This window comes from Lactuca saligna, chromosome 5, assembly GCF_052625555.1.
Source record: "Lactuca saligna cultivar CGN05327 chromosome 5, ASM5262555v1, whole genome shotgun sequence".
NCBI lineage: Eukaryota > Viridiplantae > Streptophyta > Magnoliopsida > Asterales > Asteraceae > Lactuca > Lactuca saligna.
This window is the reverse complement of record NC_136421.1, coordinates 291,306,604-291,378,692: the sequence shown is the minus strand read 5'-3', so window position 1 is coordinate 291,378,692 and position 72,089 is coordinate 291,306,604.

Genomic DNA, 72,089 nt, shown 5'->3' with positions numbered 1-72,089 from the left:
TGTCACACTGAAATTGTTTAATAGCATCCCCAAATTGATTTTTAATGATATTAGAGAGATGTAAGAATTTTTGGAAAAGCTTCAAATTTTTGTTTAAGAGAGTATACCCAAAGATAATTAGTATAATGATCAAGAAAGAATATAACAACGCAAACCACCATAACTAGATATAGCAGATGTCCATAAACCATAATGAATAATCTCTAAAGGTGCAAAAATAGAAGAATCTGACAAATAAAAAAGAAGTTTAGTATGTTTGCCAAGATGACGTGCATGGCAAGTTACATTATTTTTTGGTAAATGAAAAGAAATAAAATTGCAAGAAAATAAATGTTTCAAGACTCGATCTCCGAGGCGACCAAGTCGTTGACGCCACGTGGTGGGTGTGGTGGTGATAAAGGCATGATTGATGGAGCAAGTAACTGGGTTAAAGGGACCAAAGCTATCATAGCGGATTAAAGGGTGACGCGTATGATAATCAAAAACAGTAAATCCACAAGGATAAACTCAATGGAACAATTATTTTGAGTAGTAAATTTGTGAATAGAGATAAGGTTTTTAATGATATTTGGTGTAATTAGAAAATTTTGTAATGAACAGTACAATAAGTATGAGGAATATGAAAAATGGAATATCCCGAGGTTACAACCGGTAGTACAGAACCATTACCAACATAAATAGATTGAGGATAACAATTATTAGAATGAGGGGTAACTATACCTACATTAGCATGGACATGATCAGTTGCCCAATATCCATGACCCAATTTTTGGTTCTTGAGTCATCAAGAGTCGTTATGCTAAATAGAGCGGGAAGCGACATGGGCTGATCGGTAGGCTAAGTCCATGGAGGCTGAATTAGACCGAAAGAGTGCAGATTTACTTGTGGGATTGTTTTTGTTGAAATTGACTTATTGTTGGGATGATGTAGGTTTGCTGTCAAGGATACATGGGCCACCCGAGGTGGGCATGTTCCACTATTATTGATGTTGCGATTGAGTAGAGTAGCTGACGAGTTTTGGGTCGACGAGGGTGCAGTCCATAAGTGTTGAGACATATGTGGTGGGTGATAAGCCCAACCGTAAGTTTGAGAATAGGAGGGTTGCCCGCCATTGGAGCCATGCTGCTGATGTCAAGAATTTCCAGCACGTAGACAGTGTTTTTACTACCACCACCATGATAGTTGACACAGTAAGAGTTTCCGCCATGATTGTAGTTGTTTTTCTTGACGTGCAATAAGGACAGAGAAGACGAGTGATTTTCATGAGTTGGTGAAATGATTTGGGGGTTAGAAAGACGAGTTTCCTCCCTAATGAGCATGGATCACATCTCCGAGAATGAGGGAAAATTTTTGGTGAACTGGTTGATATTAGTAACACTATCATACTTGTTTGGGAGATCACTTTGGGCATGAATGACCAGATTTCTTTCTTTGAGCGTTTCACCAAGCCCTTGCAACAAATCAAAAAAATTGTTCATTTTTCACAGTATACATGAACAAATAGATCGCCCACGGAAATGTTTATGATCTCATATTCCAATTGCATAGTTGTGGACTCTTTATTTTCATAGAAGATTGAGTGTATGTTCTACCACACCTTACGAGCAAAAGCTTTAGGGGAATGTACATAAGTGATGAGGTTCTACAAAATAGAGCGAAAAAGCCAAAGTATTACCATATTGTCAAGGTTCTCCCATTTCGGATCGGTAGGAGTTTTGTTGTTTCATCTATATGATCGAGAACATCGTAAGCTATGCAGTGAGCCTTGAAGAACACACTCCTAAGTTCATAGTTGTAAGATGTTAAATCGAGGATGAGAGGCACATAATTCTTAATGTTTTGTAATAACATATGCTTTGTGGGCGGGGACGTTGGAAGTGCTTGATTCTCCTAGCATGATCGTTTATGAGAGTGAAATAGTAGGTAAGAGAGATCAGAAAAAGATGGAAAGAGAAGAAAGAATAATGAGGAAGACGACACATGGAAGGATCAGCTATGCTAGGGTTGGATAACGCTTTGATACCTGGTTAATCGTCGTATTTTCCCATAACCTAAAATGTATTATACAAACGGTAGATATACAAGAGTGCCTTCTTGGAAAGAAAGTCACACACATCTTTTCCATTCAGCCGAAGGCTCTAATCGATACAATTCTTGTAAAACATGTATATATGCATTCATGAAAAACGTATGGATATAAAGATCGTAAGTAAAAATATGTTATTTTTTAACGGGAACAATCTAAACAAAAGTTGTAGCAAACTAAAATACGAACGCATGGATATAAAAATCGTTAAAATACGAGATCGTATGAAGAAGTTATGACATTCAGAACACATGACCTAAGCAACTAAGTAGTTGCGATCGCAATGGACATAAACATCAAAAGCCTCACACACGTTATTAATATTTGTTTCACATAAGATGTCGTGAAAAAAACCTAAAGAAATTATTCATAAGTAATGAATGAACAAAAACAAAAGACTTATTTTGCAACAAAAAAATATTAAGGAGTAAATGTATACAAAAATATTAAGAATTAAATGTATACAAAGTGAAAAATATATTACCCTATTAAGTCATTTTTATTGGTTAACCTAGAGTAGTCGGTTATAAGGATTGCATGTGTACAATTTAACTAGTTGAAATGGTAAATATAAACGAAAAAAACTAAATGACCAAATATATAAAAATCAAAAAATATATTACTCGTCATTATCCCACCATTTAATTCACTTAGCGTCACCTAAGCAATGATCTTTAGACGACCTACTAAATTCTAAATAACAAAAAGATAACATAAAAAAATATTAGGGTAAATTGTAAAACGTAGAGTGATGGTTAAATTTTAGGATTTTTATGAAAGATGACTTAGGAGAGCTCCCACCTCTCTATGTTTTTCATTTACAATTGATTTGTTTTCTTTAAAAACTGAAAGCCCAAACCATTTAGCACTTGTTTCTCACTCCATTTTGAAAGCCCATCAAATATGAATAAAGCCCATCAGACATAGTCCATTAATTACTAAATACGCCGAAATCGAAATTGTCACGTTTAAGAAAATATCATGTTCATGTTCAAGTACAAATCCATTAGGTTTCAATTCTTGACTGTATGATCAACAGACCTGTCCGTTAATAATACCATGTAAATATTTAATAGTGATATAATTGTCAGATTTCATTTCAAAATAAATAAATATAAGAACAAACATAACTAGTTGATCATTATTACATGTAAGTTTTAACTAACTATTACCATGTGAGGCTATCCTTTATTGGTACTATGTAAATAATGGCTTTTAGGATTCACCAAATTGTCCCCCCTGTAAAGTATAAAGAAAGGAGGGATTAATGGGTCCATTAACATTAGGGGACACTTTCGATATAATCATTTAGCTTTGTCAAAGTTACTAGCCATATTCAAAGTTACCTACTCTTTATCAAAGTTGAAAGACTTGATTACTACTCTAAAAAGGTAGACACCCAAAATTGGCATATCTTTGGCCTAAGAAATCAATTTACATTACAATTTTCTTAATACATTATGATAAAAAGTTTTATTAGTAGTAACTTACTCAAGATGTTCAACTAGGGTATAATTTGGTTTTTTAGGAGGGTAGAAGATAACATTTTCTTATGTTTTTACTTGTTTACGTTACTTAGACACTGTAAGAAAATCATTAGTATATTACAATTTATGTACAAATTCAAATGTTTTTTTTTTGGAAAAATAGTAGAATAGCTTTTTTTCTTAGTGCTTAGATTACATTTTTTTATGTTTTTACTTGTTTTACGTTATTTGGATAGTTTCTTGGACACTGTAAGAAAATCATTAGTATATTACAATTCATGTACAAATTCATATGTTTTTATTTGGAAAAATTGTAGAATAACATTTTTCTTAGTGCTTAGATGACCTAGTAAACCATATGTATTTTGTTTTTTTAAAACATAATTATTTTCATTAAAAGGTATTTATTGTGTACAATATCTAATATATGTTATTGACCGATATCTAAATAAACCGGTTAGGAACCGTTGTTAGGTGGTCTTCTTTATAAATTGAGGAGAGTTTGAGATGATTCAAAGTAGGGCACAACTCATCAAATCAATATCACTTGGACTTAACCCCACAAACAAATCTAATAATATTGTTATTCGCCAATTTTCTTGGAAAGAATTATTCTAACAAAAGTCATTCTCTTTGACTGCAATAAAAGCTTCTTCTTTTTCTTCTATTGCCATCGAATACACCTACTTACACACCAAACACCTTTTTCCACACTCTCTTTCATACATCCAAGTATCATATATATATATATATATATATATATATATATATATATATATATATATATATATATATATATATATATATATATATATATATATATATATATATATATATATATATATATATATATATATATATATCTCTACCTACACTACTTTACTTTTCCATTTATGCATTACAAACTTGGACATAGTGCTTTATGAGAGAGTGAGATATTTTTGAATGAGTTGTCTATAGTCAAGCAAGCATCAACCATCTTGTGTACAAGTAGTCAAACCTCCTTTTGAGGTAGGAGTAGAAATCGCTTGAGCGTGTGTTGCATGAGGTTGAACTAAAAAAATCCATATTGTGTCGCTCTCTTTAAGTCTATTACTCATTTTTTATTATAGACAATTATTATTTTTTAGAAGGTAAAACAAACACTCTCTCCCTTACTAATAACTTACTAATAAAGTACTTATTTTATATCAAGCAAGACTTCAACCTTCAAGTTATTACTAATGGGCATCTTTCCACTAATGTCTAATACCAATTAATCGATTGTACATATGGATTAATGTTACTTAAAAATAGTCAAAAACGTGTTTATTTGTTACACCTATTGTACCCCTCGTTATCAAAAAGTTATCATCGATTGTAAACTGTTTTTAGTTTAAGTTTCAAAATTTTACTATCTCCACTTTATACCAGCATAGTGTAACACCCACTTTTGGAGGGTAAATTAAAATTTCAATCTAATTAAGTAATTATAACTATTAAAATATTTGTTTGAAATGTTGGAGTTGGAGCTTTAAAGAACTTATGTTTGGGATCAATTAAACTGTAAGTTTAAGGACTCGGTTTGTTAGTTAAATCCAAGCGTAGGTTTATTTAACAAGAACAAGGAATTTTGGAACTAGTCTTGTCAAATGATGAAAGAAAAGATGTCTTTAAGCCCTAATTCGCTTCTATTTCTTGTTCAAACGACTTGCAACCTAGAGAAGACAGAGCAAACTTGGTGTTAGAAGGGAAATTCAAAATTATGAAGGAATTTATTATCCTAATCGATTTCTAGCTTTGGTTACAAGATTCAAGCCTTTGATGTAGTTATAAATGTTAAATATATTTTAATGTTTTATACGTTTAACAATTTATTTTTGGAAAATTCTTTATAAAATCCTAAAATTTTAACTTAGTTTATCAAAAACTCTTAAACTATTTTTTTTACATAAAAGTACACAATACTTACTAAAATTTTGAATTTTTTTTCCGATTACACAAATTTGGCTAGTATCTTGTTTTTTCATTAATTGGGTCAAAATTTTGAGACGGGTTTGAAGATTACCTTATTTTAACTAACAGTCAAATTGGAATTTTTCTTAACATTACCACTAAATTAATAAATATTATTATTATTAACAAATCATTTGTAAACATAAAAAGTTTTTTTATTATAAATAAAGGAAATACAAAATTTTAATTTCTAGGAATGAAAATATGCACTAAATACTCTCTATTGTTTGCTGACCACTTCAAACTATCTATATTTCTATTATTCATTGTTGTGGATGTCATGGTAAGATACTTTGTATGTGTATTCATCTAATGTTGAAGTTTCTTTTATGTTCTTTAACCTAACTACCACCGAACTTTCATACCTTACATAATAGCAAACATCGGATAACATACATCCATCGAGAGTGAAAATTTGAATTTGAATGACAGTTTAACTAGAGGCCACACTTTTGGTGGCAACATATGCATTGACAACGACATCAAGCTAGACACGATTGGTAACGTCGCTAACAGCGTCACCGGTAATAATATGTTGCCTCTAGAAGTTACGATCCATGTGAGTTGGTCTCCGTTAATCTCAACCATTCGCTAAAATTTACGATACAACGGTCCTGAGTCATTGCCGCAAAAACAATAAGATCTTAATAGTGCCTAGCAATTGTCTTAATATGCTTAATTTGGAAAGTATTTATAGAGATGCTTATAATTTCATGTTAATATTATTTTGAAAGTGTTTATTATAAATTTTCACCACAATTTTAATACCTTTGTCAAAGGGAAATCTACAAAAAAAAAAAAAAAAAAAAAAGTCCTAAATTTTTGGGAAAAAATTCAATAAAGTACTAATTATTATTATTATTATTATTATTATTATTATTATGAACAGAAAAATCCCGATTATTTAACATTTTACCCAAATTAATAAAAAAATCATTTTTGTATTTGAACAGTAAATGACAAATTATATGATTTTCTCAAAATAATTAGATTTTTCTGTTTAAATTTAGAACTTTTTAAAAAAAATTCACAAAAGTTTAGAACTTTTCTATAGATTTTCCTTTATTAAACAAGATTAATGTCAGCCATATTGATAAACCCCAACAGTGATTTTCATTAAGCGGAATTTTTATTTTATTTATTTATTTATTTATTTATTTATTTTAACCAATCTATCTTCTATCTAACTTTGCTTGCTGTCACTTTTCCCTTCACATTCTAAATTTAATAGATTCTAATCCCTATTTGGTTTTTATTGTGTTGCTGGAATTGACTAAGTACACCAATTATTTCTCTTTCTCCTTACCATTTTATTACAACTAAGGACTCATTTATGACTTTCTATTAGTAGTGTTGATTTAATATAGAGTTACAAAAATATGTCTCCAATGTGATTTCTTCTGCTGGTAAGTAGTATTATACCAGAATGAGTTCCATTTACAATCGACAGGAAGAGGAATATTATCTGAAGCCAACATTCTTGAAAGGAGAGAAACTTAGTCGGTAGGTATTTATTCATATTTTTCCAAAAAGACAACTATCCAAAAGGGAAAAATACGTTTTCATCAATCCTAAATAATTTTTCTATTACAAATAATCATATTTTAATATCTTAAGAAACTCGTCTAATGTATCTTAAATTAAATACGCAAGATTAAAAGATGATTATCAAACCGCATCAAAATCGTCCGCACTGCATAAAACCGTACCGTACTGCATAACGCGGTTTAAACCCTTCGCGGTGCTGTTTGCAGTTTCCAAAAATCTCAAACCGCACATGTAGTGCAATTTTGATTAAAACCGTATCAAACTACACCACACGCATCCCTAACTGTACGACAACATACTTCAAAAAAGTCGGTTAAGATAAAATTTTGGATGGTTAATCAACCCAAGTCGTAGCCAATGGGAAGAAACATCATGTTAATTAAGATAAACATGTAAAAATGGGATAGTAGTGAAATATATATATATATATATATATATATATATATATATATATATATATATATATATATATATATATATATATATATATATATATATATATATATATAGGGTTAGGTTCATTTGAGATTGTTTAATTTTGTGAGGCTGTGAGACACAATCCTAACCACTCATTTATTAGATAAAACAAAAACAATTTTAAAATGAAAAATAATTGAAAATTTTCAAAAAAAAAAAAAATCCAATATTATTTTCGGAATATATATTTTCCAAAAAAAAATACCAAAAAAATAAAAAATAAATACAAAAAAATATATTTTTTACATATTTTATTAGAATATTTAGAATATTCTACATATCTGATAAATCTAGTAGAATATTCTAAACATTCTAAAAATCATATTATAATATGTACAATGTAATATTCTATTAGAATATTTCACGTATTTAAAAAAAAACGGTAATTTTTTTTATTTTTTTAGTTAAATAATGTTCCAAAAATAATAAATAAAAAAAAGAATTTTTAGATTTTTCCTTTTATTTTGCATTTTAAAATTATTTTTAGATTTGCTTTAACAAAATTAGCATGGTCTCAAATAAACCTAAACATATATATATATATATATATATATATATATATATATATATATATATATATATATATATATATATATATATATATATATATATATATATATATATATATATATATATATATATATATATATATAATTCTAATTCAGTTCTAGTGAGGATTCAAAAAATGGTGAGGACTGCGAGGACAATTCTCCACCACCCATTCTGTCAATGGCATAAACGTTAGATCCAAATACTTTGGTGCGGTGCGTTTGCATGCAACCCACGTCCGTGGTAATTAATACGGACTCGAGGATTTAGTCCCGTGCGGCAAACGTCCATTAAATGTTATTTAAGTGGGTTTTATTATTTATTTTTATTTATTTTTTATTTTTCGCTAAAAAATTACAAAAAACAATCATAGCTATATGCTCGGTTTTGACGTCTTTAATTATTTTTTCCTTTTTTTTTTAATTTCTTTCTTTTAAAAAAAAATTGTTTTTTTGTTTTTTATTATCTTTACTATATAGTTGAAGATACTAGTATTTTTTTTTTTAACAAAATATCGGTTTATGTTTTTAATGTTTGAAAATTATAAAATTTTAATTAAGAAAAATATTAATGATCATAATATTTTCCGTTCATAATTTTTTTGGATAATATTATTTTTGGCTAATAAAATTTTGAATCAAATTATTTTGAATAAAATCATTTTTGAATCATATGATATTGGATTAATAACATATTCAATAAAACATAGTTTTTGTTCAAAAAAATATGGAATATTATATATTTTGAACCATTTAATTTTGAATCATAAAATATATAATTCAAGATTATAAAATATTTGAGTTCAAATATTTTTAGATTATAACAAATTAAGGATCATAAACAAGTTGAATCAATAGTTTTTTTAATCATAAATATTTTGAATCATCACATTTGGATCATATTATGTTCAATATTTTTAAAAAAAATTAATATTTCTTAAAATTAAAAATAATTACTTTAAAAACTTATTTTTGAATTTTTTTTACAAAGTCATTAGTATATTGAGTAGTAGTATCTCTTAACAAAAATCAAATGTCCACCTTTTATTTTTCAATCATGTGGCAAAGATTTTTCCTCGTATTCATCACTTATTTTTGAGTTATCACTTGATCCAACTTGTGTGTGTGTGTGTGTGTGTATATATATATATATATATATATATATATATATATATATATATATATATATATATATATAACCAACACGAATATGTGGCTATCATGTACATAATATTAGATATAGAACCAACACGAACTATACAATTGTAACAAAATGCAATCAAATCTCTTTACCATCTTTCTTGCATCTTCTATTAGAGTTTATGATAAGCTTTGTATATATTTTTATGAAATTTTATAATTTTAATGTGACATCCCCATTTTCACGGCTAGAAAAGACGGATTCTGTTTATGCTTTGTTTAAAAATCAAAGTAATATATTAAATAAAAGTGTTGCGGAATTTGTCCCAAAACAGTATATGATAAAGATTTATCAAAAGCATTTCCGTAGAAATGTATTTCATTAAAAAGACTCGGGATGTCATGTTAGATACAGATCATAAGCATAAACAATACAATATAGGCTTTACTACATTATTTCGTATTTACAGGCCTAATATCCATTAATCTCTCATCCCAAGACATCACATTTATGCTCATGCGCCACTACCTGCAATACAAGAAACTAAGTGGGTCAGCTTGGGAGCCTGGTGAGCACATAGGATTCTCAACCCATAATAAATAAGTTTATTAACTTTATCAAACCAAACAAACCCGATTACCCGTTTCCGTTATCCTCACTTTATGTCCCTAAAACATCTAACACAAGGGACCTAGTCTAAGGACTATCATCGGGATGGACACTACTGCTAAGGGGATTCCTCGGCAATAAATGTCCTTAAGGCAACCATGTGGGGGATGGAGTACATTTGGTGAGCACACAGTTCAAATAAACACACAGTTCAAATAAACACCTACAGGTTGCGAGTCTGCTAGTGTTCAACTGGACTATCTAGAATAGTCCATGGTCGTCATCTATACTCCGCTAGATGACTGGATCATCAATAACATCTATAACGAGGCCTCTCATTATTTTATTTTGTCACATAGCAACTATTACATCTACCCATGTTTTACCCAACACATTTTGTAGATATAAAATACATATACAGTTTAAATCATTGAAAACATGTATAAAACGTTCATCCAACATAGATAGCAAGTATTCAGATAATATGCACACATAGCACGTAATTTATATAAAATACTTCATATCTATGTGTAAGCTGAAAGTAACTATGCACTCAGTTAATTAGGTGGTGACTCGGTACTTAAACAGAACTTCGTTATCTCAAAACAATTTTTTTTCCTTGACCAAAACCTAGTATTAATACCACTAGAGTTTAGTTTTAACATTAATTGCGACTAATTAATAGACTAGCTATTATTACTATTATATAAGCGTTAAATAACACTCAATATAACTCATAATAATAGCCCAAATAATTATTTTAAGGTCCTAATAATGTTACTATAATTAAATAAAAACTATATTAAATATAGTATAGGTGTAACTCACTTACAGCGGGGTTTTATTAAAAACCGGGCTTCACTGGAGCAGCGTTTCCGAGCCGAAAGCTTTTCTTCTCGGAGTCGTCGGGCACTCCGGAGCTTTCTTCTCGTGATAGGGAGGTTCCCTAGACTTGGGAGGGGTTTAGGGAGGTTAGAGAGAAGTTAGAGAGAGAAAGAAAGGTTTGAAGGTGTGAGGAAATTATGAAGAGTCCATCTCTTATTTATAGGAATTGTATAGTAAAGTAGTCTCCAAGCTTCGTCCGTAACTTTTGCATACAAGCTCCGTTTTTGTCTGTCTTTTTACCATTAAGTTCCTATTAATGAGATCTTCAACTTTCATTTAGACCTCGTTGACTAATTCTCATTCTATCTTGGATTTACAAAACTGTATCGAATTCGCCGCGCTCGAAAAGTAGAGACTAAGCTTCGTCCATAACTTTCGCATACGAGCTCCGTTTTTGTCTGTCTTTTTACCGTTGAGTTCCTATTAATGAGATCTTCAACTCTCATTTAGACCTCGTTGGCTAATTCTCATTCTATCTCGGATTTACAAAACTGTATCGAATTCGCCGCGCTCGAAAAGTAGGGACTAAGCTTCGTCCATATCTTTCGCATACGAGCTCCATTTTCAACTGTATTTTTATCGTTTAACTCCTATTAACGATATCTTCACTTATCGTTTAGATTATTTTGGCTAAAAATCGACCTATCTAAAATTCAGAATTTCGGGTTGTGCATTTGTATGGTAAATCTTAGAAAAATCGTAACTTCCTCATACGAAGTCAGATTTGGATGTTCTTTTTATGAACACTATCAGTTTAACATGTACTATGACTTTCGTTTAGATCTCTAAGGCTAAATCTCGCTCTATCATAAATTCACTATTTACGTCTTCTGGTATCGTGTCGGTTTCGTCACGAAACTTCGACGGGTCATAACTTCTTCGTTATAACTCAGATTTCGACGCTCTTTATATGTACGGAAACCTTGTAACATATACTAAAACTTGGTTGATATTATTTATTCTTAATAATCTTTTGTCGAAAAGTCGTCTTCGACCCCTATTGCCTCTAAATTGACTAGCCCGGATCTACGGGCGTTACATTTAATTTTACATCGCAAACGATGTATAAGGATATTTTACCAACTACTTTTAGGTATCCTAATTGAAATTTAATATAGAAAACTATATTGATGGATTGAAATTGTTTGTTAAAAACCTACTAAACCTTTTCCCATAAGTCATCATAGAAAAACCATACAAGCATAAATAGATAGGTATTCAAGGAAGTTATAAAACCTACTATAAGTCTAATAAAATAACACATTCAAAATAGATAGATTGGGGATTAATCACGAAATCAAATATAATATGAGTTCAAATGCAATAGGAAGAATATAACAATGAAAGAAAAATGTGTTTTTTATTCAAAATGAAGTCAATTTTATTGGTTTTATACCTAACACTACGTACATGACAGCCACATATTCACCTTTTCCATATATATTTCTTAATACCATAAATATAAATTTTGATTATTGTTAAATAAACCAAACTATATATGATACAACACCACTAGTTTTTTTCCTCAAGAAACATGCACTTCTTCATTTGTATGTCTTTCATTTTTTTCTTGTTCAACAATTCTCATTAGTATCGCATAACAACCGAGTAGTGTATATATTTCTTAATACCATAAATATAAATTTTGATTATTGTTAACTAAACTAAACTATATATGACACAACACCACAAGTTTTTTTTCCTCAAGAAACATTCACTTCTTCATTTCTATGTGGTGGGATGTCAAGTCCACCAAACAAATTACACCATTTGTTTGCAAATAAAACGTAATATAATGGTAAAAAAGGGTACCGATCCTCAGGGAAATGATTGTATTCAATCACCAACGCAATCTAAAAGAACTATTGTAAATAAACTAACTACAATTAAACTAAAAGTGGGGGGGGGGGGGGTGGGTGGGTGGTTATGATTGCTTGAAAACTAAAAGACGTGAATAACTAAAAACTTGCAATTAAGTAAGAAAGTAAGATGTTCAAATATTAGAGAAATTTGGTAAGCCAAGGCAATTCAACACAATAAACATATGTGTGTTTATCATTAGGATTTAACATGAAGCTTATCATTCATCCCAAATTGGTTATAGCAATCATGAAGCATGATATGCCAAGATTTCTCATAGGTAGTATGGAGGTTGGGGAAGCCCACAATACACTTTCTTAATCAAAATTAAAGATCCAATTGAAGCAATTGAACCCAAGAATTTGATTAGCCTTAAGAATGAAGAAACCCCTAATTCCTAGAGGATGTCAATGCTTACACATCCATAAAGGACTAGAGATGATTTCTACCATCATAAAGCTCTTATTCTAAGTAAATTCAATGATTCAATGCTAAACCAAAGAAATAAACCAGCAATTGCTTATTAAAGTACCAAGCTCATGATCAAAGCACTAAACAAGCATAGAAAATACGAACTACAATCATAGACATAAGATAAATGATAAATAAGCATAAATCCTTCAAAAACCCACAAACATTCAGAGGTTTTAGCCAAGGTCTACCAAAATAGAGAGTTTAGCCACTCATTGCAATAGAACAATTATCACAAAAGTCTAATTGCATAAAAAAAACTACCAATATCTTGGAAAGATGAAAAGAAATGAGTCTTGAGCTTCAAAATCGCCTCCTCCAGGTCTGCAATGGTGAAAAATCGAGAATGTGGCTGATAAATCTGATTCCGCAAGGTTATGGTGTGCCAAATGACAAAAATGCCCAAACTGGGCAGTTGTGCGGGTACCCACGCGACGAAGATTCCACCCACGCAAGTGTTGCTGTAATGCTATTGGCTCCTCATTCCTCCACTCCACCCTTCCACTACCAAAGATTCCTTTGGTCCCTTCCATATCTATGTGATTCAAATTAACCAATCATCTTTTAGCTTTAAATGTGGATGCTCCAAGCCCAAAATAAAAGTCCAAGATCCATCTTCACAAGCCCACTTCATCCAAGCTTTTAGCTTTTTAAGCCCAATTCTTCTTTGGTGGATCCGCCAAGCTCAATAATGCATCGGAAAGCCCACTAAGCCCAACTCCAATCAAACCATAACCGCAATGAGCCTCAAAATCCTACAAAATTTCCTATGCAAAATAAAAAGTCTCCGATACGATCCATGATAAAGAAAATAAAGAATATACAATGCAAAACTAATTAAAAATAGCTAAAAATCTAAAATAAACTAATAAAAATAAGGAAATAAAATAAGCTATCACTATGTCTTTCATTTTTTTCTTGTTCAGAAAATCTCATTAGTATCGCATAACAACTGAGTAGTGTGCCCCCCATATCAAGCTTGAGGCTTTACATTCTTTTTCTAGTATCGAAGCTTCATTTCATCTAATAGAGCTCTCGGTTTATGCATCATTTGTCCGATACCTAAGCCTAAGTTTTGTTCGTTATTCTATCAAATCTATAGATTAAAACCATAAAGCTGACCACAACCCGAAGTTACCGCTCTCCACCTTCGACAACCTTCTCTAAATGTCGACGGATGTGCCTTCGTTACGTTCCATATATTTTTTTTCTCTTTCTTCTCTTTGCTGCCTACATAATAAATCAACCACCGACACCAATCCAGAACATTTCATCAGCTTCTTCTACTGTCTCATCTACTTCTACCTCATCCTAAAATTGCCACTTCTTCATATCTATTTTCCGATTCAGCCCCTTCTGATGCTTATCAACATTGCAGTTGCCATTCTCGGCAGAATTATCTTCGTTTGTTGCAGCTCGAGCCCTCTTTCCTGCCTTTCTCTAGTCTCATCTGCCCACCAATTGCATGATCGTTGTTGTCGCCACTCTTCTCTTCTTATACAACGAAATAGCCCCTAGCTACCTCTTTTTCTCCCTTCTTCTCCGACGAGTAGTCGACATTAGTCGTCATTGTCAGAGCTCTACCACCGCTAATGCCGCTATCTTTATCTAGTTTTTATGATTTATTCTTTATTTTTTCTAGTTTAATCGTCTTCTTCCAATCAAACTACAGGGATGTTATTGATTCAGGCTTAGGCCTGATCCTTTTAGGGTTTAAGCCATTAGGATTTAGATATTCTTTATATATTCCTATGTAATTGTTTTTTAATTATTAATCAATCTATTATCTAACATGGAACAAAACATGCTTTACGAAATGTCATTTCTTTTCATTGGATAATTTTCAATCAAATGTGGGATTTTTTTACGAGAATGGAATAAATTTACTATAATAATATATTATTTTTATTAATATAAATTATATTAAATATTAATCTTTATAAAAATTCAAAACTTCAAATAAATATTTTTTTTATTTTTAAAAACTAAATAAAAGTATTTTTATTGTAATTATAACTCAATATTCATGAAATTTAAATATTTTACTTCATAATATTTTTTAGATCATAATTTTTTAAAACTATCTACAAACTAGATGGAATCAGACGTGCCGTTGGCACCGGGTTTCTTTTTTCTTTTTTGGTTATTTGAAGGTGTATTAAATAAGAAAACATACTATAGTTGTTGCAAAATGATATTACATATAAGATAGAGGTTACATGCAAAATACTACATTATATTTACAAAGCGAACATGGTTGAACACAACAAAAGATGACAATAAGCATAGAAAGATATTAGGCGTAAGGATTGTGGTAGGCGGCAACACAGCACCAGAACATCAAAGTTTCTTGCATTTAATCCTATAGTAGGGATATTTTGGTCCAAGTTTCGATCCACTATCTGACAATGATTATGAATCTTGTGTTCATGCTACAACCGCTTTTACCCTTTCCCCTTTTTAATAGTTCATTACTATAATAATAACAATAAACTTTAGAATACTAAAAAGAAATTTTTTTTTAAATGGAAAAAAAATCTGAAACTAAAATATTGCATTGTACTTCTCAAATGATCATATTAAGGCATCTTACTTTGATCTTAAGGAATGGAGAGGTTTAAAGTTGGTTTTCACATCATTTGGACTATTTTACCCTTCTCTTTATTTTCTGTCCCACCAGCTCATCAATAAAAAAAGGTTGATCGCCATCAATTTTATCGAACACCCTGATGCCATTCATTTACAAACTATAAATAAATATTTTATTAATCATAAGTCTATTTTAGATTTTCTGGCAATTAAAATTTTTTCTTTTTTGAGTAGACAATTTTTTTTAAGTGATAAAAAAACTTTTTTTTAATATTTGGAATATAAATAGTACACCTAGCAATTTCACATACCAGATTGTCCATCCACGCTAGAGCTTCGGCTCCTATAGTTATTGTGTCTTCTATCATAGTGCTACATCTGTTGTCAATAAACCACATATCAACGTTCATGAATTATATAACTATTGTGATAAAATTACATATTAAAAGGAACATTTTCAGGTCAAATTTATAGATTGTACGTATATAACCAAGACTACAACCATGCATCTACCACATCAAATTATGTCACATGAAAAACTATTTTTGAAATGAGAAAAGGAAAACAGAAAATGTACTATGTAGTATCTCCACTATTGATCCATGTTGGAATACTTCCGTTGAGTAGTTGTCAGGTAAGTACCTAATCACTTCACAAAATAATTATTGGGATTTATAATTATTTATTTTGCTTTTCAATAATCATTCGGGTATTTATTTCATTAAATATGCAAGCAACAATATAAACTTATCCATATTTTGTTGAACCTACTCTTACGGATGAAATATATATAGTATATATTGGTATGAATATTGAGGATCAAGTTGTCAAGAGAAAAATGTATGTAAGAAAGTCAGTTGAGTTATAACACAAAAGGTATGTGACAATGAGGTTATTCATTTAACACCTTTACAACCTTGCTTTCTTGACTGCCCCCCAAAGCCTTCCTGCAAGCATACTAGAAAGAAAAAAAATAATGTTAAAGATGCAAAGTTTTTCTGAAAATAATCTTGGTAACCCGTCAAGAATTGTGCATTAAGAATCTAAAATATATGATAACGTAATATATAATACTTTGATTTTTCTGCCAAAATTCCCCTTTGTTTTCTTGTTCCTGTATCTTGATTATGTTTGCATACGGTCTTTAATGGTTAGTGCCTACAAGACAAAAATTGATGTGCATATGTTATTATTACATCTGAAATTCTAGCAAAGTACTTGGCTGCTTGCAAGTTAAATCAAATGCATGCATGTCTACTATGTACACCATTGATATACGAATTAAAAGGCTACACATTTTTAAATTTTTTTTTACCAAATATGACAAAAGTAGAAAGATAGGCATAGATGGATTTGGGGAAATCATTCTGAGAAAAAGTTTGAGTCATGAGAGAAACAAATCTTACCGGTGGATGCCCTATTGGGAACAACTTGGTCTCATGTACCATTTGATAACAGCATCTGAATTTCATGAAAATTAACTAACCGGGATCAATCAAGATATGAAACGGTGATTTCAATAGCAAAAATAAACATTTAAGTCATCTTTCATGTTAAAATTTACCAATCAAGTGTAGAAATTAAGCCGCCTGACCATGACTATATTCACCAATTTACCAAATTCAAGTAAATAAATAGAAGATAGTATTCCAAAGGGGGTATGTTTTGTTGAATATAAATAGTTAAAGGAACGAAAGTAAAAATAGTAAAAAAGGATACATGCTTTAAGTACATCAACGACCGTATCTTCTGGTGTTTTGACATATTTATGAACATCATATATGATGGATATTGCATCATAGTTTGAGGTGATGTACCTGAACAAATATGTATTCAAGTCCATGAACACATGGATTTGAAGGACTCTTATGGAACTGAATTCCAAAACACACGATGGGATGGAATCTGAAATTCAAATTCCATCGGAATCTAAAAACCAAATAGACACTCATCCAAAAGATTTACCGTTTTCATATTGTAATGCTTGATGACAGAGTAAGTGATGGGCGGTGACTTGCCTATGTTATTATAGATATATAGTTGAGTATCAAATATGTTTTACATAATATGTTAAAAGTTATATCACCCGCTGCAGGATGTCATGCATAAAATTGATCACCTCTTGAGAATTCAACTCTTCTCCTGAAAAAACAAAAAAGAAAAAAAGAAAAAAAAAAGGTGGAAAACAAACTATAAAACCCAACAATTTCCTATGATTAATTAAGTAGGAATTTGTCTAGTTGATCGATTTTGAATAGCCTGCACTACATTCAATTAAAATTAACAAACTTATTAATTAACTAGTTGTGAGACCCGTATATTATACGGGTTGATTAAAACAAAATGTTAAGTACGAATGATTAAATAGAAATTTTATTTGAATTTGAAATTGAAATAAGTGAAAATTATGTGAAAAAAAACATGCGAAAAATAAATTAATTAAAATTATGTATTTAGTATACTAAACGAGTTAATTATAACAAAATGTTAAACATAAAGGTTTAAACTGTAAATTTATTTGAAATTGAATTTAAAATTTAAAATTAAAAATTAATAGTCATTATGGTAGGTTTAATTTATGGAAATTAAATTAATGATAGATTGAAAATGAAAATTGAAGTAATGACAAGTGGAAAATAAATATATATCTCAAAATTATGACAAAATTACATGTGGTTAATTTTATGAGAGAATGACATGTGGCAAAGTCATTTTCATTTATTAGGGTAGATTTGAAAACTAATGACATAATGAATACGGATTCAATCGGTTAAAAGGTCGCTATTTTTATAATGAAAAAAAGACTTGATTAAAAATGGGAAACATATTTCACATAGTAATAGCTAAAAATGAAAATTATTCATTAATATTGTCAATTGTTGAGCGAAAATATATGTCAATACTCAATAAATATTAACTCAAAATTATATTTACTCTAAACATCAAACAAAATTCTTAACATCACCTAATATAAAAATTTTAAATGAAACTTTGATAATTTAGTTAATGGTTTACTTAAAGTCGCTTTTAAGGACAATATACATTCCAATAACTAAAATTTAGATTCCAAGAAAATGCGTATTTTACAAAATACATAATCCAATAACTTAAATTTGTAATATAACCATTTCATCTTACAAAATATACATTCCAGTAGCCTAAATCTACAACCTTTCTGATTGAAACTCCAAAATATTCTGAATTTAGGAAGATAGTACCAAGAAAAGTTTCAAAAAGTACCAAAGAAATTCAATTGTGCTAATACTTAGTACTGTAATTCACAAGCTTAGCTCTACAAAACATATGTTACCGTAAATGAAAACATAAGGAATTTAATAGGTTGATTTCCCATTACACCTGTCTATCTGCACACAAACAACTCAACTATAAACTAAAAATGACTTTACAGCTTCATAAAAATCTTTAACTACTTAAAACACCCCTTACCAAAAGTATCAGCTTAATCTCCTACCACTCCAAACTTCATCTTCACCACCACACTATCTATAAATCAATCAACATCAAATTAACTCAAAATGCAAACTGTTATAACCAAAACATCATAGTTGAGTCCGCATAAGTCAAAGTAGCTAAAAAGAACCAAAAGTAAAAGAGATGATTATTCTTTGGAGCAATATGTTGAGCAGTTGGCAAATTCCACGCGATGAGGAGTTGATGAAATTAAAAAAAATGAAATCCTACAAAATCAATCGATTTCTGAAATGAATCAAACAAACCTTAAAGCGGACTACTCATAAAATTAGATCGGGAGTGGAAGTAAGAGAGAAGAGATCCTTCCATCTATGCATTCAATTGAAAAGTTCAATTTCAATTATGCATGCACAAATCTAGATATAAAAAAAACGTATATGTTTATGAGAAAAAAAAAACCTTTTTGTGAGGAGCCGTTAGTTGTTCTCCAAATGAAATCTTCGTCATCCTCTTCTTCTTAGTAATGATGATTCTTCACAGTCCTTACCATTAGCTCCAATTGCTTCAGAAGAAACACAAAATTCCATCATCACATAAATGACACAATTAAGGCAAACAATGAAACCCAGACGATACACATAAGCAAGGGTGAAGGTACGGACATAAAACCTACTGTTTAAGCGTAGAGGATTAGATGGAGCAGCAACCGACGTCGCGACAACGTCGGCAGCGATAAAAGACGGTCCATCGGAGGAGTTTGTTGGTTAATCTTCTACGCCATCTCCGCCTAGGGCTTGTTTCCTTTTCATTTTCATAAACAAATCATTTCAAGGTTTGTAGTAATTATGAATTATTTCGTTAGAGTAAGTAATTTATAATAATAGAAGTCTACGATATCAACTAATATCGGAACTTTAATGGAAGAAGTCGAAACATACCTTTAATAGAGTAGCAGGTGGAGAAACGAGCAGTCGGAACCAGAGATGTGAGAATCGAAGTCGAGGTCTGGGACAGCCGAAGGCGAAGACGGAGAAGTGTATGTTGTAGCAGTGTAGACGGAAAATACGTAAGGAACGAACCAACGGAAAATAAGAGTGTAGCACCTGAAGAGGAAGGAGGAGTAACAAACAAAGGAAAAAAGAAATAAAGAAAACGGCTACAAATACTATTCGTCCAGAAAGGCGGTAAGAAGAAAAAAAAACGATCAGAAAAGATATGAAAATTAAAACTTCCGTAGCCAAATATGAAAGAGAAGAAAATATACTACAGTCCAACTATTTAAACTTTTATATATATATATATATATATATATATATATATATATATATATATATATATATATATATATATATATATATATATATATATATATATAAATTGTATTTTAAACGAAATGAAATATGACTATCTACAATCTACTTAATGATTCAACTTTTTTTTTTTTTTTTTTTTTTTTTTTTTTTTTTTTTTTTATACAGCGAATCTAGTCTATTCTACTCCTACAATTCTCCTAAATCTTCACCTATGTTCCTCACAAGACTTGAACCCTCAACTACAAAGTGAAAGGGCAACACCGAATACCGTTGGACTAGAAATCCTATGTAACTTAAAAATATATTTTAATGAAAAGAATATTGTTTAATTTTACTTTATTTAATCTTTATATTAATAAAAAAAGAATAAATCTAGTATTGGTCCATGTGGATTGGTAAAATTCGTATTTTGCTCCTTAATTAAAAATTAATAGGTTACATCCATTTAGTTTTAAAAATATACAACTTTCGTCCCTCTATTTGTATATAAAAATATTACTTTTTAATTGCTTATGTCTTTTCTTTGTTTTATTCTTTTATAATCTTCATCATTGTCCATATTTGATTCTGTATCATCTCATCCCTCATCGCCGACATTCTGGATTTCATTGATTAACATCATTTTACATGAAAAAGAAATGGACTTTGAGAAAGATTTTACCTAAATATAACTCAATTGTAGGAAATGCAAGATTTTTGTTGGAATGTGTAAATCAAAAACTAAATCAAAAATATTTATTCTAAGTTGGATTGATTTGACTACTCTCTTGTACATGTATGAATCAAAACATGCAGTGATGATCTAGAAAAAAAAGTTCCGGTTTACACAAATATTTTAGGGTTATACTACTACAAAAAACTCACTTTTTGAAGGAAGTCACAAAACTGTCAATAAGCCGATGAATTTACACTAAATTCACAATTATCGGAATTTGTGATAGATTTCCAATGCATTTGTGACGGATTTGTGATGGATTTTCAACGGATGTATGACAGGCTTTAATGAATTTTCACTAAACTTACATTTGACGGCAAAATTTGAAGGGTAGCCCGTGCTATCTCACGTTATATAGTAAGTCCGCCCTTGAAAACAGTTATGAACACTTGGTAAAAATCCATGTATGTATATAGTTTATGGTAATTTTTCTTTGATTAAAATTTTGGACATTATCATCATCTTCTTCATCCCACTTTCATTAAACAACATTAAAAAGTTATGTGGAAACACTCATTCTAGAATTAGAAAGAGTTCATATGTATCTTTATTCCACCTTTCAAATCCCTACTTCTAGGTAAAGAAATTACACGAGCTCTACAATTGATCACTTTAATAACTTCTCAACTTTATCAAATTTCCCCACCCAAAATTCATCCTATGTGAATCTATTGTTGGTGAATCAAGACCTTTAATATTCAATTCATCCCATTCACATATGTAACATTCCCATTCCATTCACATATGTAACATTCTCAAAATCCAAGGTAAAATTTTTATTTTTATAGCAGTAACTTATATAACAAACTGTTCTTGAAATCATTCAAGATAAAAATATCATTTAAACATCATATTAAAATTTATCAATGCGGAACAAACTCTAGGGGATATTGTGCAGTCACGTCGGCCCCTCCCCTTTCGAGCCGGAAGTACCTGAAACCATAAATATAAACCACAAGCACAAAACTTAGTGATCTCCCCAAAATACCACATATCATACATACATGCATACATACGTCGGGTCATAATCGGCATCGGGCCTTGCCCTGGTATTCATCGGGCCCCACCCAACCTCTATCGTGCCCCACCCAATATAGATCTGTCAATAACATGTGACGAGCCCGATCCAACACACTTATCAAGACTCACATGGCATTAGCCCCGCCCGACATACATACAAACACATACAATACATGCAAGAGTCACACAGACAACTAACACTCTAGTAACAATAATCCAATGGTCGGCATTGGTGCCTTCGATCCGCCAAACACAGTGAGGAGATTCATCTCACAGTCTAAACAAATAGTTGTATAGGTCACGGCTCCGAATATCATCTCACCCTGTCACCTCAGCAACAGAACAGTCATGATAAGCTTTCTAAAGCCAAACCAAGATAAATCCTTAGACAAATGCTCAATTCTACACAAGTTTGACCAAAAGTCAAACTCATCAAAAATCAACATTCAAAGTCAAACAGTCAACATGCTGACTATTGCCATATCGTGGCCTTCCTTGGCCATGTCGTGGCTATGCTACGACAAAACAGTTAAGGTTTAAAAATCCGCCACGTTGTTGTCACCTTCGTCATACCGTGTAAACTGGCTGAAGTGCCATTTTTCGAACTAAGCACTTAATCCATACGGATCTAAATCCAAAAGTTCACATCTAATCCTTTTCAATGACTTAATGGATAAAGTTTCCAACTTTATCCATTAGGACCTCATCCAAAATTGTAACGCCTGCGTTTCTGGCTAAGCAATATTATGATGATGTAACAGTTAGGGTCAACAATTGTAACATATTCGACATAATAAAGAAGAATTATATGAATATAATATGTTTCATTATTATTATAATATTATAAATTAAGAAAAAATCAGTTGAATCGTCCGTAAATCGTAAAAATAAGTTCGCCAAAACTCACACACACACACACATACACACACACACACACACACACACATATATATATATATATATATATATATATATATATATATATAGAAAGTACACATCGACTTGATCCCGAAAATATAAATTTCGTAGAAATCGGACTCCGTATGAATTGAATATGATTTTTAAAAGAAATAAAAGTTAGTCGCGCACAAGGAATGTGTGACGTAAAAAACAACGAAGAAAATTGTTGACTTTTAGCTAATACCATAAAAAAATCGTATTACTCCTTAAAATAGAAAAAGAATGCCAAAAACGGAGTCCGTATGAGAGTTATGATTTTAGCAAAATCATTAGCTGATGGAGTCTAAATGAAAGTTGTAGATCTCGTCGATAGCTATGTCTGGATATAAAAAGTGTAAAAAACGGAGTTCGTATGAACGAGTTATAATTTTTAATAGCATATTTACGTATTAAAATAAAGTATAAATCATATATATATATATATATATATATATATATATATATATATATATATATATATATATATATATATATATATCATTAGAAACGTACCGACGATGCGGTCCTTATGAGACTAGTGTTGAGTATTTTCGATATTAGTTTAGTACAAATATCATTAATTCTATTTAAAATAGTATTATAAAGGGTTGTTTAGTCGTTTATATAACTATTAGGTCATTAAGTAACTATAGATGGTAGTTTTGGAAAATTCAATTACTATAAATAAGACCCTCTAGCCTCTCATATTTTTACATTATTCTCTTGATTCAAAGGTTTTTTTTTTCTTATTCACCGAATTCGGTCACTCGTGATTCGATTTCTCTTTTTTATAGTTTTAGTATAGTAAGTTGAGCGCTGAACCGCTGCAATAATCTTTTTTAGAAAAATTCAGCGACGAAGTTTTGCTGCTGCAGAACCCGAATCCAAGCTAAAACCACATTGTAAGTAAGTTATGCTTACCTTACTTTAAGTATAGCTTATGTTTAAGTTTATTATCGTTATTATGAACTCATAAACAATATATATATATATATATATATATATATATATATATATATATATATATATATATATATAATATGATATAAAAAGTGTTATTACAATATTTTTTTTAACCGCCCATGGGACGGAAAATCTGGTTTGAATTGTCGTATAGGGTTGTTGAATTTCAGAAATACTATAATGCTAAAATGGTCCTGTCGTTTCACGTTTTCCCCTGTCTGTACATAGTGGTTGGAAAGTATTGTTTAACGCTTATATAATGATAATAATACTAAGAGTAATAATTAGTCACGGTAATTATGACTAAAATCTAGTGCTAATGATACTAGGTTTCGTCAAAATAAAGTAAATTAATAAAAGCGAAGCGTTATCTAAGTTCGGAATCACCACCTTAATAAGTGAGTGAATAGTTACTTTCATCTTAAACATAGATATGAAGTGTTTAATATAAATTACGTGTTATGTATGCATATTATATGTGTTCTTGATATCTATGTTGGATGAACGTGTTACACATGTTTTAAATGATTTAAACTGTATAAGTATTTTATATTTTCAAATATGCTGGGCAAAACATGGGTAGATGAAATAGTTGATATGTGATGAAATAAAATGATGAGAGACTACGATGTTTACGATGATCCAGTTATCTATCGGGGTATAGATGACGACCACAGACTATTCTAGACAATCCAGTGGAACGCTAGCAGGCTCATAACCTGTAGGTATTTATTTGAACTACATGTTTACTAGTAGTACTCCATCCCCCTCATGGTTGCCTTATTTGATATAATTGTTGAGATATCCCCTAAGAAGTGTTATCACCCCGATGAAAATCCTTGGGCTAGGTCCCTTATAATAGATGGCTTAGGGATGTAAAGTGAGGATAACGGGAACGGGTAATCGGGTTGAATGATTTGTTGAAAGTATTAAACTTATTTATTGTGGGTTGAAACCTTATGTGCTCACCAGGCTCCCAAGTCTGACCCACTTAGTTTTCTTGTATTACAGGTAGTGGCACAAGAGCATAGTTGCGATGACTTTATGAGGAATATTGGATTATAGGCCAGTAAATATAAATAAATGTTGTAAGGCCTATATTGTTTTAGTTTATACTTTTGATCTGTATTGACAATGACATCCCTAGGTTTTAATATAATGAAATACATTTCTTCGGAAATGCTTTGATAAAATCTTTATCATATTTTTTGGAACAAATTCCGCATCACTTTCTTTAAAAAGTTACTATGATTTTATTATAAAGCATAAACAAAATCGGTCTTTTATGGCCGTGAAATTGGGGATGTCACAGTTTATATTAGAGCATTAGTTTAAGAGAACTAGGAATTTTGAGGATTTCTAGACTTAAACTTAGAATGCTAAGCGATGATTGTGAGATGAGTGTCTACTATATTTTAAGCACGAACACTAGGTTATTTTAGGGAGGATGCCTAAAATGCTTTTATGTTCTAAATTCTTTATGTTATAGCTATAAAGATGCCTTATATGATATTATTTGTTGGATCTATGGTCTATTGCTGACCGGGTCTGGAAACCTTATGTGTTTAGGATTCTTAGCGTTCGACTATGATATTAGAACTAGCATGTAACGTTTCATAGTGATAAAGAGGATTTAAATGTCTATCGTGAATAAAAATCTAAATTCGCCTAATTTGGTGTATAGATCGAAATGGAAAGAACCCAAAGCGGAGTTGGAAACGTAAATGGGAACAGGAATCAGTAGCCTCAACCCTAAGTGATTGAGCAAGTACCAGTAGTAGTAGTTGCACCCGAGCCAATCACAATTATTGGAATACAAGCCATGATTCAGGCTATGATGGATGAATAGAAGGAAGAGATGAGGAAGATGTTGTTGAACAATAGGGATGAACTCACGATGCCTGTTGAACAACCAGAACTAAATGACAGCCAGTCAGAGGAAGGGAATTACAGTAGGACCGTTGGTCAAGCTGAACCGCCAACGATTAGGAGGAAAAACAAACATGAAGGAATCGAGAGGAATGGATGCAAGTACAAAGACTTTACGACTTGCAACCCATCGACTTTCACTGGGAAAGAAGATCTAATTGGAGTTATGGACTGGATCTTAGAGATGGAGTTGGCCTTCATAACACATTTGCAGTGCATCGGTTTAGAGGTGGTGTTGTTCGCTTGTGGAACACCTTGGGGAAGACCCTAAACCCCAATGAGGCACTATAACTGATGTGGGCAGAGTTCTTGGTGCACTTTAAGCACAAATACCGCTTGAACCAAAATATGCTTGAGCTAGAGAACCCATTCTTGACGTTGAAGAAGGGAAGCATGTCAATTGATGACTACACCAATGCCTTCACAGACAACATGTAGTTTTCTTTGCGCTTTGTCTCAAACGAGCTGATGAAAATTGACAAGTATGCAAAGGGACTTCCATTGGAGTACACTGTACCAGAACTCCAGACACCTACTATGGAGGCAGTTATATGGGCTGCCAAGTCTGCTGAGGAGATGATCAAGGGAAGAGCTGCCAGCAAGGTTGAGGTTGGAAAAAAGAGAAAGTTTGAGGGATCTACAAGGTCTAACAAGAAGATCAAGACTAGTTCAAGGAAGTTTTGAAAGACCCCAACTTTCATATTTTTGAAAGACCCAAACTTTCATACTTCACAATATGATTACTCCAAAACATGCTACTTGCATATTCATAAAAGCAATATTTTACATTGATAAAGGGAATTACAAACTATTGGATACAAACTATCTATTACAAAGTGTTATATATTACATAACTACCCAGGATATTGTAATTTATACAAACATAAACTGTAGTACAAAAGTACTATTATAAATCTTTCAATAGTATGTGAACATACTAGTTACTTATCACCTGCAATTGTTAAACATTGATAGGGTAAGCGGTGACGCTTAGTGAGTTCAATAATAGATACAATATAACGTTATGCCATATATATACTTCAATGTGGCAAAGGCAAAGAAGAGTAACAAGACATATGTGAGATCATGAGACAAGCGTTCATATCAATCAAAGACTTTATTCAAAGATATAATTTTCAATTCTTGATATACATCAATAAAGCTTTGGCCTAAATGGCATAGAACACATGTAATTTTTGATTAACATCTTGTTCTATTTCAGGCTTATAGTCATGTCTAACCTTTTGCCAATGCCATAGAATAGAAGTCATTCTCTTAAGGAGACATGCTCTACATGGCTAGAGGCTACGTACCAATACCAATGTGAATCTAAGTCCTTTCACTGATCACATGGTCAAAGGTATTACAATTGCTATAAACAAAGCGAATAAAATCACACGGGAAAATAACTCAGAATAATAACACTGAAAAGCACATAGCACATATAACACATAACATACAATTGTTCCTAAATATTGAGCTCACCTTAAGTTAAACGGGGATTAAAATAGTAATTTGGACAACACTTCGGCTTTAAATATATCTTTCTATGTTGAAAACCGGGAGCTTAATTGAAAACCGGGCTCTACGAAGGTAGGGCTTCAAAACCGAAAAGATAAAAATTTTGGGCTTCTCGGGGGTCTCAGGACTTGTTTCGGGTGCTAAAATTGATACCGGGGCTTCGAAAAAAGTCAAAATAGTGAAAATATGGATTTAGGGGTGAAAAATGGCAAAATTCCAATTTTACCCGGGAGGGTTCGCAGCCTCTATTTATACGGCGAGAGGCTCGGATCCGAGGGCTGAGAAGGCTGCACGCGATAGCAGATGCGAGGGTCGGCCGAGAAGGGTGACTCAGCGAAGACACGCGGCAGCTGCGCAGGGCTCCAGCGAGGCTCGGACGGACGCGGTGACGAACCAGCTTGGTGGCTCGGCTCGCAGGTATGCACGCGTCAGATAGCGAAGTTACACGCGTCGGATTCAGATTGGCTGGGTGCTTCGGTCCACTCGGAATGCGACACGAGTGCAAGGCACATCGGAAATTCAGTTTGGGCCACATCTTCGGTGACGCTGCTGCTTCGTGCGAGGTACTTTTCATGCGAAATCCTCGGATTTTGAGCCCCGGACTTCTAAAATCCATAACTTTTGCATACGGGCTCCGTTTTTGACGTTCTTTATATGCGCGTGTAGCTAAAATTACGCTCTACAACTTTCATTTAGACTTCGTCGGTTAATTCTGAGTTTATTTTTAATATTATTGTTTTTAACAGAACGGGACAGGAAAATCCATTAAAAATTCATAACTTCTTCATCCGACATCCGTTTTTGTCTGACTTTTTACCGTTGTACTACAAATGACGAGACCTTCGATTCTCGTTTAGGATGTATTGGTTAAATATCGTTCAATATAAAATTTGAGTTTTTAGCTGTCTACTACCAAGTTGAAACTTCGAAAAATCATAACTTCTTCATACGAAGTTAGATTTTGGCGTTCTTTTTATCAAATTTTTTGGTTTAACGAATACTACGAATTTCATTTAGATTAATAATGCTAAAAAGTAGTTTATCAAAAACTCACTTTTTACGTCATACGGCGTCGTGCCGGTTTTGTCGCGGATCTTCGGTTGGTCATAACTTCTTCGTTATAACTCAGATTTCGACGAGATTTTCGCCTACAAGTTTCTAACAAGATTCTCTACAACATAAAATAATAAAATTTTACTTATTTAAAATTTTATATTTTCGCTAAATTTCACTATTTGGCTTTTAATTGGAATCTCATAAGACTTCCAATATTTTCTGAGTGATTCTAAACATAGTTTTACTTCATTTCTAGTAAAAACCATCTGTTAGAACTCAACACTCAATTTCACATAGTATTTCACAATTTTATTTATTACGAAACACGATTTCAAAACGTGTATGTTACAAATACCTCATCTTTTTGAGGATTTTGTCCCCGAAATTACATCGATTAAAATAAATGGGGATATTTTGCTTTTATCTCATTCTTATTCTCCCAAGTATAGTTTGGGCCTCGATGATGTTTCCACTTGACAAGCACCAATTCTACTTCTTTATCGCGTAGCTTAGTTGTTCTTTCATTCACGATTTCTTCAGGTTCTTCAACATATCTTAACTTATTATCCAATTTCACCTCGGATAATGGAACTGTCTCATCGTAGATGCTCAAGCATTTGCACAGATAACTTACATGAAACACATCATGAATACCTGCCAAATCTTCAGGCAATTCTAAGTGGTATGCTTGCTTTCCAATTCTCTGGATGATTTTGAAAGGACCAACAAATCTAGGACTCAACTTTCCTTTCTTCCCAAATCGCATAAGGCCTTTCCATGGGGATACCTTCAGCATCAAGAAATCACCCACTTGGAATTCTATAGGTCGTCTTCTCTTTTCTGTATAGGACTTCTGTCGACCCTGGGCTGCTTTCATTCTTTCTCGTACGATTTGAATTTTGTCTGTGGTGTCTTGAATCATTTCAGGGCCTCCAAGGATCTTCTTTCCTACACCACGCCAACATAACGGCGTACGGCATTTGCGATCATATAATGCTTCATATGGTGGAATTTTGATTGAAGTGTGGTAACTGTTATTATACGAAAATTCAACAAGCGGTAAGTATTGATGGGTTTTGAGCATTCTAACACTTCCTAAGTGTACATGCAACCCTAATAAACTTGGATCTATGTTTGTCAAATTATCATGCAAAGTTCAATTCCAAGGCTATATTCCTATCTAGCATACATGGGGAACAATTTTAACTTGAATGATAAATAGAATAACTTACCTTGTTGTTGCTTGTGTTCCTTGAAACCTTGTGAGCCTAGCACCCCAAGTGTGATGCCTCAAATGCTTCACACAACACCAAATGCTCTTGGAAAAAACTTATGAGAGAACACACACTTCTTGAAATCGGCCAAACCCTCTTGTTTCCTTAGTGTCGCCGATTTTGGTGGAGAATGAGATCCTTATATAGTGTTGACACATCTAGGGTTACACCATGTAAACCCTAATGTGTCATGACTCTTCATTTCCATGACCCATGGGTTTGTAACTCCCATGGAGCATCCATGGAGCATCCTATGGGTAGAACCCAACTTGATAATCCATGGAGCTTCTTAGCCCACTATACAAGATATGGATGATTTACATAATCAACCCATATATTTAATTAGTTCTCTTTTGACCACTTAATTAATTTCAAAATTAATTATTGATCAAACTAATCAAATAATATTATTAATATATTAGAACTTATAATATATTAATAATCTCCAAGTGTTATTTCTCTCATTTAGTCTATCCAATTGCATGGTGCCATGCAACCCAAATGGACCATGCCGGGTCGGGTCAAGTACATACCAGAAATAGTTATGGACTTAGACACCTTATCCAACAGTCTCCCACTTGGATAAGTCTAATAACTATTACTGCAAGTATGACTTCAGGAACCGATCGGCAATCGTAGCTCTTTTCAAGGTTTCTCGGAGCTGAGAAGATGATGGTACGCCATTTAAGATAAGTGATCATATAATCCTCTGTTCTAGATATCAGTCGGACAAATACATGGAACAATGTCTTACTTATTGTCCAACAGTTTGTTTCCCGATTTCCGATTTGTTTGACAAAGAACTTAATTGAACACATCAACTTAGTTCTGACCGGGCCCGGTGCATGGGTCAAAACAAAATCATCAAGGGGCCCAGATATCAGCTTCTAATCCAAGAAGGAATAGATAAACTTCGACTCATATGTTTGTTCTACCACTCATTGAATTACACACAAAAGCACGATTTATAACATCGAGTTACCAATGCGTTTTCGTACAATCAATGCATAACCAACTTGTAAGTAACAAATCATATCTCAAGGTTTGAAGACTTATACGATATTACCATCTCACGATCACTCGAGATAGAATTCCATGAAGTGATTCCAGTGAGCGTGGGTTGAGTCCAATGCTCAGAACTTATGAGCACTCATGATTGCTGTAGCCTTGTCCAAGACCTCTACAACCAAACATGACAGTCTTGATTCATACCTACTTCCGACATATGACTGACTGTGGAGGTTTGAATAATATGTTATACCAAACAAAAATTATTCTGGAAGTCAAAACATGCAAAAGAAATATAGTAAACGATCGACAAGAGATAGTAACACTTTACTCATAAATAAAACATTTTTTATTCATCATCAAATGTCAATTACACTTTACAAATTTCGAGGTTATCTAACTACTAAAGCTAATATCATCCTTCAACCCTATGCTCCGAGCATGCTGAAGATGCTTAACCCGAGTCAGTCCCTTTGTGAGGGGGTCTGCCGGATTCTCATCTGATGATACCCTCTTTGCCACGAGGAGTCCTTCTTCGATCCGATGTCTGATGAAATGGTATTTTCTGTCGATGTGACTGGATCTTCCGTGATCCCTTGGTTCCTTGGCTAAGGCAACAACACTTTCACTATCACAGAAAATTTCCATTGTCTCTTTAATAGCTGGTACAACTCCAAGGTCTCCAATGAAGTTCTTCAGCCATATCGCTTCCTTTGCCGCCTCGCTAGCTGCAATATACTCTGATTCACAAGTAGAATCTGCCACTGTCTCTTGCTTGGAACTCTTCCAAGAAATTGCTCCTCCATTTAGGGTAAAGACCCAGCCTGACTGAGAGCGGAAATTATCCCTATCAGTCTGGAAGCTAGCATCACTATACCCAACTACTCTCAAGTCATCACTCCCACCGAGGGTAAGGACCCAGTCCTTAGTCCTTCGTAGGTACTTGAGAATATTCTTTACCGCAGTCCAGTGTGCCTTGCCAGGGTTCCCCTGAAACCTGCTAACCATGCTCAAGGCAAAGGCTACATCAGGTCGAGTACACGTCATAGCATACATGATCGAACCTACAGCCGAAGCATAAGGTACTAGACTCATTTCTGCTATCTCAGCCTCAGTGCTAGGGCTTTGTGTCTTACTCAATTTGGCGTTACTCTGGATGGGTAACTCTCCTTTCTTGGAGTCCTGCATGCTGAATCTCTTCAGCACCTTATCCAAGTAGGTACTCTGACTAAGTCCAATTAGTCTTTTACTCCGATCTCTCAAGATCCTTATCCCTAAAATATAGGCAGCTTCACCAAGGTCCTTCATAGCGAAACACTTCCCAAGCCAGGACTTTACTTCCTGCAGGGTTGGAATGTCGTTTCCTATGAGTAGTATGTCATCCACATACAATACCAAAAAGCTAACTATACTCCCACTAGCCTTGACATACACACAAGATTCATCTTCACTCCTAGAAAAGCCAAATTCCTTGACCTTTTCATCAAAGCAAAGATTCCATCTGCGAGGTGCTTGCTTTAATCCATAGATGGATTTCTCAAGCTTACACACTCTATTAGGGTACTTGTTGCTGACAAAACCTTCTGGCTGACTCATGTAAACATCTTCAGCCAACTTTCCATTAAGGAAAGCGGTTTTGACATCCATCTTCCATATTTCATAGTCATGAAATGCAGCTATGGTTAACAGAATCCGAATAGACTTAATCTTGGCTACCGGAGAAAAGGTCTCATCATAATCCACTCCAGGAATTTGAGAGAAGCCCTTTGCAACCAGTCTAGCCTTATAAGTGTGTACTTTACCATCCATGTCGGTCTTCTTCTTGAAGACCCATTTGCACCCCACTATCTTACGATCTGGTACATTTTCAACCAAGTTCCAAACTTGATTGTCATACATGGATTGTATCTCGCTATCCATAGCCTCTTTCCATTTAGCAGACTCGGGGCCTGCCATGGATTCCTCGTAGTTGTTAGGGTCATCTTGACTTACTAGTGTCCCATCACTAATAAGTGTATCACCTTCTGCAGTAATATGGAATCCATAGTAAAGCTCAGGTGCACTCCTAACTCTCGTGGAACGCCTCAGAGGTACAAATTCGTCAATTTGCTTAATAGGAGTTTCCTCCTCAAGTTGAGGGCTAGAGTTTGAAGTTCCTTCACCACTTGACTCTTGAATTTCTTCAAGATCAATTTGCCTCCCACTGTCTCCTTGGCTTATAAACTCTCTTTCTCGAAAGACTCCTCTTCTTGCTACAAAGACCACATTGTCACTAGGTCTGTAGAAGAGGTAACCAAAGGATTGTTGTGGGTAGCCGATGAAAATACACCTCTCACTTCGAGGTTCGAGCTTATCATGAGTCTCGCGTCTCACGAAAGCCTCGCAACCCCAAATCTTGATGTGGTCTAGTTTAGGTACTTTACCAGTCCACATCTCGTGAGGAGTTTTGGCAACTTTCTTTGTAGGGACTAGATTAAGAATATGGGCGGCAGTCTTTAAGGCATACCCCCATAATGAGATTGGTAGCGAAGCTCGACTCATCATGGAACGAACCATGTCTAACAAGGTTCGATTATGCCTCTCAGCCACACCATTCAACTGCGGTGTCCTGGGAGGTGTCAATTGTGAGACAATCCCACATTCCCTTAGATAGTCGAGGAACTCTGAACTAAGATACTCACCACCTCGATCGGATCGAAGCATCTTAATGTTCCTGCCCAATTGATTCTCGACTTCCTGTTTAAATTCCTTAAACTTCTCGAAAGTCTCTGACTTATGCTTGATTAAGTAGACATATCCATATCTACTGTAATCATCAGTAAAAGTCAAATAATAACGATTAGCATCCCTTGTGGCATGTTTGAATGGCCCACACACATCCGTGTGTATAAGGTCCAACAAACCTTCACCCCTTTCACACGAGCCTGTGAAGGGTGACTTTGTCATTTTTCCAAGTAAGCATGATTCGCAACTATCATCTGACTTTAGGTCAAATGACTCCAAGACTCCATCCTTTTGGAGTTGGCCTATGCGTTTCTTGCTTATATGTCCAAGACGACAATGCCATAATGATGCTTTATCCAAGTTATTATTAGTAGTAGAATCAATACACAAAACATTATTTCCTAAGTTATCTACAACAGACACAGCTTCATACACACCATCACAAGGTAATGCTTTAAAATAAAGAACATTATTAAAGAAAGCATCAATAGAACCAACTTCATTATTAAACGGAAAGGTAAACCCTTGTTTGTACAAAGCATGAAAGGAAATAATATTTCTTGCCATTCCTGGCGAGTAACAACATTTATTCAAATCTAAACTAAACCCACTACTTAGCGATAAAGTATAAACTCCAATCTTGGTGATAGGTGAAGCTTTCCTATTCCCCATGATCAAGTTTATTCTTCCTTGCTCCACATCCTCACTTCTTCTTAGTCCCTGCAAGTCACAACAAATATGAATACCACAACCGGTATCAAGGACCCAAGATTTAGAATGGGGTGAGTTATTAGAAATGATAGTGTAAATACCTGCATGGTTGGGTTTGACTTTCCCATCCTTCACATCCTACTGGTATTTTGGGCAGTTCCGCTTCCAATGAGCCTTTTCATGGCAATAGAAGCATTCAGCCTGTTTTGGGTCAGAAGAAGGAGTAATGAAACCTTTCTTGGTTCCACTTGAAGAAGAGCCATCAAGGGTCCGAGCCTTGGTACCCTTCGAAGATCTCTTTCGCTTCCTCCCTCGACTTTTCCCGATTGCTAAAACCGGAGTTGAGTTTGGAGTAGGAGTGATAGCAACCGACTTCCCCTTAAGACCTATTTCTGCGGTCTTGAGAAGTCCCTGAAGTTTGCTGAGGGTGACCTCTTCCTTGTTCATGTGATATGTCATGCGGAATTGATCATAGCACAATGGTAAGGAGTGCAAAATGATATCTATTGCAAGCTCCTCAGGGAAGTTCACATTAAGCTTCAGCAAACGATCCACATACCTTTGCATTTTCTACATGTGGCTCGTGACGGAATCTCCATCCTTCATCATGGTTGTTATCATGGAGCAGATGATTTCGTACCTCTCTTGTCGTGCACTTTGATGGTATCTTTCCATCAAATCTTGGTGCATTTCATAAGGGTAGAAATCTTCATAAGACTTTTGGAGTTCAGCTGTCATTGTGGCCAACATGATGCAAGCCACCTTGGTCGCATCTCTTTCATGAGTATGAAAGTCAGCGATCTCCTGGGGAGTTGCAGTGGACTCATCAATTTCCTTAAGCTCCTTGTCAAGGACATATTCTTTGTCCTCGTAGCGGGTTATCATCCTGATGTTTCTGATCCACTCATTAAAGTTGGATCCATCAAAGGTAACTTTCCCACACAAACTCATAAGAGTAAAGGAGCCATTAGGATTCGAGCCAGAAGCAACATTGTTTGAAGACATCTGAAAGAAGAGAACAAGTTTAGTATAGATCTATGAGATTCCTTAATAAAACACCCAAATGTAATATTAAGGCTAGGATCCAATCACAATATATTATAACTTAGAAGAGGTATGCCGTAATCCAAGTTATAACATATTTGAAAGGTAGGTGAATGACGATTCACCAATTTCCACCACGAAAACCGAAATATTAGATATTAGGTTTTATAATTGGTTCTTAGAAATTCCTAGATTCTTTGAGATTCAATGAACTTTTCAAAGGCATGTTTCAATCTCGAGTGTGCCCTCCAAGTTTTGTGACTGGGATACCGAGGATCACAAAACGAGGTGTGAAGTAACCATGCAAATCACTTGGTACCCTTAAAGTTTATCACTCAATCGATGTGCCGGTAAACCACACACGCTCCACCGATACTATAATAAACCTTAAGTCACCCTTTACCTACCTTGTTAAGTCCAAGTTAGTGTGCCGGTTAACCACACACGCTCCACCAACGACTTAGACAAAGTGTAAAGTGTAATTTCATGGATTAGCACCTTATTCACATTTTCCTAAAGTAACTAAGATTGGGAATTTAATAAAACATTTAGTTACTTTATTATATTCATCATACTTTGAATGAGAATTTATAAGTCTTTGTCTTACCCGTTCGGCTAATGACCCTCCACCAGTCAAGCAAGCGGTGGGTGAGAGTAGACACCCATTAAGTCACCATTTTATAGGCAACAACCTTATACCCAACCTTATAGACCGGCTTCGTGAATGAGGCGTACTAGCGGTAAGACGACTTTGTTCTTATACATACATATATATATATATATATATATATATATATATATATATATATATATAATTATTAAATCATCATAATATAAGTATAAGGGTTGAATTTTAACTTTTAAAATTCTAGGGGTTGGAACTAAAGTTTTAACTTAACTTTACTTGTTCCAAAACTTGAGGGCAAGTTTTGTAACTTTCAAAACTTTTCATTTCTTGTATCTTATGAGTTTAATAGAGTAATAAAATGAAGACTCTTCATTTTTCTAACTCTTGTGTTTGTTTTTAATGGTTTTAATTCAAGTGTGACTCTTGGTTTTCCATAATTGAGGACAAGTTATGGACTCCATTAAAACACATTATGATCAAGAATTAATCTACCACATAGGTTACAAATAATTCCTATGATCATCTAAAACATCATAAGAACAAGAACATGAATACGAACTTATTCATAAATCAAAAATTACACTTAAAACTTGTAATTTTGATAACTAGTTGTTGTAAATGAATTATCAAAAACATTACACCATCTAAAACAAGTTTTTCAAGTACCAAAAAGTTTAGGGTAATGTTTCTAATTCATTTCCAGCAACTAAAGTCGAAATTCTGCAACCAGTCGACCCTACTCGCCGAGTGCATGAACTTACTCGCCGAGTTGGTTGAAGATACACGTGAACTCGACGAGTCTCTCTTATGGACTCGACGAGTCCATTCGTAGACAACAAGATTTTCGACTTTTTTCAACTTTTAAGCACAAATAAAAAGCAAACAAGCCTAGGCTTTGATACCACTGATGGGTTTTGAGCATTCTAACACTTCCTAAGTGTACATGCAACCCTAATAACTTGGATCTATGTTTGTCTAATTATCATGAAAAGTTGAATTCCAAGGCTATATTCCTATCTAGCATACATGGGGAACAATTTTAACTTGAATGATAAATAGAATAACTTACCTTGTTGTTGCTTGTGTTCCTTGAAACCTTGTGAGCCTAGCACCCCAAGTGTGATGCCTCAAATGCTTCACACAACACCAAATGCTCTTGGAAAAAACTTATGAGAGAACACACACTTCTTGAAATCGGCCAAGCCCTCTTGTTTCCTTAGTGTCGCCGATTTTGGTGGAGAATGAGATCCTTATATAGTGTTGACACATCTAGGGTTACACCATGTAAACCCTAATGTGTCATGACTCATCATTTCCATGACCCATGGGTTTGTAACTCCCATGGAGCATCCATGGAGCATCCTATGGGTAGAACCCAACTTGATAATCCATGGAGCTTCTTAGCCCACTATACAAGATATGGATGATTTACATAATCAACCCATATATTTAATTAGTTCTCTTTTGACCACTTAATTAATTCTAAATTAATTATTGATCAAACTAATCAAATAATATTATTAATATATTAGAACTTATAATATATTAATAATCTCCAAGTGTTATTTCTCTCATTTAGTCTATCCAATTGCATGGTGTCATGCAACCCAAATAGACCATGCCGGGTCGGGTCAAGTACATACCAGAAATAGTTATGGACTTAGACACCTTATCCAACAAGTATTTATCCCAGTTATCACCGAAATCCAAGACACATGCACGAAGCATATATTCTACTGTTTGGATTGTTCTCTCCGTCTGACCATCTGTCTGGGGATGATAAGCGGTGCTGAAAGTAACTCGAGATCCCAATTCGCGTTGCATACTCGCCCAAAAGTGAGAAGTGAAGCGAGTATCACGATCGGAAATGATCTTTAGTGGCACACCATGTCTTGCAACAATTTCATCCAAGTATACTTGTGCATATTTCTCCATTGGAGCCGTTTCACGCATGGCAAGAAAATGTGCACTCTTAGTCAGGCGGCCGATGATTACCTAAATGCTATCATGCTGTCTAGCAGTCTTTGGCAATTTGGTAATAAAATCCATCGACAGTTCTTACCACTTCCATATAGGAACACTAAGACTTTCTGGGGTACCGTAAGGCTTTTGGTGCTATGTTTTGACTTGTAAGCATACTAAGCATTCCTGTACATACCTTCCTATATCTCTTTTTAATCCAGGCTACCAATAATCAGCTCTTATATCATAGTACATTTTAGTTGTACCAGGATGTATTGACAGCTTAGACTTATGAGCTTCATCTAAAATCTTCTGTCTTAATCCACCAATCTTTGGAATCCATAGCCGATTCTTAAATACATTTAATCCTCGTGGATCATCAAGTAAAACATCAGCATAATGTAACATTCCTTCCTTCTTCACATTTTTTGGCTTTAAGGCTTCAACTTGCCACTTCTCTAGTTCATCAAGAATAGTGAACTTCACTGTAGTGTGAGTAATAGTATAACACATACTATTACGATAAACTTTCTTGCTAAGTGCATCTGCAACCACATTAGCCTTTCCAGGATGGTACAGGATTTCGCAATCATAGTCCTTGATCAGCTCTATGGCTCGTTGTTGTCTCATATTCAGAGTTTGCTGACTGAGTATATACTTGAGACTCTTGTGGTCGGTAAATAATTGGCATTTCATACCAAAAAGGTAATGTCTCCAAAGTTTTAGGGCAAATACTACTGCAGCGAGTTCAAGATCATGGGTGGGATAATTCTTTTCATAATCTTTCAGTTGTCTTGAGGCATAGGCTATCACTTTACCACGCTGCATCAACACACAACCGAGTCCCAATCTTGAAGCATCGCTATATACGGAGAAATCATCATCACCTTCTAGGAGTGATAAGATGGGATCATGAGTTAAAAGATCTTTTAGAGTTGATAAATTTTTTTCTTGAGCTTCACCCCATTCGAACTTCACTTCCTTCCGTGTAAGACTTATGAGACGTATGACTATAAGAGAAAAGTCTTTAGTGAATCTCCGGTAATATCCCGCGAGACCTAAGAAACTTCGAATTTCGGAAGCATTACGGGGCACTTCCGAATTTTGAATGGATTCGATTTTGATAGGATCTACGGATACACCCTCACTAGAAATAATATGGCCGAGAAATTGAACCTGATGAAGACAAAATTCATATTTCGAGAATTTAGCATAAAGTTTCTCCTTTCGAAGAAGTTCTAAGATTTCACGAATATGAACGGCATGATCGGCTTCAGACTTGGAATAGATTAGAATATCGTTAATGAATACGATGACAGACTTATCGAGCATTGGGCGGCATACTCGATTCATCATATCCATGAATACGGCAGGAGCATTTGTCAAACCGAATGGCATGACAAGGAATTCGAAATGTCCATAACGAGTACGGAAAGCAGTCTTGGGTACATCTTGCTCTCGCACTTTCAACTGATGATAGCCAGATCTCAAATCAATCTTTGAGAAATAGCTAACACCTTGAAGTTGATCGAATAAATCGTCGATGCGAGGTAGCGGGTACTTGTTCTTGATAGTCACCTTATTCAGCTCACGATAATCAATAGACATTCGCATCGATCCATCCTTCTTCTTGACAAACAATACTGGAGCACCCCAGGGAGAGGTACTTGGTCGAATAAAGCCTTTGTCAAGTAATTCCTACAGGTGGATCATCATTTCTTTCATCTCGGCTGGTGCAGGACGATAAGGAGTCTTTGCAATCGGAGCAGCACCGGGTACAAGGTCAATTCGGAATTCTACTTGTCTGTTCGAAGTAAGTCCAGGCAGATCATCGGGGAAAACATCGGGATATTCGTTAAAAATGGGAATATCATTTACAGTTTTATTCTCCTTTCTTGAGATGTCAATTGTATAGGCCAGATAGATAGGATAACCTTTCGATATGAATTTACGAGCTTTGAGGAAAGAGATTATTTTTGAGATCCTTTGTTCACCGTAGACATGAATAGGATCTTCCCCTTTAATAGGAATGCGTACCATCTTTTCGTAACACAAGAGTTCTGCATGGTTCTTTGACAGCTAATCCAAGCTGAGAATAATATCGAAATTAGGCAAGGAGATAGGGATTAGGTTAGCAAGAAAATTATAGCCTTCAATTTCTATGACACAATCCCTATAGATTTTATCAGCAAGTAATGATATACTTCCTGCAGTATCTACGTGAAATGGTTGTGCGAGTGCATGGCAAACAATTTGAAAGAATGCGCAAATTCAGAAGATACGAAAGAATCCGAGGCACCAAAATCAAATAAGATGTGAGCATGTGTAGAGTTGACAAGAAATATACCCGTCACGACATTCGGGTCCTCACGTGCTTCCTCTACGGTAATCTGGAATGCACAACCCTTAGCTTTTGGCACCTCCTCCTTTTTAGCTGGAGTACTCTTCGGTTGTTGGACAGGGACTTGATTTCTCGCCAGTTGTTGAACAGAAGCTTGACTTCCCTTCACTTGGTTGGTAAGAGTAGGGCAAAAACATTCTTGTCGCCAGTAATACCACATGCATAACAAGTCACATCCTTCCTTGGGCAAGCTGGCTTTATATGACTTGTTTCTCCACACCCATAACAGACAATAGATTCCTTCTCTATTTTGCATTGACCCGGATGATTCCTTCCACAAACGCGACTTGAAGGCGATTGAATAGAAAAAGATTGTGACCTACCGCGGCCATGAAAAGCACTCTGAGATTGTGCTTGCTTGCAAGGATCAGTTCGAATAGATTGAGCTGGTGGAATAGTGGAAGCAGGAGTAGTTCTTTCAGTATGTGGATGCTTTGGAACAGTAAGAGTGGCACCACGTATTTCTAAGTCATGCTCACGCCTTCGAGCATACTCAATAGCTTTATCAAATGACAGAACATCCCAATTGACAACGAAATCATGGATTTCTTGTCGTAGTCCCTCCATGAATAACTGAATTTTCTCGTCTTCAGTTGGTATATACTTCGTAGCAAACCTTGCTCTTTGATTAAACTGAGTTTCATACTCATTCACAGTCATTCCTCCTTGTTTAAGCTCGAGGAATTCCTTCTCCAATCTTCTCCTCATATCTAGAGGACAATACTTCTCTAGCACACGAGTCTTGAACAACTCCCAGGATAAGTTCTCCTGGTCACATCCATCGAGAGCTTTATATGTTGCTTCCCACCAGACTAAGGCTTCTCCAATGAGCATTGCAGAAGCATAGATAGCCTTGTCTTCATCATCCATATGAGAAACACGAAATACTTTCTCGGTGTTCTGAATCCAAGTTAGAACAGTTATAGGATTAAGGACACCAGAAAACTCCATAGCACCACTACTCTTGAAATCTTTGAACGAGGGATGCTTCACCTTTCCACCTGAAGATTCTCCAGTGACTTTCTCTTTTCCTTTATCATCATTCTTTTTGTGTTCTTCAAGAGTCTGTCGAATAATACCGGTAAGTTTACCTAAGAGTTGCTCCTCACGAGGAGATACTGGAGTATTCACTTCCTCGGGTTAAGGATCTCCACCAACCTCAGGGGTATGGCTACTTACTTGTTCAGCCATCGATCTAAAATACGGAGTAAGATAGTATTTTAGAATATTAGGGTTTATTATTACCTAATACTTTTACTTATATATTTCCTACGGTTTGTATCCCTATACTTACAATGATTAAGTTCATATATTGAACTTCCTATAGTTTAAGTCTAAATACCAATCCGTGGAATTTAGTTCGCTTAAACTATTGCTCTGATACCATGGTTGAAAGACCCCAACTTTCATATTTTTGAAAGACCCAAACTTTCATACTTCACAGTATCATTACTCTAAAACATGCTACTTGCATATTCATAAAAGCAATATTTTACATTGATAAAGGGAATTACAAACTATTGGATACAAACTGTCTATTACACAGTGTTATATATATTACATAACTACCCAGGATATTGTAATTTATACAAACATAAACTGAAGTACAAAAGTACTATTACAAACTATTCTAAATCTTTCAATAGTATGTGAACATACTAGTTACTTATCACCTGCAATTGTTAAACATTGATAGGGTAAGCGGTGACACTTAGTGAGTTCAATAATTGATACAATATAACGTTATGCCATATATATATATATATATATATATATATATATATATATATACTTTAATGTGGCAAAGGCAAAGAAGAGTAACAAGACATATGTGAGATCATGTGACAAGCATTCATATCAATCAAAGACTTTATTCAAAGATACACTTTTCAATTCTTGATATACATCAATAAAGCTTTGGCCCAAATGGCATAGAATACATGCAATTTCTGATTAACATCTTGTTAGATTTCAGGCTTATAGTCCCGTCTAACCATTTGCCAATGCCATAGAATATAAGTCATTCTCTTACGGAGACATGCTCTACATGGCCAGAGGCTACGTACCAATACCAATGTGAATCTAAGTCCTTTCACTGATCACATGGTCAAAGGTATTACAATTGCTATAAACATAGCGAATAAAATCACACGGGAAAATAACTCAGAATAATAACACTGAAAAGCACATAGCACATATAACACATAACATACAATTGTTCCTATATATTGAACTCACCTTAAGTTAACCGGGGGTTAAAATAGTAATTTGGACAGCACTTCGGCTTTAAATATGTCTTTCTATGTTGAAAACCGGGAGCTTAATTGAAAATCGGGCTCTACGAAGGTAGGGCTTCAAAACCGAAAAGATAAATTTCTCGAGCTTTTTGGGGGTCTTGGGACATGTTTCGGGTGCTAAAATTGATACCGGGGCTTCGGGAAAAGTCAAAATAGTGAAAATATGGATTTAGGGGTGAAAAATGGCAAAATTCCAATTATAGTCGGGAGGGTTTGCAGCCTCTATTTATAGGGCGAGAGGCTCGGATCTGAGGGCTGAGAAGGCTGCACGCGGAAGCATATGCGAGGTTCAGCCGAGAAGGGTGACTCAGCGAAGACACGCGACAGCTGCGCATGGCTCAGCGAGGCTCGGACGGAAGCGGTGACGAAGTAGCTCGGTGGCTCGGCTCGCAGGTATGCACGCGTCGGACAGCGAAGTTACACGCGTCGGATTCGGATTGGCTCGATGCTTCAGTCCACTCGGCATGCGACAGGAGCACGAGGCGCGTCGGCAATTTGGTTTGGGCCACGTCTCTGGTGACGCTGCTGCTTCGTGCGAGGTACTGTTCATGCGAAATTCTCGGATTTTGAGCCCCGAACTTCTAAAATCCATAACTTTCACATACAAGCTCCGTTTTTTATGTTCTTTATATGCACGCATAGCTAAAATTACGATCTACAACTTTCGTTTAGATTTCGGCTAATTCTGACTTTATTTTTAATATTATTATTTTTAACAGACCGGGACAGGAAAATCCATTAAAAATTCATAACTTCTTCATCCGACATCCGTTTTTGTCAGACTTTTTACCATTGTACTACAAATGACGAGACCTTCGATTCTCATTTAGGATGTATTGGTTAAATATCGCTCGATCTAAAATTCGAGTTTTTAGCTGTCTACTGCTAAGTTGAAACTTTGAAAAATCATAACTTCTTTATACGGTGTCAGATTTCGGCGTTCTTTTTATCAAATTTCTCGGTTTAACAAATACTACGACTTTCATTTAGATTACTAAGGCAAAAAAGTAGTTTATCAAAAACTCACTTTTTACGTCATACGGCGCCGTGTTGGTTTTGTCGCGGATCTTCGGTTGGTCATAACTTTTTCGTTATAACTCGGGTTTCGACGAGGTTTTCGCTTACAAGTTTCTAACAAGATTCTCTACAACATCAAATAATAATATTTTACTTATTTAAAATTTTATATTTTCGCTAAATTTCACTATTTGGCTTTTAATTGGAATCTCATAAGACTTCCAATATTTTCTAAGTGATTCTAAACATAGTTTTACTTCATTTCTAGTAAAAACCATCTGTTAGAACTCAACACTCAATTTCACATAGTATTTCACAATTTTATTTATTACGAAACACGATTTCAAAACGTGTATGTTACAAATACCTCCTCCTTTGAGGATTTCGTCCCCGAAATTACATCGATTAAAATAAATGGGGATATTTTGCTTTTATCTTATTCTTATTCTCCCAAGTATAGTTTGGGCCTCGATGATGTTTCCACTTGACAAGCACCAATTCTACTTCTTTATTGCGTAGCTTAGTTGTTCTTTCATTTACGATTTCTTCAGGCTCTTCAACATATCTTAACTTATTATCCAATTTCACCTCGGATAATGGATCTGTCTCATCGTAGATGCTCAAGCATTTGCGCAGATAACTTAGATGAAACACATCATGAATACCTACCAAATCTTCAGGCAATTCTAAGCGGTATGCTTGCTTTCCAATTCTCTGGATGATTTTGAAAGGATCAACAAATCTACCCCCAATAACTAAAAAAATTATAAGAATATGTTGGATCCAAGCTTGCTCCTTGCTTCCTTGCAGCAATGTGAACTTCTTTTCTTATTCAAGTTTCACCAAAAGAAGACAATAACCTCAAGATCATGCCACCAAGGTCGTTTCCATGGAAGAGAGGCTAGGGTTTCCAAATGAAGGCATGGAGGCTGAAGAAGATGACCTAGAATGGGGGTTAAGATGTTTAAATACGTGAGAAACCCTAAAAATACATGGGCTTGGGCCTCAACAATTGCCACACCGTGGTGGCTCCATAAAACGTGCGTTCCTTTCCAACATGGCCACGTCGTGGCACATATTTTTCTTCAAAATCTCATCTTTAGTCCTTGACGACAAAAGGTTTAACTAATCTCGAACACGGGTGTTACAACTCTCCCACACTTAAATTAGATTTCGTCCTCGAAATCTATTCTGGAATCTTACTCTTAAACATCCTCTGAAACCCTTTTGGGTTCTTCCAAGTCTCATTCCTCCTAAACAAGTTGTCGTAGTTCTCATATCCCGAACAGTAACCAAGAACTTATGGATTCCAAATCTATCATGTATCCCAAATCTTTGTGATACTCCAAAAGGTTAGGAACATTATGAGTTCTGAAATTCCAGATGACATCATAAGCAACCAACTATCTTCTTCTACCTGTGTCGATTCCATCCTTACCAATAAATATGAGACTCGACAAAGACATTCCACACCACTAACATGTAAGACCCAACATCTAGTGAAAACCACTCAAACCGGAAACTCTCAAAACTACAACCACAAACCAACTCCATCAATATACTTCCCGAAACCGGGAACTCATCAATTTAAACTTTAGAAAGCATACCTTGAGATTAATGATCATCCATTCGTCATACCTACCCCTAGTTGCCTAACCATGAACACCACCATTTCATGACAAAAGAATAATTAAAACATCTCGATTGTGAATTTCCATAAATCCCAAATTCGGAAGTTTTTCCCAAAAACCTTAAATATACGCTTGACTCCCTAACAAGTCATCACCAACCCACTCCTCCCAAAAGCATAGTCATGGTTCATCCAAGAATTTCACGTTGCATCTGAATTCCTTATCATCTCGGTGTACATTCATCTGACAAATCACTCGATACATTTACAATGAACCTCATAACTCGAGATTTCATAACCAATACCTAACTTTGGTAACCAAACCACCAATAAACCATCCATAAGAAAATCAGGTCCCCAATTGCAAACATTCATCAAGTGACTTCTGATGCATAACTAATTCAACCACCAAAGCACACTTCTATTATCCTTAAAATATAAACCGGTTGGTCACTGATTCTCTCGACTCCTGATAATGCACTAATACCCAAGCATGCCAATAGAAATAATGCTCCGAAACCTAAGAGTCTTCAAACGACTACCACTGCCCATAAGATTCATACGACTACTGGTTTATGATACATCGTGACACCTTCTAACCGCTAAAACTATAGACTCACAGTACTATGTTGATCTTGTCTATTCCATCACTGTCCTGGAGACTCACAACCAGCACCACATGGGCCTAAACATACCCAACCATTAATCCACCAAATTGCAGGAACCCAATCAACATCCATCCTAATGTTAACTGAACACAAATATGGGCCATAACCTTCTATCATGCACAATTTCTTTCATAGTACATGTGGTTAACAATGCAAAATTTAGGTGAAAACATGGGTGCACAAAACCAAAGAATATGATAGGCGGTTGCACTCTTGCTCCAATTTAAGGGCTACAAACCAATTAATAACCATGCCAAAAATTTGAGCCAAGTTTTCTCATGTTATCTTATTTAACCTACATATATCCCCAAGGGAAAACACAAACCAATCCTAGATCTACTACACTCCTTCATCACAACCCTTACCCATCGGGTGTGGTTCCAGTATATCTAACCGAATTGATGAACCTCCACTGCTAATAGAAACATCCTCACGAATGACCAAATACTGATATACCATACCTTGATTAAAACCGAACATATCCCGCCAATACGCAAATAACTCGATAAAACTTCTAAAGTTATCTAGAAATGCTGTTAAAACCCTTTTCAGATGAATCCAAAATACCAACCCTTCCGTCGTGATATGCTAAAATTGAATTCTACGTAGATCCAAAGCCATATCTGAAAAACTAAATAACCCTGCCTCAACATCCGAACTTCCAAAACCACGGACACCTGCCAAACCCGAGCCCACAATGAACAATACTTCCATAACAAACAATTAAGGGTAACCAAACCCAGAATCAAAATGTACATTGTACTGAACTTGGCGTTAGGTTGACGTGTCCATTGGACTTCAACTGATAAGGCTCAAAACTTTCGAAGGACCTCAACTATCAATGATGAACGAGATGACCAACGATTGAGAATGCATTGTCAACCAATCCGTGGATCCAAATCACTACTGAGAAAAACCCATAAGGAACCACTCATACCAAGCTCTGATGTTGATTTACCGACCAACAACTGCCCATCCTAGACCATGGATATCAATCTATATCATGAGATGACAATTTCCTCAACACCCGATTCTCAACTTGAGCAACTCAAACGCTTATTGATCTATACATTGCCATTCCCAAAAGAAACCATTGGCTATAACGAGCTCCTTGAACAACAACTTCTTGTCGCGAAGACAACTCATACATTCCTGAGCACATACATTTGATGACAATTTACTTTGCACTCTCGACTTAACCAAATATTGAACAAAAGTCTCACATACCCGAACCGCAGATTCCTATGACCCATTATTCTGAAACTAAGGTGTTGTTTGTTTTTTCGAAGCAAAAATTCATGAAGTCTTCGGACCACCTCTGCAATCCTCTGTAGCAGAAGAGGTGGAACAAATGGCTACAACTTATAATAAGAAGCATGTTCGTTTTTTTAAAATCTGCAGACCGTTATAGTAAACTGAAATTTAAATAAACTAATTTTATAAACTGAAAATAATTCTAAACACCGAAATTTTAATAATTCTAGTATTAAAACATTGAAGGAATACTAAAAAGAACATGTAAAAAAATATAAAACTTAAAAAAAAAACTTTACAAAAATATAAAAGAAGCTAACAGTTTTATTCTAGAAAAAACTAGTTTTAAACAACATAAAAAAATAATGAAAAAATTAATAAAGTATTGCAAACGATGTATACAAAGTTTGTAAAAAATTACACACGTTAAAAAAGATGCAACTGAAACTAAAAATATTATTAAAAGAAACGGTAAAAAAAAAAAAAAAAAAAAAATTAAATCAAGTTAAAAAAATTTATAGTAACTATATAAAGAAATTGTATCAAATCCATAAATGAAAGTTAAAAAAAATCAAAGTTGTAAAAAAAAAGTTATACCAAAATAACAAAAACACTTGGAAAAAATGAAAGCTGAAGAGGTTTGAAGAGTCAAGTCAAGTGTTGCGCCATGCACCACACATGCAGAGGTTTTGTAGTCTGAAGTCTTCCAAAAAACAAATTGCTACAAGAGCGAAAGTGTTGCGCGTGTACTGCACCGCGTAGCAGAAAGTGGTTTGAAGAGGTGTTTTTAAGAAAACAAACATCACCTAACTATCCGAATAGATCAATGATTTTTGAAAGACCCAAACTTTCGTATTTCTGAAAGACCCAAACTTTCATACTATACAATATTACTACTCCAAAACATGCTACTTGCATATTCATAAAAGCAATATTTTACATTGATAAAGAGGTTTCAAACTATTGGATACAAACCGTCTATTACAAAGTGTTATATATTACATAACTACCTAGGATATTGTAATTTATACAAACATAAGCTGAAGTAAAAAACAAATTATTACAAACTATTCTAAATCTTTCAACAGTATATGATCATACTGGTTACTTATGACCTGTAATTCTGAAACATTGATAGGGTAAGTGGTGACGCTTAGTTAGTTCAATAATAGATACAATATAATGTTATGCCATATATATACATCAATATGGCAAAAGCAAAGTGGAACAACAAAGAAATATGTGAAATCATGTGACAAGCGTTCATATCAATCAAAGACTTTATTCAAAGATATACTTTTCAATGCTTGATATACATCACTAAAGTTCAGCCCAAATGGCATAGAAGATATACAAATTTCTGAATATCATTTTGCTAGCATATACAGGCTTTTAGCCCTACCTAGCCCATTACCAATATCAAAAGTTATACGAGACATGCTTTACATGGCCAAAGGCACAAAGCCCATACCAAAATAATACAAGACATGCTCTACATGATCAAAGGTATAATATTAATACGAGACATGCTCTACATGACCAAAGACTCAAAGTCAATACCAAAATATCACAAGAAAGCACCTTGTACATATAACACATAACATACAATTGCTCTGATATATTGAACTCACCTTGAATTAACCAGGGGTCAAAATAGTAATTTGGGCAGCACTTCGTTACTATAAATAACTTTCTTCTATAAAATCCCGGAGATATATTGAAAACCGGGCTCTGCGAAGGTAGGGCTTCAAAACCGAAAAGATAATTTTTTCGGGCTTCACGGGAACTTCGGGACGTATTTCGGGTGTTGAAATTGATTCCAGGAGTTCGGGGAAGTGAAAATAGCCAAAATATGGAATAAGGGGTGAAAAGTGCTAAATTTCTAAAACTAGTCGGCAAATCTCCCAGCCACTATTTATAGTAGCGAGGTCCGGAGCTTCGGACGAAGGGAGAAGGACATGCGACCGCTGGAGCGAGGTTCGGAGGCCAGACGTTGCACATGCGAGGCGGCCAGGTGCGTGGCTCAGAAGGTGACATGGGGAAAGGTGTAGGAGCCACATCAGTAGCTCGTACGGGACACACCTCAGTGACACAGCTGCGTCGTGCGAGGTGACGTGCTCGCTTCGTGCGAAGGACGTGGCCGGTACTATTCATGCGAGATTTCTCGGAAAATGTGCCCCAAACTTCTAAAATCCATAAATTTCGCATACGTACTCCGTTTTTGATATTCTTTATATGCATGCATCGGCGGGAATATATTCTACAACTTTCGTTTAGACTTTGTTGGCTAATTTTGAATTTATTTTTAATATTATTATTTTTAATAGACCGGGACAGGAAAATCCGTTACCCGTTTTCGTCGGATTTTATACCGTTGTACTACAAATGACGAGACCTTCGATTCTCGTTTTGGTTGTATCGGTTAAATATCACTCAATCTAAAATTCGAGGTTTTAGCTATCTACTGCTAATCCGAAACTTAGAAAATCATAACTTCCTCATACGAAGTCAGATTGTGGCGTTCTTTTTATCGAACTTCTCAGTTTAACGAATACGACGACTTTCATTTAGATCACTAAGGCTAAAAAGTATTTTATCAAAAACTCACTTTTTACGTCATTCGGCGTCGTGCGGGTTTTGTCACGGATCTTCGATTGGTAATAACTTCTTCTTTATAACTCAGATTTCGACGAGGTTTTCGCCTACACGTTTATAACGAGATTATCTACAATATTCAATAATAAAATTTTACTTATTCCAAAATTTATATTTTCGTTAAATTTTACCATTTGACATTTGATTGGAATATCATAAGACTTCCAATATATTAAGGGTGATTCTAAACATAGTTTTACTTTATTTCTAGTAAAAACCATCTGTTAGAACTCAACATTGAAATTAACATAATATTTCGTAATATTATTCGTTACAAAACACGATTTCAAAACGTGTATGTTACAATTTTTCAAACAGAATACCCAGTTTTCCCCCACTTAGGGTTCGAACCACCACCATATATCATTGAAAACCGACCACCAATCAGCTCAACCTAATACATAGCATTCCTGACCCTTGGAATCTATAATACAACGCAAGATGATCTTCCAGATAAAGTCCTAGAAAACTTAAAGAGATTCTGAATCACAGATGGGAACCCCAAAAACCTTCTGATCGTAACTACTTCTAACATCAAGAACCCCATATAGATGCAAAAGCAATAATTCTGATAGTCCACCCATAACATTGATTCTCTCTTCAGAACAAATGGATTACCACTTACCTCGCTCACAAATCCCCAACCATCAATTCATCACGAGGATCATTCATGTACCAGAGGCATTACTCTCATAGTTGAGATACATCAGCGACAACAAAAGTTGTCGTTCCCAATTCACCTCCCTTGATCACCTGAAGCAATCAACTAGAACTGGATCTAAACAGCTGCCATGCTATAGCGACCTTATGCCAGGTTGTGGTGGTTCCATAAAACGTGCATTCTTTTCGAACCTCGTGAGCATCCTGCACCACGCCGTGTCATAGAGTTTTCTTCAAAATTCATCTTTAGTCCTTGACGACAAAAGGCCTAACCAATATGCAACACGAGTGTTACAACATATCCATTTTTCATCCCCTACTAAAATATCCCTATCAAACCTCTTAATCTCTTTTCTGCTAGATTTTTTTGAAAAACAACATTTCTCTACCCAAAAATTCACTAAACTAGGCAAGGGTTTCAAGAACGTAGTTTTAAGAAATTTAGGGTAGGAAATTACATTTTGATCAAAACAAAATTTTCTACAGACTATGAATCCTACAAAATAGATAAATCCTTAAATTAATGAGATTGATTAGTTTCATGACCAAGCGTCCATAGCTCTCTAAACTAAGTATGGGTTTCTACATTTCTAGACTCATAACGATGATAGTATATGTAGCTTTAGATCGTTGTTGATACATGAATGGAAATGTTAGATAAGATAAAAAGTTGCAGTAGTGATGACGACGGTATTAAATTGAAAGTGGGGAAAACAAAGAGGTAATATAAGATATGAGAACATAAAAGAAAGCGGAATAAGGGTTGTAGAGTTGGGGTGTGGGTATGGGTAGGGGTAGGTTGAGGTAAAAGTGGGCCCTTTTAATTTCATATTATTAATTAATATAAACAAGAAATTAAAAAGGTAAAATGGTCATATGGATAGAGATACGTAGTGTAATCTCTTTAAACTACAAAGATGTGTGTTCTTGACTTTTTGACCAAAGTTATGAATATGAACAAACCACAAGGACCAGAACTATAATTTACTCTAAAAATCTTTCAATGATTTTTTTTCTTTTTATACAAAACTGCAAAAATGGTCCCTGTAGTATGTATTTTTTTGGGATTTAGTCCAAACCACAACTTTTTTGGATTGGTGATCCTTAGACCAAGTTTAGTTGTGGTTTTGGTTACTCAAAAAACTGAAAAGACTTAAATGCCCTCTTGATACCTTTTATGTATTTTTTACTATTTAATTTAAAATTTTATTAATAGTAAGTATGGACCCACCTCTCTCTCTCTCTCTCATAAACACACACACCCACCTTTGTCTTTCTTCCTCACCTCCCAAAATATTGAAACTACACTTCAGATCCATGTTCTTTACTCATTCTTAGAAAATCAAAACACTGTAAAAGAGAAAGATAAAGAGGGAGAGACGAAAGAGGGTGGAGGAGATGAAAGGTTGCTATCTACGTGTTGTCATCCCACTAAATACCTGCATCTAGATAAAAATCTAATGTTGGAGTCTGAACAAAAGTGGTGAATCACTCAGATCCTTCCAAATTAAGGCAGTCGCAAATGAAGTAAACACCACTTTGTCAATGGTGTCGGTTTGAGCACATGCTTCCAACATATTATGAGTTGATCTTACTTCCATTTATGTCATCAATTTTTGTTTTCATTTCAAACAATACATGTAAGTTACGTATTCATGATTCATCCATTGAAGATTCAGCTGCAATTGAAACTGATAACACTACATACATCATAAGAAGTTTAATCAAATAGAGGTTCAAATGAGTAAACCAATCCACACCATCCTTCACTTCCAATACAATATGATAATCCAACAGGCTACGTCGCTTGTCGGATTACAAGATCATTTGAATTTGGCAAGGAAACTAAGGTTGTAAAGGAATTGGATGTTATGAAGAAGTCATTAAAGGAAACTATAATGGGTAGGAGATCCTATTCATCTAAAATTTTTGCAAAAAAAATTGTCATTTATTTTTCAGCCATTAGATGAGTACCTAACTTCTTGTAAAGTTCCTTCCATGGATGTTCATGATGTATGGAGACCACCAAATTGGGACACTTCAAATAGAAGATCTACAAGAACTGGTCCAGGAGATACAAGAAAGGTAAATCAAAATGTTGTTTGCGCTCGGAGTTCTACTACAAAAAGTGGAGCTACTGATCGTGGAGGGAAAACGAGTGTTTCTAGTAGCGTTAACTCAGGAGTACGAGCTTCAACTATTGGGAAAAGGGCATTGGTTCATGAAATTTACACACTAGAGAATATGATGTTGTAAGTTTTTCTTCCAATTATTTGTTTTGTTTGCTCACTAATTTTGGTTGGTTGTTCTTCATTATGTTGATTGTTTTGTGTAAAACACTCTGAATTTCGTATATTCTATAATCTTTCTCTCCATAGATTGCCTCTCCACTAAACAATTAAAAAATTCCGAGTTATTTACAATTTAGTTCGCACCCAAATTGAAATCCTTAATTTGCATATCCAAACCAAAATATAAAAAGGAAAGAAACGAAGTAGCTAGCAGGACCGAAGTAACCTCCTTGAAGAAGACGATGAATGAGTGTAGATTCTAAACTTCTACAAGCATCCATTACACAAATAGGCATCAAGGTGGGGGTATACGGTGGAGAAAAATGTATTGAGGTGGGGTAGACGGTGGAGAGAGAGAGAGGGGGAGAAAGAGAGAGATGGGATGGGTATGTGAGCCCTTATATTTATTATATATATATATATATATATATATATATATATATATATATATATATATATATATATATATATATATATATATAAATGAAAAAATGGAAATTAAATATAATAACGGAAATTTAGTCATTTAGTTTTTCAGAGGGACCAAAACCACATACAAACCTGTTTAAAAAGACAACAAATCCAAAAAAATTATGGTTTAGACCAAATTCTATACATATCATAATGATATTTTTGCAGTTTTATTTTTTATTTCAATAATTAAACAAGACAAATACAATATAATGATTAATTTAATTACCATAGTTCTAATTTTCCATTCTACATTTTATAATTATTTAATTTTATGATTTGCTTGCTACATGACAAAAAATTAAATTGAATATATATATATATATATATATATATATATATATATATATATATATATATATATATATATATATATATATATATATATATATATTAAAGATGTTCAAAGTTAGGAATAACAAAGTTGTATGGTTTTTGTCAATTTTGTCTTTTATTCTTTAGCCATTTTAATACTTTTGGTTCTTGCAACCAAAACTTTTACAATTTTTTGGTGCCTTTTAATATTTAAAGTTTGATCACAAAACTTTAAGGAATTGACAACTTTGGTCCCTTTTCTAAAAACTCGTTAATTCCAACCCTTTTAATTCTTTAGGCATTTTTACGTTTTTGGACGTTACAGTAAAAACTTTTACATCAACTTTTTTGTCAACTTTGCTCCTCATTCTTTAGCCATTTTGATACTTTTGGTCCTTGAAATCAAAATTTTTACATTTTTTTAGAACCTTTTAATATTCAAAGTTTGGCCACAAAACTTTAAGTAATTGAAAACTTTGGTTCCTTTTCTAAAAACTTGCTAATTCCAACCCTTTTAATTCTTTAGCCATTTTGGCACTTTTGGTCCTTACAGTCAAAACTTTTACATTTTTTCATAAAAAACATAAAAAATGGTTTGGGGCAAAGCCCGGGTTATTCCGCTAAAAGAGTCAACAACAAGTTAGGAATAGTGAAACTCACATTTTTTTATTGTTTTCATCCTTGCACTTTCTGTGACTATCATTTTCTTATTTTTGTATATCTTTTCTATATTGGTTCTCGTATTTAACTTTTTTGTTTTTTTCCTTTCCTCTATCTATTTGTCTCCGACTGTTTACCCGTATGTAAATAATCCAAAGTCAATTAAAAGAATCAACATTGATGCTTATTAACCTATAAACAAAAACGACATTCTAATCAAACGCACACGGCCCATGTGGAGCATGGGCAACATATCTAGTTGAATTTAAAATGATATAAAAACAAGTTTTTTTTCCTTAAAAGAGAAGTATTAGAAAAAAGAAATGAGTAAATTACACAAATCATCCATCAGTTAAATACCAAAAAACACGTCTAGCCCTTATCTTTAAAATTAACTCGGGTCGTCCCTATGTTTTCATTTCCTTGCACGCTTAGTCCCTATCGCCAGTAACCGTTAATGGTTTCCATTTAAGCGTCCCAAAAGCATGTTTAGTCCATCATTTCTTTTAAATTTATCATTTCAGTATCTCATTTCTTTTTAAAATTAGGATCAGTCCATAATTTGGATATCCAAACAAAAATATAAAAATGAAAGAAACGAAGTACCATGGCTGTGAATTGTAGCATGGACGAAGTAACCTCTTTGAAGAAGACGATGCACGAGTGCAGATCCTAAACTTCTACTGGCATCATTACACAAATAGTCATCAAGGTGGGGGTATACATTGGAGAAAAGTGAATAGAGGTGGGGGTAGACAGTGGAGAGAGAGGGGGAGAAAACGAGAGATGGGATAAGTATGTGGGGTATGTGAGCCCTTATCTTTATTTATTATATATAAATATTTATAAAGAAAGAAAAATAAATATAATAAAGACAATTTAGTCATTCGAGTTTTCAGAGGAACCAAAACCACATATTCAAAAAGACCACAAATCTAAAATATTTATGGTTTGGACCAAATTTTAAAGAAACTACATATTATAATGACCATTTTTGTAGTTTTGTTTTTTATTTCAATAATTAAACAAGACAAATAGAATATAATAAGTAATTTAATTACCTTACTAATTATATTTTTTCCATTCTATATTTTATAATTATTTAATTTTATGATATGCTTCCTACATAGCAAACAATTAAATTGACAAGTGAAATTTAAAACGATACAAAACAAGTTTTTTTTTTTCATTAGAAGAAAAGTATAGGAAAAAGAAATGACTAAATTACACGAACCGTCATTCAGTTAGATTCAGTTAGGTATCAAAAAACATGTTTAGTCTTTATTTTTAAAAATTAACTCGGACCGTCCCTATGTTTTCATTTCCTTGCACAGTTAATCCCTATCACCGTTAGCCGTTAATGGTTTCCGTTTAAATGCTCCAAAAGCACGTTTAGTCCCTCGTTTCTTTTAAATTTATCATTTCAGTCCATCGGTTCTTTTTAAAAGACCACATTTCCATCTTTTTTATATTTTTATCATTTATTTATACTTTATCAATTAAATTAGATTAATTATAAATTTTAGAAACTTATATATATATATATATGTATATATGTATATGTGTTTCTCTCTCTCTCTCTCTCTCTCTCTCTCTCTCTCCTTTTTCTATCTATTCCATGTCGTCTTTCTCAATTCCAACAACTATCTCATATCATAGTCGACAACTATCTCCTTTCACCATCGGCATCTTCACTAACCACCACGTGTCAACACCAAATTTGATACTATAACCAAAATCTAAATCTTAAACCTAAATATGATACTAGAACCAGAATCTGGAACTTATGATGAACACCAAATCCTAATCTAAACCCTTTAACCAACATTGATTTTCGAGATGAAGTACTCAATCCTAAAATCAGTCATGAAATACCTACATCAATGTAAAATCCAAAGGGGTTGAGATAGAGAATCGAAACCCTAGATTTGTGTCCTATCTTCTTTCTCAGCTTTTGCAACCACTACTTATCACTATTAGAGAAGCGAGAAGAGTTGTCAAAATATAGATCTATGAATGGAGCATAGATATGAGATCTAGATGTAAAAGGGTTGTTGATGGTATACTCTAAATCACATATTTGAACAGTGAAGACAAAAGTGGACGAAAACGAATGGAATTGTTATTTGCGCACCCTAAATTGCGCACCCTAATCTCTCTAATCATAATTTCTTCTCTCAACATAGTCGTTTTATGTTTGGTAAAGGATAAAACATGCAAATTTAAACTAATTGTGGTGGCGGGTGGTGGTTAGAGAAGGTGTCGATGGTAAAAAGGGATGGTTGCCAGTAATGATATGAGGTGGTTGCCCGAATTGAGAAAAATGACAGGGAATAAAGAGAAAATGATATTATATATATATATATATATATATATATATATATATATATATATATATATATATATATATATATATAGAGAGAGAGAGAGAGAGATGAAAATGATATAAAGTTTTTAAAATTTATAACTAATCTAATTTAATTGATAAATTATTAATAATTGAAGAAAAGACAATGGCAATATAATATTTTAAAAAAGAAATGTGGGATTAAAATGATAAATTTAAAAGAAACAAGGGACTAAACGTGCATTTGGGGTACTTCAATGGAAACCTCTAACGGTTAACGGTGATAGAGACTAACCGTGGAAGGAAATGAAAACATAAGGATGGTCCGAATCAATTTTTGAAAATAAGACTAAACTTGTTTTTTTATATATAAATGAGGGACGATTTTTGTAATTTACTCGAAAAAAATACATGAAGCACGTGGAGATACCAACTTAAAAAGACAAAGGCATGTTCCATAAGACACGCTTCTTTCGCCAAGTGTCCTAAATACATTAACAATATTCCTTCTCGACGCATCAAGTAAAAATGTAGTCTTTCCTCATTTTCTTTGGACACTCACACGAATGAATCATATTAATACATGGTTAGATGTCTAGAATTTTCTATGTATGAATGTATTAGCTATCGTTATATTTAACTTTCAGATTACCCTTTATTCTTTCAAAATTTTATTTTAAGAAAATTGAGTAATCTAATTATTTTTTGGTGTATTTTAGAAAAAAAAAAAAAACATATTTATTATTATTATTATTATTTTGCAATATAACATTTTTATTTGGAATAGGCTATTTCGGAAACAATTTCGGACTCCATATTTGTTGGGCCGACCCATCAACTATCCTCCAAAATGCCCATTCTGGAGTAACAATACGTATTCCGGACTTCGATTTTCAAATTCATTTTCCGGATTATATTTCGATAAATTTCGAGGTACCAGTTTCATTACAAATCTCGATTTACAAAAGCAATTCGACTTTCTGAGGTGCATTCCGATCTCCGACACGCTCTCTGGTATTCCGGGACACCCTAACATGCATTCCAAACTCCGACTTAAGATATGGAACACGATTACGATGACATGGTTGTTTTACCGGTAAGTCCTGTACTACTCTTATATTCTTATTAGTTTAGTTTTAAGTTTTTTTGTTTTTAGAACTTCCTCCGGAATGCGAAGAACAATTATGTAATGTGTTGTTTTTTAGGTAACTTCGTCTGGAATGCGAAGGCATCTCTGGAATGAACTGATCATATTCCGGAGTAGCTATACATGATAACAATACATTAGGACCAACCCAACACTAGTTTAGTTGTTTATATTATGTTATATCTTTTATATCTGTTAGAGAATGGTTTCAATGGGCGGTTGGCTAAACAACTTGTGACAGATACGTATTTCGTTTTGGTATCCAACCTTGATGAATTCAAAGGGTATCATGTTGTTAGTTTATAATTACAAATCATAATTATCATTATTTGGGATTAATTGAAACAACTACTAATTGAAGAGTACTCTTCCAAAGAGGATATGCAAAAGCTAGAACAAGAGCTCTGGAATATAACCATGCAAGATGCATACATTGCAGCTTATACCAATCGCATTAATGATATCATCGTCTTCTGTTCTAGTTTTGTCACCCTAGAAAACAAGAAAGTAGAAAGGTACATACGGGGTTTAGTTCAGCCTATCCAAGGATTGGTTACGACTTCCAGGATAACTATTTACGATAGTGTCAAGAGATTGGCCTTTACCATGATCAATAAGATAATCTGTCGGGGCACCATGGTTCTAAAGACTGATGTCCCAGGATAAGAAAATAGCGAGAGAAAGATCGATAAAGATTCAGAGCAAGTAGCATGGAAGAAGCAAGACTTAGGGAAAGTCTATATAGTAACCATTCCGTCACCCACTCCTTTAAGGCAGGATGCATGAGATCTTCTGTTATTCAATAAGTGCAACTACTATCACATGGTTGCATGTAGAGAGCTAATCTATAATAATTTTGACAAGAAGGGCCACACAACTAAGTCTCGTAGGAGTCTGACACTCGCCACTACCCAACGAATTGGTATTGGCAGGAACCACAACTGTTATGAATATGGAGAAGTGGGTCACTTCAAAAGAGAATGCCTAAGATTAGCAAATCAAAGGGAGTAATGATCAAAGCAGAGTGTTTTTCGTCCATCCTAGTGAAGAAAACCATAATCCATCCCTAAGAATTGGTAAGTCTCTTCTTATAATTTACGAGCAAACTAGATAATTATATAGTTTTATAAACATTAGATAAAAACACGTTAAAATATAAATCTAAGAAATGCATGTTATTAATTATAGGATGGATACATAGGTTATATGATTCCAAAATTAAATAGTTTTAGAAAGTATGATTCAGCTCTATTGTGCAGCTCTCGTCCGAGTCTAACAGTAATAAGGAGGAATCATAAGGTTGAAAAACTGTTTAATTTAAGCATCATGTAATAGTATTCACAAAATAATTAGATAACATTAGAATAGATGATATGAAAGGTAAAGGAATCCTTGTAGTAATGCTAGGATCCTCAAAAAAAGTATGAAAATAATTATTCAGAAACCTTTCAGTTATTATAAACACTCTCACTCTTGGTCTCAATAAGTACTTGACTGAAGGGTCACTCTCACTCTTGGTATTAGTAAGTAATTGACTGAGGGATCTCTCCCCCTCTAAACATCAATAAGTAATTGATTGATGGGCTAATAATCACGACTATCTTAAATGATAGGTGATTGTTTATAAGATAAAGTAATAATCACAACTATCTTAAATGATAGGTGATTGTTTACAAAATAAAATACTAATGACTATTATCTGAGGGAAATACCCTAATGATAGGTGATTATTTAAAACAATAATCATGACTATCGTTAATGATATGTGGTTGCTTATAAAATAAAATATTAATTACTATTATTTAAGGGAAATACCCTAAAGATAGGTGATTATCTATCAAATAAAGTATAGATCCTGGCTATCTTAAGAGGCAACACCTTAAGGTAGGGGATTGGAATATTAAAAAATCATAATTCTCATATATATATATATATATATATATATATATATATATATAATATATATATATATATAGATATATATATATATATATATATATATATATATATATATATATATATATATACACTAGGAGTGAGACCAATGTAATAAAATTAGATACGAAATTTTAACAATTTGAAAAGTTTGAATTTATAAAAAAAAAATAAGAAAAATTTGAATTGTTAAAATTAATGAGGTTTTAATGTGTTGAATACATTACATATATAAACTCTTTCTAATAAATATCTTACATATATTACCTTACATATTAATTATAGAATTTTTTTAATAAAATGAAAATTACAATAAAATGACAAGTGGAAAATAGAAAATTTAAAAATTCTAGAAAATGTCATGTGTCCAAATAAAGGAGAAGAGGGCATGTGGAAAAATATTCTTTATTTATTAGGTAGGATGTATGTATATATATATATATATATATATATATATATATATATATATATATATATATATATATATATATATATAATGTCCCAAAAATCAGAGTAAAATTTTCAATTTTTTCAAAGCCAATCGAAATACAATAATTGTTTATGAAACATTGTTTCCAAGAGTAATAATCGAATCAGAGTATCCCAAAAATTCAAAATCATAAAAATCAAAAGCATGTGCACGATCATGCCTTTGGTTTCCTACGATTGTCTGTAGTACTTGAACCAATAAATTAAAACTGTAAGCGGAAACTTAGTGAATTCCCTCAAAATACCACCACACAAACATATAACAACATGCATACTGGGTCCACAACCATCGATTCGGATTACCCCTAAGCCCACAACATGAGTCTAAATTTCCCTTTTGACCCACTACCCATGTCTAGATTGCTCTCGAGCCCACATCATAAGTCTGGCTTGCCTTGTCGGCCCTTAGCTAATGTCTGGCTTGCTCCTATGTTTGTTGGATTCCACATAGAGCAGTATTGCCTCAACCTAACCACACTTTGTCAACATATATATAACATATAACATATATCCAATAAACATATAATATACAACTAGACAACAGAAATACATGCAGATCTTCAAATCATTACCATATAACAACATCTTGTATATCAGGATACAAATCTAACAGATCAATACAACATAGAAACATCCTCTGTACCAAGATATATAACCCAGTGGGCTGGCATTGGTGCCTTCGACCCACAAGTACAGTGAGGAAAACCTACATTTCAGTCTGGAAAGATAGATGAACAAGAGACTACTCTGAATATCAGCTCTACAAGTCATATATACATCACTTAGTGACCAATCTTAACTATGACTCAAAATACCCAAAATATACTTAGGTTAAACTTGGTGAAATCCTGATTAAAGTCAAATGTCAAAGAAGTCAACTGAGTTAACTTAGTTGAGTACGCCCAACATACTCAACTTGTACGCACGTCATATTAGGGGCTTGACCAAAAAGTGGGTTGTTGACCACGTACATGCAACGTACTCTAGTGTTCGCCTAACGTACATGCTAGCCAACTTCTCCTTCCATTAAGAGCTTTAATCCCTTAAGCCTTTTTTCCAAAATCCAGATCTAATCCCAAAACAACATCTTGAGTCATAAAGTTTCCTACTTTATGACTTTGCATGACTAGGAAGTGCTCAATACTAAAAACCCTAACTTCTTAACTCATTAAGACATTATAACCCGTGTATGGAAGGAAACTAATGACCAAGATTACATTTTTGTGAGCTTAGACACTCCTAAACATCTGGAAGGACAATCCATGTGGGTCTAAAGCATATCATGCCCAAGAACATCATTGATTGGGGACAAAAGCACATAATAATATCATACAACTTAGATCTAACCAAACAAGAATCAATGTATTAACTTCATACCTTTTGGAGATGTAAAAGGGTGCAAAACTTCCAAATCCAAGGTTGATCCAAGCTTCCAAGATCTTATCCTTTCCTTCTCATTCCTTTATGAACACCAAAACACATACTAATGGATCATGGATGCTCAAAAATGGATTAGGGTTAGCTAGGGTCGAAGATGGAGGTGGAGGATGAAGAATGAACAAGCATCAACAGGTTAAAGATGTCTAAATAAGGTCCAAACCCTAAAAATTAGGGTTTGAGTCTCTGTTACATATGCCCAGCATACAAAGCGTACGCCCAGAATACGTGATCGAGTTCTGAATTTCATTTAATTGCCACATGGGACCAACTTTGCAAATAATTCTCAAGATAAGGGTCAAAATGTTAAAACTTGGAATTTGAGGTGTTACAGTATTATATATATATATATATATATATATATATATATATATATATATATAGAGAGAGAGAGAGAGAGAGAGAGAGAGAGAAACATGATCAGGTGATGACTCATTTTAAAGCGAGGACTCGTGAGAACACCTTAAAAAATTGAAAAAAAAAACCTTAAAAAAATATAAATCATAAAATCGAGCATAGATCTATGTCCGACAGAAAAAAATTGGATCATTAAAATTGAATCATAGATCATAATGATGCAAAATAAAAAAATTAAAACTGAATCATGGATCAATTGTAATGATGCAAAAAAATATTCCAATTTTTTTTTCTCCCGTACATAGATCTATGCTCGATTTTATGATTTGTATTTTTTTATTAACATTCTGTTTTAAATAAAATAAAATAGGTGAATAAATAAATAATAATCCCTAAAACCCTAAGATATATTTTGTATTTTATTTGATTTGGCCCCTAGTTCTGTAATAATTTATCAACTTTAGCCTTAAGGAGTTAAATGATATAATTCTAGAATTTGGGGTCTTTATTGTAATATTAGTACTTGAATTGTAATGAATTCTAAAGTTGGGTGTTATTTGGTAAATTATGGATCTAATTTGAAAAGAAATTGAGAGGGTGGGACCAAAAATGGGAAATTGACATAAGTTGAATCAAGATGGGTTAAGACCCGTCACCTTCTCATGTTCCTTCATTGTTAAAGGAAGCATCCTCAAACCCTAACCCTAGAACCATTTTCGGCCGCCACCCTTATTTCCCCCCATCCCCAGCCGCTGTCGATCTACTGCTATGATCAACCATTGCCATCACTTTTGTTCCTTGTTACACCGAACTGTCAAGCGTTGCAGCTGTTTTCCTTCCAACGAGAACGAGTTGGAAATCGTGTGTGCATCCGCTGCAACCATTCCTCCACCTTCTTCTTCTTCTTCTTCTTCTTTTATGTCGCCATCCGCAGCCGCAACACGACCATTGTTGGTGCTACTCCGACTGCTCCTCGCCTTCTTTTTGTCCTACAGCAGCTAGCTATCACCGCCTCTGCTCATACTACCCTCCCGTCTGCTGCTTCGATCATTGTTTGCCACCCGAAGGAGGCCGTTGAGTTCATATTTTGTGTGAATGGTGTGTATATGTCTTGGTTGGCCGGATAATCGAAAAGAACCATCATAGCCGCCAAACATGGTGGCTTCCATCCGCTCTAATCTCCTTCTGCACTAGCCAATGTGGAAGGTGTTTATGTGTGTGTTTTTATTGTGTAAATATGTGTGTATTATGGTGTGATGTTGTATGAGCAATCCTTGGATGGAAAATCAAGGAAAACCCCCACCACCACCGTGAGGTGGTGGCTGCCACCGTTTTGCCACCACTAGCCACCATCTCCGGTGGTTGTGTGCATATGCGTGTGATTGGACTGATCTTTGGAATGATTTTGATATTGTTTTGGCCTAAAACCATAACCACCACCGTGAGGTGGTGGCTGCCGCCATGAACCAATGTTAACCACCACCGCTCGGGGTGGTAGTGGGTGGTGCTCGACTTATTAAACACTAATTAACCTAATAGCATAACTTGGAACTTAGTTGGCACATATTTGGGTTGGAAACCCTAATTAGGTTTTAGAAAACCCTAATGTTAAGAAACCCTATTTTTGGAGTTGGTCGGGACCCGCATTAAATCTGTTAATTAAATTCTAAATAATACTTAATAATGCCCCTACAATTAACTTAATGCAATATTGGGCTTAATGGATTAAGTCCTTAAGGGTTTAAGTGTGGAACACTATCCCTAGTTATCGTTTTATGTGAAAAAAAACCTAGAATCAAGGAGCTCTATTTGGACAATGATCAAGCGTGTATTCGGGCTGTTGATTGGATTGTCATTTACCCGAGAATGACTAGGTCAAACCTTAATCAGCCATAGTCTTAAGTGATTAATTCCTTAATGGGTTAAGTGTTCTTACTTAACCCTAATCATCATTTTATGTGAAACCCTAATCGCCATTTCATGTGAGGTGGTCACTGTTGCAAGTGACTATGACCTGTGATTGGGTATTGACTCAAGTATCTTCATGTAGGTGATTAGAAGTGAGTTGAAGCCGGTAGAGTCCTTCATTGCTACAATGGTTATCTACATGCACATCGAGGTGAGTTTCACCTCACTATACCCGTGGGTCGAAGGAACCAATCTCAGCCCACTGGATTTGGTTATATGCTAGTAGAGGGATGCCCTAGGGACTGTATATAGTCATGTAGGATAGACTGAGGACTCTTGATATAAGATATCTTACCTGTTCCTTGTTTGGTTGTGGTTCTAGATTAGGATCACCTGTCGGGGTGACTATCTCACCTCTGAGTACATTCGGTAATGCATTCCTTGGATTATTGATATTTAGTATGCTGTTATGCTATAGTGATCTATTAGATATGTGTGTTCTAATGTCGAGTATGTTGTAAATCTGTAATGCTATAGTAATATGGTAGATTTGTGTTCTGGTATCGAGTATGCTGCTAGGCTATAATGATCTGTTTGGTATGTGTTTTGGTGTTGAGTATGCTATAATGTTATAGTAATCTAGTAGATTTGGGTTCTGGTATCGAGTATGTTGTTATGCTATAGTAATCTGGTAGATTTGTGTTATGGTATCGAGTATGCTGCTATGTTGTAGTGATCTGTTAGATTTGTGTTCTGGTGTCGAGTATGTAGTTATGCTATACTTATCTGGTAGATTTGTGTTATGGTATCGACTTTATTGCTATGTTGTAGTGATCTGTTAGATCTGTGCTCTAGTATTGCTTATGTTGCTTGATGTAGCAAGCTGTAGAATTGTATGTGTTTTTTATGATTACTAGGTACAGCTCAATGTCGGGCGGGGCCCGAAGGCTAGTCTGTATGCTATTTACCTCTATGATTATGGTATGTGTTTGCATATTATATAAGTATCTGCTATGTGTTTATGTTATGAGAGTGTCGTCGGGACTTGTATCTCAGTGGGCAAGGCCCGATATGCGAGTGTGGGCGGGGCCGTTATGCGAGTGTGGGTGGGGCCCGTATCTCACTGGGTGGGGCCGTATCTTAGTGGGTGGGCCCATTATGTGAGTATAGCATAACAACATACTAAATATCACGAAATTCTTAGAAAATTTTTCGTTTTTCTTCGAAATTCCTTCAAATACCTCACGGAATTCTTAGAAAATTTTATTAAATATATATTTTAGTTATTATTAGTATATTCTCGAGTCCGATCGATCCCGAGGTAATCTTCGAGTCCTGAGTCCCGATTCTACCATACCATACATCAATTTTATCACGCTTCAAGGGTGAGTTTCACGACCTATTTTTTCAAAATTTTATAAAATATAGGGAGGGGGAGGGGGAATACATGTTAATTATTTACCAATTGCTATACATCATTATAAGCGTTATGTTAAAAATATTATTTTTACAAAAATATATTGATGTCGTTACTCTATCCCTATAAATAGATAATTATTTAAATATATCGTCACTCTTTCTGTATAAATATTGATAATTATTATACGTCGGTGTTACTCTGCCCGTATAAATATTGAGAATTATTATACGTCGTTGTCAATCTGCCTGTATAAATATTAATAATTATTATATGCCATCGTCACTCTGTGTATAAATATTGATAATCAGTATACGTCGTTGTTACTCTGGTTATATATATATATATATATATATATATATATATATATATATATATATATATATATATATATATATATATATATATCATACGTCGTCGTTACTCTGACCGAACTTCTAGAGCAACATTATACCTATTTGTAGCACTGACCAAATTTAAGTTAAGACACTATACCTAGTTGTTACTATGTCATAGTATCTTGTTTAGCTTTAAAAGAAAATTATAATCATTCCAAATAGAAGTATCCAAGAGGCATACTTTTAGAATAAAGAATATAATCACTCTAAAATATAAGTATTGTTTCATACAATCATACTTTTGGGATAAAAATATAATAATAGAAGTATCCAATGGGCATACTTTTGAGATAAAAATAGAATCATTCTAAATAGAAGTATTGCTTTATATAAGAATACTTCTAGGATAAAAACATAGTAATGCAAGTATCCAATGGACATACTTTTGTAAAAAAAAATAGAATCACTTTAAATAGAAAACGTACTTCTAGGATAAAAATATAATAATGGACGTGTTCAAGGGGAACACTTTTGGAATAAAATATAATCACTCTAAAGTAGAAGTATTGCTTTAGATAAGCATACTTATGGGATAAAAATATGATAATAGCAGTAGCCAATGGGCATATTTCTATAATAAAAGTAAAATCACTATGAATAGAAGTATTGTCGTACACATGCATACTTCTGGGATAAAAAAATATAATTACTCTGACAATAGAAGTATCCAAGAGCATACTTCTGGAACATAAAGTGTAAATAGTATGTGTATATAAAATAATAATACTACAGATAAGATTATATTATACTCTATTTGATAGTGACTAACCTAAAGAGAATGGTAGTATGTGATAAAAAAAATGTTAAAATTTTAGTATCTAGAAATAGTAAAATATTATTAGGAGATACCTTAAAAATATAAATCAAAATACTTTTATAACTTAATAAAGTTACGTATAAAAAATATTTTCAAAGATATAATACTCAAACATGTGAGCTCATAAACATTATGTTGAAGTTTTCAAAACCTCATGTATTCCTAGGAAACTGTGATTCGGAAGCATGTACCTTCTGAAGTAGCGGTTGACCGAGGAAGCTACCAAAGACTTATTATACTTATAGTTAGGCCTATTTGTTAAGGCACCTTTTGTAACCAAAATTCGTGTATTTCATAGTCATATTCCGGTGTAATATTTTATCCATAATGAATGTGGCGTTTCTGTTTCATATTGTTTTGTACTGTTTAATGTATGTTCAATGACTGTAATCCAATATCCATACGTTGCACAACTCAGCGTTTCCACCGTCGGCCGAGGGTGTGAAAGGCATGGATTAATCTCCCAAGTTTATGTGATGTAGAAGTTCATAGTGCACCTTCCCTAACACTATCACCCAAACACTCCCTACTCATGAGCCTTGACAAAAGAATGCACGGATAGATATTCCATCTGACCGGCCACCACCACCGCCGCCACCCACTGTATCATCAACTGATAAGGACTGAATTATTCCTAAGTTGAAAAACGAGGTCCATGAATTGCAAAACGAGGTTTGTGGATGTTGTGAGTAGTTGAGGTCAGATGATAAGCATTTAGCAGAGCATGATGCTACTTTATGATGGGTTTTATGCATAAGAACAACCCTATGTGCTCATAGAAACCCTAATGCTTGGATCTAGGTTTCTCTATTGTACATGCTTTGAATCCAAGACTTACAATCCTAGATCTATTATATATATATTTCGAATTTAACATCATAAGGATAGATCTAAGTGTTTACCTCTATCAAATAGCTTAAAATCCTTGTAGTCTTTTTGGTCTTGAGCTTAGAATCACAATTGTAACTCCTCTAATGGTACACAAACCCCACAAGAAAGAAGGCAATATGAGAGAGGGAGAGAGATGCTAAAATCGACCCTAGGGTTCTTTTGGAATCAAGTGTAGCCGATTTTCATAGCCTAAGGGTCGTATTTATACTTGCAGGCTGCTAGGGTTTCAGTCTAAACCCTAATGGACAGCTTAGCCACCAAGCAGCCCAAGGAACCTTCTGGAATAAGGTCTTGGACGAAAATATGAAGGATCCCCATCATAATTTCGTCCCCCCTATAATCCATTAGGTTTCCTTAGCCCAAAACTTAACTATCATACATTTGACAGTTTATACCCCTTTATTTAATTAATCTCTTTTAGTCACCAAATTAATTTATGACCAATACTAATTAAATAAATATGATTTCTCCTTTAATATATTATTCTTATAATATATTAATAAACCATAATATTCTCTCTTTCTCCTTAAATTACCTTGTCAAGTTGCTTTGGAGAAAGTAACCCAAAAGGACCATGCACAACCGGGTCAAGTACATACTAAATATAGTTACGGACTTAGACACTAATCCAACAGTATCCTACTTGGATAAGTCTAGTAACTATATCTCACATATGACTTCAGAATCCGATTAGCAATAGTAGCTATTATACTTCGCTGTCAACTCTGATCAACAACTTGTCCTTCAGATAAGGGATCATATAATCCTTTGTTCTAGATATCATGCTAACAATACTTATTGTCCAACACTTATTTCTTGATCTCTTATATGTTCGACATAGAATTTAGTTGAACACATCAACCTCATTCTGACCAGGCCCGACACATAAGTCAAACCAAATCATTAAGTGGCCAAAATATCACCTTTATTCTCATAGAATAAAAGGAACAGATCAACTTCGACTCATATGCATCTATTATTTACTAATTGAATCACTCAAAACAATGTATTTTATAACATCAAGTTACTGATGCGTTTACACATCATCTATTCATAACCAACCAACAAACAACAACCATATCTCTAAGTTTTAAGACTATATGATATTATCACTTTGCGATCACTTTAGGTAAAGCACCACGAAGTGATACCAGCAAACGCGGGTTTATTCCAATCCTCAAATCAAATTCATAAGCACTCATGAACTTTGCAGCAAAACTTTGCTATGCCCAAACCTTTTAGACATTCTACAAAAAATTCATGAACCTATTCATTCATACCTACTTCCAAAATATGAACGACTGTGGACGGTTTGAATAATCTTATTATTCAGGAAGTCAAAACATGCAAAATAGAAACAATAGATAAATAACCAACACAAGACAATAGCTTTACTCATAAATAACACAAGTTTATTTATTCATCAAAATGTCAAGTATAAAATATCTATTACACGTTTCTTATCTATCTAACCCAAACTTATATCATTCTTCAACCCAATGCTCCTAGCGTGCTGCAAATGTTTGACCCTACTCAATCCCTTCGTAAGGGGATCTACTGGGTTTTCTTCTGATGATACCCTCTTCACAACGAGGAGTCCCTCTTCTACTCAATGTGTAACACCGTAAATTTCAAAACAAAATTTTCAATTTTCTTATAAAACATAATTCCATTTCTATTCATCAAACAACCATATTAATTATCCAAATTAGGTCAATACAAAATCCCAAGATCACAATGTACAAACTCCGAGTGTGTGTGTACGGATCAAGCCGGCGCCTTCCTGCGGTCGTCACTAGTACCTGAAATAATAACATCAAACACTGTAAGCACAAGGCTTAGTGAGTTCCCTAAAATACCACATATAACACGTATTAGCCACTCGAGGCTATAACTCTGTGGGTCTGTGCACCCAAACTCTGTGAACCCTCAGGTTCTAGCTCTGATAAACATGCACTACATAAATCACATAGAACTAATGCAGTACAACACATAACATACATATCATACAAATACTCTATCATATAGCTTGGGTTACCTACTCAAGGTAATATAGTATAGTGAGAAGACTCACCTCGCGTATCTCGGTATCTCACGAATCCTGGGAATCCCTCGTGCTCGATCCTCCGAGCTCTAATCCTCCTATAGCATTATATGTTTCTAATTAATACTTTATATCTCTAAGGTTGACTATCTATAAGAAGTCAACACAAGTCAACTCTGGTCAACGGTCAACGGTCAAGTCTGACCGGACTCGGCGAGTACCATAGCGACTCGGCGAGTCTAGTCGTTTTCACCAACCCTCTGAAATCTTCTTACTACACGTCGAGTATCCCCCCCCCCCTTACTCGACGAGTTTCACCTGCATGAATCGCGGGGCTACCCCGACTCAACTCGCCGAGTCTTCTAGGACAACTCGGCGAGTCCAAGGTTGACTCAGTCCACCCATCACCCCTCTCCAACTCACCCTGACTCACTAAGTCTACCCATGACTCGATTGGACCACTCGCTGAACAGTCCCAAGGCAATCTTCAAGATACTCGCCGAGTCGGATGAACAGACTCGGCGAGTCCGTGCCATGCAATCACTCCAATCTCGCTTCTAAGGTCAGATCTGCTTCCAAAACTATAGATCTGGCCTCCCTCGACTGATTTATCACGTAAAGTTCCCATCTTGGTGCCCGTAACACCCACTATAGCTCCATAATGGAGTTTTTGACCTAAGGCATGAGGATTCCAATCCAAAGCCTCCATTGATCCCCAAAAAGCTTGGGTAAAGGGACACTCTGGACCCCTAAGGGTCCAGATCTATGGTTCCAACCACATAAGGGACCAAAAAGGACACCAAACCTAGCCATGAAAGGGTTCAACAACCCTAAATCTAAATAAACAGTAACAAACAAGAAGATAATTCGGATTTATTACCACAAAATGATGCTCTGGACTCCTAACCCACATAAATGGCTCCTTCTTGCTCTCCCTTGGCTAGCTCTTCTCTTCCTTTCAAAAATGGCACCTTCAAGGTCAATAATGGCCTCCTACTTAGCTCCAAGTGCTCACACACGATTAGGGTTTCACTCAAGGGATGGTGGGCACAAATGACGGCCATTAGGCCCTTTAAATAAGTCTCAAACCCGAGAAATCAGGGTTTCATCACACAGCGCAGACTCGCCGAGTCCAGGCGCGATCCTGCGTCCAAATCCGCGTCCCTACTCGGCGAGTCTGAGCTCCAACTCGCCGAGTCCCCCTCACAAATCAACAAAATGCAATTAACAAGATACCTGATAAAAGTCCGGATGTTACACGATGTCTGATAAAATGGTATTTTCTATCGATATGTCGAGATCTACCATGATCTCTTAGTTCCTTGGTTAAGGCAACCACTCCTTCATTATCACAGAAAATTTCCATCAGCTCCTTTATGGATGGCATAACTCCAAGGTCTCCAATGAAGTTATTCAACCATATAGCCTCCTTCGACGCTTCACTTGCCGCAATGTACTCTTATTCACACGTTGAATCAGCTACGGTCTCCTGCTTGGAACATTTCCAAGTCACTGCTCCTCCATTTAGGGTAAAAACCTAGCCCTACTGCGATCGGTAACTATCCCGATCCGTCTGAAAATTAGCGTCACTATACCCTTGTACCCTTAAGCCATCACTCCCACTGAGGACTAGGAACTATTCCTAGGTCCTTCGTAGGTACTTAAGAATATTCTTAACTGCAATCCAATGAGCTCTACCAGGATTCCCTTGATATCTACTGACCATGCTCAAAGCGAAGGCCACATCAGGGCGAGTACAAGTCATAGCGTACATGATAGAGCCTACTGCGAAAGCTTAAGGTACTCGGCTCATATCTGCTATCTCTGCCTCTGTACTCGGGATTTGAGTCTTACTCAACTTGGTATTGCTTTGGATTGGCAACTCCCCTTTCTTGGAATTTTCCATACTAAAACGCTTTAGTATCTTATCCAAGTATGTATCCTGACTGAGTCTTATCAGTCTATTTTCTGTGTTTCTTACTATCCTTATCCCCAGAATAAATGCAGCCTCTCCGAGGTCCTTCATAGCGAAACACTTCCCAAGCCAAGACTTGACATCCTGCAAGGTTGGGATGTCATTTCCTATGAGAATTATGTCATCGACATAGAATACGAGGAAGCTCACTATACTCCCACTGGATTTGACATATACACAAGATTCATCTTCGCTTCGCAGAAAGCTAAACTCTTTAACTTTCTCATCAAAACAAAGATTCCATCTGCGAGACGCTTGTTTCAATCCATAAACGGATTTCTCAAGCTTACACACTCTATTTGGATGCTTCGCATCGACAAAACCCTCTAGCTGATTCATATACACATCCTCAGCCAACTTCCTAATAAGGAAAGCGGTTTTCACATCCATTTTCCATATTTCATGATCATGAAATGCAGCTATTGCAAGCATTACTCTAATAGACTTTATCTTCGCAACTGGTGAGAAGGTCTCATCATAGTCAACTCCGGGAGTTTGAGTAAAGCTCTTCGTAACCAATCGCGCTTAATAAGTGTGCACATTCCCATCCATTCCGTCTTATTCTTGAAGATCTACTTGCACCCGACTGTCTTACGCCCCGATACATTATCAACCAAGTTCCAAACTTTTGGTTGTCGTACATGGACTGAATCTCGCTGTCCATCGCCTCTTT